The sequence below is a fragment of the Tripterygium wilfordii genome, chromosome 19, assembly GCF_013401445.1.
Source record: "Tripterygium wilfordii isolate XIE 37 chromosome 19, ASM1340144v1, whole genome shotgun sequence".
Classification (NCBI taxonomy): Eukaryota; Viridiplantae; Streptophyta; class Magnoliopsida; order Celastrales; family Celastraceae; genus Tripterygium; species Tripterygium wilfordii.
In genome coordinates this window covers 3,849,153-3,921,241 of record NC_052250.1, presented here as the reverse complement: position 1 = coordinate 3,921,241, position 72,089 = coordinate 3,849,153, and the positions used below count along the sequence as shown (strand labels likewise).

The 72,089-nt window shown below is 36.8% G+C and overlaps 3 protein-coding genes and 1 pseudogene across 4 annotated transcripts; 2 read left to right on the top strand and 2 right to left on the bottom strand.

The window, feature by feature from the left end:
- Window positions 1-21,713: 21,713 nt before the first annotated feature.
- LOC119986086 (probable leucine-rich repeat receptor-like serine/threonine-protein kinase At3g14840) lies at window positions 21,714-33,315 on the bottom strand. Of its 2 annotated transcripts, none has more exons than XM_038830636.1 (24): window positions 33,211-33,315; window positions 31,964-32,129; window positions 29,877-29,948; window positions 29,703-29,771; window positions 29,523-29,594; window positions 29,337-29,408; window positions 29,124-29,195; window positions 28,964-29,035; window positions 28,793-28,864; window positions 28,566-28,637; window positions 28,423-28,494; window positions 28,219-28,290; window positions 27,336-27,401; window positions 26,489-26,542; window positions 26,331-26,366; window positions 26,193-26,233; window positions 24,970-25,346; window positions 24,580-24,778; window positions 23,970-24,119; window positions 23,700-23,818; window positions 23,385-23,595; window positions 23,063-23,303; window positions 22,613-22,763; window positions 21,714-22,358 (listed from the first exon to the last, which is right to left on the bottom strand). In XM_038830636.1, the coding sequence occupies exons 1-24, from the start codon at window positions 33,299-33,301 to the stop codon at window positions 21,975-21,977; spliced, it is 3,003 nt and encodes a 1,000-aa protein (XP_038686564.1). In that variant the 5' UTR covers window positions 33,302-33,315; the 3' UTR covers window positions 21,714-21,974. The 2 variants fall into 2 exon arrangements, with proteins under 2 accessions (XP_038686564.1, XP_038686565.1); XM_038830637.1 differs by having other exon boundaries at window positions 23,063-23,300.
- A 4,120-nt stretch (window positions 33,316-37,435) lies between these two features.
- On the bottom strand, window positions 37,436-43,942 carry LOC119985490 (annotated as a pseudogene).
- Window positions 43,943-57,906: 13,964 nt separating this feature from the next.
- Window positions 57,907-67,045, top strand: LOC119985785 (probable LRR receptor-like serine/threonine-protein kinase At1g53430). Its single transcript, XM_038830167.1, has 24 exons — window positions 57,907-58,193; window positions 59,454-59,628; window positions 60,139-60,210; window positions 60,506-60,574; window positions 60,669-60,740; window positions 60,822-60,893; window positions 61,617-61,688; window positions 61,774-61,845; window positions 61,932-62,003; window positions 62,116-62,187; window positions 62,289-62,360; window positions 62,453-62,524; window positions 62,622-62,687; window positions 62,836-62,895; window positions 62,992-63,030; window positions 63,118-63,167; window positions 63,271-63,638; window positions 63,720-63,918; window positions 64,000-64,137; window positions 64,375-64,493; window positions 65,115-65,325; window positions 65,587-65,824; window positions 65,947-66,097; window positions 66,424-67,045. The coding sequence occupies exons 1-24, from the start codon at window positions 58,055-58,057 to the stop codon at window positions 66,841-66,843; spliced, it is 3,090 nt and encodes a 1,029-aa protein (XP_038686095.1). The 5' UTR covers window positions 57,907-58,054; the 3' UTR covers window positions 66,844-67,045.
- A 495-nt stretch (window positions 67,046-67,540) lies between these two features.
- LOC119985786 (seipin-2-like) lies at window positions 67,541-69,842 on the top strand. The gene is made up of 2 exons (XM_038830168.1): window positions 67,541-68,957; window positions 69,083-69,842. The coding sequence occupies exons 1-2, from the start codon at window positions 68,055-68,057 to the stop codon at window positions 69,581-69,583; spliced, it is 1,404 nt and encodes a 467-aa protein (XP_038686096.1). The 5' UTR covers window positions 67,541-68,054; the 3' UTR covers window positions 69,584-69,842.
- Window positions 69,843-72,089: the final 2,247 nt, after the last annotated feature.

The following is a 72,089-nucleotide window of genomic DNA, read 5'->3' as shown; positions in this document are numbered from 1 at the left end:
TCCCTCAATGTTATCTTGTGTTTTCTTCTTTTAGCTCTCTCCCCTAGCTCTCTATCTTGCTCTCCTCCTTTAGCTCTCTCCCTTAGCTCTCTATTTATAGGAAATTAGGAGCTACCTATCCATTGAATGACCAACCATGGCAACCTAAGTGGAGTCACCACCATTGAATAACCAATTTGCACTAAGTAAGTGGATTCACCACCATTGAATGTAAATGGAGTCACCACCATTGAATTTGCACTAAAATGATGGATTCACCACCATTGAATGTAAATGGAGTCACCACCATTGAATTTAAGTGGAGTTGCACATCAATTTGCACTAAAATGATGGTGATGCATGGAATGATGTCAAGAGAGATATACATATATGTGTATATATGTATAGGTGGAAATAGTAATGGGTTTGACAAATCATGTGGTGGGCTTTCAAATGATAATCAAGACATTGGTCAAGATGGTAGTGGACACAAGCAAATTAGCTCTTCATGAAATGGGCCAACAAATGTTGAACATATGTTGGTATGAATTGGGCTAAGATATGAGTATTTGTGGGCTTTAAGAATCCAAGAAAGAGAATATTTATGGGCTTATAGGTACAACAAATGTGTTTTTTTGCATTTTTGTGTTTTTTCTCATTTTTGTATTTTTTTGTATTTTAGCCGGACGAAAATCGGGTACTACAGCTGCCCCCCTTTGTATGTCTTTTATGACATAAAAGGCAAACAAAGGTATAGTCAACCGAGTTTCGTGCGAGAATTGAAATGCACGGGATCACTATGGCCATTCCCGGCTTGGCCAAATATTTGTGCAAGAAAATAAAGGGGCACGGGATCACAAGGCCATTCCCGGCTTGGCCAAATATTGGTGCAGGAAAATAAAGGGGCACGGGATCACAAGGCCATTCCCGGCTTGGCCAAATATTGGTGCAGGAAAATAAAGGGGCACGGGATCACAAGGCCATTCCCGGCTTGGCCAAATATTTGTGCACGAAAATAAAGGGGCACGGGATCACAAGGCCATTCCCGGCTTGGCCAAATATTGGTGCAGGAAAATAAAGGGGCACGGGATCACAAGGCCATTCCCGGCTTGGCCAAATATTTGTGCACGAAAATAAAGGGGCACGGGATCACAAGGCCATTCCCGGCTTGGCCAAATATTTTTTTAATCTTTGACTTTTTTTTTTGGTGAAAAGGTGCTCGGGATCACTGTAGCCATTCCCGGCTTGGCTGAAAATTTTTTATTTTTGATTTTTTTTTATTGTGAAAAAGGTGCTCGGGATCATTGTAGCCATTCCCGACTTGGCTGGAAAAGATTTTTTGATTTTTTTGATTTTTTGATTTTTTTGATTTTTTGATTTTTTTTTTTTTTGAGAAAAAGATGCTTGGGATCATTATAGTCATTCCCGAATTGCCTGGAAAATTTTTATTTATGCAGCGATGATGCATGCACTGACCTATTTTGCTCAATTATGAATGTCTCATGAATGAATGAATGCATGTTTTCTCAAGGCTTTGCCATCCTCCAACAAGCGCACAATTACGAATTGCTAAACCAAATTTGTTTCTCTGTTAGGGTTGACCTTCTGACTCACTGAGCTTTCAATGTATCTTCTCTAATCTGATTAGTGAAGGCCTTTTTCCATTCTGGATTCTAGCTCTTGGGCTATCTCTTTTCCTTCTCCAATGTGCATTCCCATAATCAATTGATTTTCCCTGAAATTTGCATGTTCGTACGCATCTGAGTTCAAAGCTACCCATTTATCTGAATATCTTTATTCAATTTAATATTTTTTCTTTTTGCACGGCTTAGGAATGTGAGCTTCTCTTTCCTGCTAACACCTACTTCAGCTTCAGGCTTTTCACTCAGATCCTTTCCAGCTTAGGATGCCAAAATCCATCAACTTCCTATCAAAAGTATTGTCCTGATGCACTCATTATATTTCCTGTCAAAACTTTGTCAGTGATAAATTCAAAAGTACAGCCATGCTTGTCAATTATTGAAAGCAAATGATAAATTTTTGGAGTATGAAATGAGAATTGAATTGGGATGTGGAAAAGGAGACAACAAGCAACAAAATTGAAGAAATGAATTTCCTCACAATTTGTTTCTTGGAGTATCAAATGAGAATTGAATTGAGATATGTAAAAGGAGACTACAAACCACAAAATTGAAGAAATGAATTTCCTCACAATTTTTATTGAAAAGGATAGGTGGTAATAAAATATTTTAGAATGAAATATGTACAAGAAAGTAGAGAAATCAAAGGCAGAAAGGACAAACCGAGCTTCTTCAAGATGAAATATGTGATAATTCAAAGATTGTACCAAAATTGCCCCAATTTTGGTGTGCACCCAATTAACAATAATCAAATCTGACTTGTATGAGGCTATCTCTGAACCTTCCATTTCTGCCAACAAACTTCTTCTTCTATGTAACAGACTAACACCTTAGCAAGGTAAAATATCTGATGGTATCAAAAGCACCCCAAAATCTGCCCCAGTTTTGGGTACATGTCCAATTAACTGATCTCCAACCCTTCAATTACGAAATTAATTTTGCACTCCCACCTATGTCAATGTGAGACAAGTTAACAGCCAACTCAGGCAATACTCATCAATTCAACAGATTCGTGATCCAACCATCTTGCAGCCCAAACTAAAATGCCCATAAGGGTTTTTTTTTCACTTTAGCAGAATTCTTTTTTTTTCCTATTTTTGCCTAGAGCGCCCTTTCAGGTTTTCACTCTAGCGAGATTTTTCTTATTTTGTCCCTAATTTTTGCCTAGAGCGCCCTTGCGGGTTTTCACTCTAGCGGTTTTTTTTAATAATAATTTTTTTTAAGCATAATACTGCCTAAGAACATCGATATTTACTGGGTGAGGCAAATCATCTCCATCCATCCTTGTCAAAATTACTGCTCCACCAGAGAATGCTTTCTTCTCCACATATGGTCCCTCGTAGGTAAGAGTCCATTTTCCACGATGATCTTTTTGAGGTGGGTGAATCATCTTTAGTACTAAATCCCCTTCTCTGAAACAACGAGGTCGCACCCTCTTGTGATGTGCTCTTATCATTCGTCTTTGATACAGTTGTCCTCTACAAAGTGCCCCTAATCTTCTCTCCTCAATCAAATTTAGATGTTCATAACAAGTTCGAACCCACTCATTCACTAGTGAATGTACGCACAGAAGTCCGATATCCATATAGAGCAAAGGAAGTCTTGGTATTCATGTAGGAGACCTATCAATTTTTTATATCTTCTCCTTCAAAAGCTGCACCAATCCTAACCTCCTTTTTCTGATCTTCAGTTCCAAGTTAACAACCTCAATTATTTCTTTGTGTGGCTGAATTATCCTCTCTTCTTGGTTAACTTGTCTCAACATTTCTGGCGATGTCTCAAATTCATCCTTAATGTCAGGGTCAGATTCAACATTGTTAATGGGTGCCCCAAAATCTGGTTCATTCGATTCATCTTTTTCATTATCCTCAATTTCAATCCTGTTAAAATGGAATATGTGAGATTTGGAATTTTGGAGGTGATGGATGAAATGAAATGAATAGATGTGAGAATTATGAGCAATGATTTTTGTGTATGATAAGCATATCAGAATCATCAGAAACATGAGAACATGCAAAGGCCTTACTATGCGAATTCATCAAAAGATAAAGTAAAGACATGCTCATTACAAAAACCCAATCAGTGGCCATGAGCTGGGTCACAGATCATAGTGCACATGGATATTACTCTTGAAGGCTGTTGATAGAGACTGGCAATTCAAAACTGGTCCAGTTGTTGAGCTTAAAACCTGAAGGACATGGCAAGGCTTAACAGCAAAGTTTTGATCATTCCCCATAATAGCAACATGGAATTCCTCAAACTGCTCACATAACTCCCCAAAATTTCTGACTGTTGGATTGCTATGTTTTCACTTCCGTATCATATCCATGACTGCTACCAACATGTGCTCCAGCCTGTGTTGTCCATCTTCTAGTGTTTGTAGCCCCATCTCTAGTCGGGCTATCGCTGCACGCATGCGATCTGATTGTGGAGATGCTGCAATTACTGATGAGGAATCACCAGGTGGTGATGCTGAGGGACCTTCTTGGGTCTGCTTCTTTCCAGCAGAAGTTGTTTTCAAATGGTTGATGCTCTGACGCCATGTCCTTCTTTCTAGCATGGTGACCTGATATCCCAAAGATGCTTGAGGCCGAGGAGGTCGAATGCTTTTGAACAAAAGCAACCTTGTGATAAGCCGTGGGAAAAATAACTTCCCCGCCTTTGTTGGCTTCGTCTCGACAAAATCCTTGGCTTTGAAGATAATGGCCAGATAGATCTTCCCAATATCAAACCACTGCCCTTTATACATAGAGTATAAGACTGACAAGAATTTTTCTCGTCGTTCTTGCTCATGGCTAATAGGGCACAGATTTTTCCTGACAGCATCATCCAGCAACCACATCTTTGAAGGCAAGTAAGCACGGCGTGTAGCGTTGCTGTGCCTATTCTTTTTTCCTCCACACATATCATCAACAATTTTCTGCTTTGACGCACAGATCGGTTGTCGAGATCCAGTGGGCTTATCATCTACTGGTGGATATCCCAAGCAGCAACACAGATCTGCTGTCGTGAATTGAACTTTTATACCATCTAGAATGACCTGATAAACCAGTTGATTCCTAGTCCGCTCACTTCGTGGTAGCTCGATGAGAGTGTGATAGAAGGAGCGAACGATCTGAGGATACACCAGTAAGTCATTTTCTGGATCTGGGTCTACTAGAAACAGTAAGGAATGCTCCCTCAAGTAGCGCATCGCCCATTTGTTGAGTGCTTCTCGCTGTACCGTTTCGTCGATTCTACACTCAGGAATAATTTCAGCTTTGTTGAACAACGCAAGCCTGGACTGTAATCTTGAGGCGATGGTGCGCGAGCGTCTCGACATAGCTCTTGATTTTTGCAATTGAGATGGAGATGAAGACGGAAATGGCTCTGCATATACGAAGACATTTGCGGTGCCTGTCACATCAGTACATACTTGACCGTCACCATCCACTGTTATTTTCCCGCTTGAGGACAACTCTTTTCTTCCTTCTTTTTTTTCAACTAGATAATAATAAAAAACAAAACTGTCACACTCAACTGTTCATTTCCCGTTTGAAGACAAACTTTTTTCTTTCTCTTTTTTTTTCTTTTCTCTTTTTTTTCAACTTAAATAAAAATAAAACAGAATAATAATAATAAAAAAAAAACGTTCACACTCCCCAAGAAATTACGAATATTTGCACAGTGAGGCAGGGTACATTACAGACGATCAGGATTTAATCCAAATAATTAATGTTTAAGTTATACATGTTAATGTGAATGATGTACACAACATAAGGGCCAAATATACATATGAAAAATAAAACATAAAGAATAACTCAAACAAGATCCTAAAATTACTCAAACTCTCCTTGATCCCGACCCAAATAGAGTCCAACTCGATCCAAATGGAGTCAAGTCTAGTTTAAGTCCGAACCAAACCCAACCAGTGAAACATAAGAATGGAGTAAATGGATATCCAAACATAATAGCAAACCAAGCCCATATTTAAAGACTCACATACACATATAAACATATATGATAACATCATACACATATTCATCTCCAAACCATGATTACACACATATACAAATATAAACTCACAAACTTATGTACATATATACACATATACCAATGGGCGTCACACCATATATATATATACACACAAAACATATACAAACACATATGAACACATATAGATACAATCGAGTGGATCCATCATTACCCTAGATTAGTTCCTCATGCTAGATTTACACAACCAACAATTAATCTCACAAAATTCTAGAAAGAATATGTGAGAGAATTGTTGTAAAAAAGAAAATAAAAACTCAAGAACTCACTCTCTAATTCTTCTTCTCCTTTTGCCTCTTTCTCCTCTCCTTTAATGTTGTCTTGTGTCCTTCCCTCAATGTTATCTTGTGTTTTCTTCTCTTAGCTCTCTCCCCTAGCTCTCTATCTTGCTCTCCTCCTTTAGCTCTCTCCCTTAGCTCTCTATTTATAGGAAATTAGGAGCTACCTATCCATTGAATGACCAACCATGGCAACCTAAGTGGAGTCACCACCATTGAATAACCAATTTGCACTAAGTAAGTGGATTCACCACCATTGAATGTAAATGGAGTCACCACCATTGAATTTGCACTAAAATGATGGATTCACCACCATTGAATGTAAATGGAGTCACCACCATTGAATTTAAGTGGAGTTGCACATCAATTTGCACTAAAATGATGGTGATGCATGGAATGATGTCAAGAGAGATATACATATATGTGTATATATGTATAGGTGGAAATAGTAATGGGTTTGACAAATCATGTGGTGGGCTTTCAAATGATAATCAAGACATTGGTCAAGATGGTAGTGGACACAAGCAAATTAGCTCTTCATGAAATGGGCCAACAAATGTTGAACATATGTTGGTATGAATTGGGCTAAGATATGAGTATTTGTGGGCTTTAAGAATCCAAGAAAGAGAATATTTATGGGCTTATTGGTACAACAAATGTGTTTTTTTGCATTTTTGTGTTTTTTCTCATTTTTGTATTTTTTTGTATTTTAGCCGGACGAAAATCGGGTACTACAGACAGAAAGCTTGAGATGTCTAGTTTCCAATGCCTTTTGTTGCGCTCGATTCCAATAACGTGACAGAAAGTTATGACTATTTGAACACACGAAGGTCGGTGGACATTTTCTTCAATTCAGCCCTTTTTCCGTCGCTTTTCATCCAAACCGCAATCAACCTATCAAAATACAAATCAACACATAAATACACTCATTATTTATCAAAAGAAAGCTTAAGAGAGGGATATTTCTACCAAAAACAATAGGTATTATCATACCTATCAGTAGTTCATCTCAAGAACCAACTACTGAAGATGTTGTTATTGGTGTTGATGATTTGCACGATGACAGGACCATGTACTCTGTTCGGGATAAGATTGCAGATAAACTTGTACATAGGAGGCAGAGGTAGAGACAATGAGTGCTTAGAGTGGTATTAAATTTATGTTGTAGTATTTAATAAATGTTGTAGTACTTAATTTAAATGTGGACATGTAGGTTTATTTGTATCGAAAAAATTGCCAATTTATTCTTATATGGTATTCTAAAAATGACAACTCCTTTATTTGGCAAATAACCAAACAATGCACAATTCAATACAACTTATAAGCTTTAAACAACTTTTGTTTTCACCAAACACCTCACAGCTTATTTCACAATTTTAATTCAACTTATTTTTCACAGCTTAACAGTTAACATTGAAAATCAACACAATCGCTCTACCAAACGGAGCCAAAATAGATCATATACAAAATCCCCAAACTTTAGTGACCACGGATTCCAAGTTGAACAACTATGAATTGTCAACTATCACATCATCATCAAGTTTCATCCTTAATTCATGACATTTCATTTGATTGTAATATTCAACTACTACTACCACCGAGTAATTACAATTAATAGACAATCTCATCACTTTAAATATATGTGATAAAATTAATCCCATCATTTAGTCTACTATAAATACTAGTCATCTCTACCATAAATTCCAACGCTCGAAAAAATGATATACGTAGGACCTAGCCATGCTTTTCACGCGAATTTTCTCCACCGCATGTGCTTTAATTGCGACGGGTCTCACTCATATCCGTTTGGATAGGGTGAGACCCCACCAAAGCCCAGTCCAAGTGAAAGTTGTGATGAGGTGCTTTCACAGTCAAATCAGTTCGCGTGAATTGCGTTATAGAAATAAGCACGCGTGCCCAATTACTCGCCTACCCCTATATATTTTATCTAATTCCAAATATGATCTTTGCACCCACAAAACCTAAATCGTACAGTCTCCACGAAATTCCTCTTGTTTTGGACTCAATGGGTGTATTCATCGGTTTATAATCATGCATGCAAACTTTTTTTGGGAATGGTTTATGCATGGTGAGTCTAGGACAGATGTATTCCGTTGCCAGTGGGTGTGACCTCAATTCCTAGGAAATGATAGAGTGAACCCATATCTTTCATAGCAAACTCATTACTGAGAATTTCAATGAACTTTTCCATTAGTTGAGGGCTAGAACTTGTAAGAAGCATGTCATCAACATAGAGTAGCAAAACTAATGAATCATTAGTTATATGAAACACAAAAAAGGAATGATCAACCAAGCTACAAGTAAAGCCATAATTTAATAAAAAGGTATTGAATCCAGGGGCAGCCCTGGGCCTGGGCGAGCTGGGCCGTCGCCCAGGGCCCCCAATTTTCCTCAAATTTTTAGGGCCCCCAATTTTTTATAGTATTAGTTAAGTTATATGTAGTCCATCTATTCTCTTACTCTCTTAGCCCATTTTAAAACCTTATGTGTTAGTTTATAAAGCCCATCAAGAAAGATTGAAATTTTGAGGAGAGACCCAACTAAAAATTTAATAACAACTAGGAAAATTTGAGAGGCCCAACCAATTGAAGTAAAAGAATATTAAAAAGTCTAATTCTTAATTCCCTTTTCTTCTCAATTCTTCTTCCATCTTCTCGACTCTGACTTGTGACTTCCAAGTTTCAACTTTGACTTCCGACTCTAACTTTCGACTTCCGAGTTCTTGTTTTCAACTTTCAACATTATTTGGTTTTCATTTGGGATTTTAGAACTAGAAGGGGCCTGAGATTTGAGTCTTGAGAGTTGCACTTGCAGGTAATTATTTCTTTGAGTTTTGATTTTCTAGGGTTTTTGCACTAAACTTGAGAATTTTTTGAAGTGTGATAATCTTTATGATATTGATGCAAGAGATTTAGCTTTAGAATTAAAAGTTTTGTGTAACATCTTGCCTGAAGAAGTAAAAAAACCTATTGAAATATTAAATCATTTACAAATGCTTGATGGTGGTTTTCCAAATACATAGATTGTATATAGAATATTGTTAACTATTCGGGTAACGGTAGCCTCTGCAGAGAGAAGTTTTTCAAAGTTGAAATTGATAAAATCATATCTTCGGTCCACCATGTCGCAAGAAAGGTTAAATGGGTTAGCTATGTTGTCTATTGAGAGTGATTTGGCGGAAAATGTTGATTATACTAATATAATTAGTGATTTTGCATCTCAAAATGCTAGACGAGTTATATTTAAGTAATTTTTTTTTTTTTGGAGTTAGACTTTATCTATATCATAATCGCCACAAAAAAAATTTAGAGGGCCCCTTGTTTAGAGTTCACCTAGGGCCTCCGTAGACTCAGGTACGTCACTGATTGAATTTGTCAAACCAATCAACCAGGCTTGCAGTGTTTGTTTGAGGCCATAAAGGGCATTTCTGAGATTGCAAACATGGTTACAATAATTTGAGTCTGTCATGCCCGAAGGTTGTGCCATGTAGATGTCCTCGTTTATATAGCCATGGAGAAATGCATTTTTGACATCTAATTGATGGATATGTCATTTTCGTACATGGGCAATTGTGATGACCATGCGGATCGTACCCAGTTTGATGACTGGAGAAAACGTCTATGTATAATTGACACCGTCTACTTGATGGTAATCTTTGGCAACCAAATGGGACTTGAGACGGTCTAGTGTGCCATCAGCCTTGAGTTTTATCTTGAAAACCCATTTAGAACCTATCACATGCATATTAGGGGTGTGAGGAAACATGTGTCAAGGTTCATTTGCATGAAGATCTGCAAGTTCATCTGCCATAGCTTGCATGCATCCAACTATAATGGGATAGTGCAGACCAGAGTGTCCTGGGTTCTCTTGGGACAGTCGGGTGAATAGTAGTTAGAGCATACTTTGGATTCGGAATTACAATACCAATTTTTTCACGTGTGGTCATGGAATGAGTGTTGGAAGGGACTACGGGCGAGGATGGTGCTACTGTCAATGGATTGTCTTGCATATTGATAGAAACTGAGTCTACGTTGACAGGTGTTGACATAGGTGAGGACTGGGATGAGTTCTCTTGAATCTCTGGTATTGGTAAATCGTGGAAAAAATCATGAGGAGGTATTGCATGTGTTGGGCTGGATGGACTGATCAAGGAAGGTATTAGGCAGATTGAGGAATCAGGCGCAATCTGAGTTGAGGTGGTAATGGAGGCATTAAGTTGGTCAGGCGGTATAGTGGGCTGAGTGAAGGAATTTGGCTCGCTTTTGGTGTTTTTGGTGGGTGTTTTTCATTAAAGGATTTCCATGTCATAGAGTCAGCTGGATGTCTTAGGACCCCATCATCAATACGGTCTTCTTTATGCCAACGCATAGCAGTATTTATTTGTGATGACATAAACAATTTTTGTAGTCTTGGTGTTAAAGGGAAATAACGTAAAACCTTCCTTGCAATTTTGTTTCTCTTGCTTCCTATCTCCATTCCCTGATTCCGCTTTGACTCTCCATAAATTGGACAACTATCTAAGTTACTATACTCCTTGCGATATAAGATGCAATCACTGACACAAACATGAATCTTCTCGTAGTTAAGGCCCAAATCTTTAATAGTTTTATGAGCCTCATACATAGGTTCGGGTGAATTGTTGTTTGGTGGCAAAGCTTTTTTCAAAATCTTGAACAATGTGTCAAATGCTGCATTACTCAATCCATGCCGACACTTCATTTGAAACAATTCAACTATAAATGACAACTTTGAGTATTTTTCACAACCTGGGTAAAGGTTTTCCTCAGCATCTTTGAGTAATCCATAGAATTTTTTTTGCATTTTCATTCGGACCTTCTGGAACTTGTTCACCCAATTCATCATCGACACCCGTTACACAAGTCTCTGCATAATGGTAATCATATATCATTCAATACATATCCGCATCAACATGCCTTTCATGCATGACTTCCTCTTCTGATTCATCTTCTTCATCATCTGAAGATTCCTCCCCATGATATACCCAACGTCTATAACTAGTTTCAAAACCCCATTTGAATAAATGAAATTCTATAGTCGCCCTTATATGACGATAGCCATTGTTACAATTTTTGCAAGGACATTGAACCTTATCATCTACTGCCTATTTAAAAGCTTGATCTAAAAACTTTTTCATGCCCTCTTCATACTCAGATGATCCTCTATTTAAGGAAGTCAAACTCTTCTCCATGCTGCACATGTAAGGACAAATACTTTCTTTATTTAAGAACATATATGAATGCATTGGATTCAATCAGAGTCTTCAAAACCACTACACAAAATCAAGACTATCAAAGGATCTCCTTCCTTTGTTATATAACGCTTGAATAATTATAGAAACTTTTTGTACAAGCAATGGTGAAACGACATTTCCAAAATCATTCTATGTCTTCTCTACAATCTGGAACAATGGAAAGCCCAAACTCAAAATATTCTGCATATTCTTTACGATTTTATGCAGCTTCACGGGCGACGGTGCTCAACGTCGATGGCACTTCACCGGGATAATGCTTCACGGAGATGGCGCTACCGGCAAAGAGATTCTCCACGACGAAATATTCGATTTTGAGGAAAATAATCTCTCCACGGCGATGACGCTACGATCTAGTGCAGCTTCACACGATTTGTAAAGGAACTTGTACTCAGTATTTTCATTAAGAAAGATGTAAGATATACACAACATATATAAAGGCACGAACATCATAAGATGGCGTGAAAGCTGATACTCGAAAATAGTGAAAGCTAGACATGTATAAAATAGTGAAAGCTAGTACTAGAAAATAGTGAAAGCTGGACATGTATAAAATAGTGAAAGCTAGTACTAGAAAATAGGAAAGCTAGACATATATAAAAGTACAACAATGTAGCCGTTGTAGACTGAAGAAATGGACAAGTAATGTAGCCGTTGGATGAGCAATTGTTGGGACTTGTAACCAGGAGTTAACTAGTCTTGTTTGTCTTATTACCCCCCCGCAAGATCAGGGTGCCATCACGCAAGCTGATCTTGTGTCGAAGTTGAAGAAAACGAGGTTTGGGAAGGGATTTAGTTAAAATGTCTGCAAGTTGATTAACAGTGGAGAGATGTTGAACACAGAGTATCTTTTTATGGACTAAGTCTCGTAAAAAATGGAGATCAATGGCAATATGCTTCATTTTGGAGTGCTGAACAGGGTTAAGACTGAGGTGAGTTGCACCTAAATTATCACAGAGGAGTACTGGCTTTTGAAATAAGGAGACACGAAGCTCTTGTAGCAGATGAGTGATCCAAACAACTTCACAGGCAGTGGCAGCCAAGGAGCGATACTCAGCCTCTGTGGAAGAGCGGGCAATTGCCCTTTGTTTGCGAGAACGCCATGAGATTGGATTAGACCCAAGGAAGATAATGTAAGAGGAAACCGAAGAGCGATCATCTGGATTACCGGCCCAGTCAGAATCAGAGAAGGCACGCAGAAGAAGGTCACGATCTGGACGAAGAGTAATGTCGTGGTAAATGGTCCCCTTCAGGTAACGAAGTAGTCGCTTGAGAATGAGCCAGTGACCAGTGGTCGGGTGAGAAAGATATTGTGCTAGACGATTGACGGCAAAACTAATATCAGGCCGTGTAAAAGAGAGATATTGGAGACCTCCAACCAGCTGACGATAGAGGGTAGCATCAGAAAGAGAAGAACCTGTGTGTTGGGAGAGAGTGAAGGTAGAAGGTAGTGGAGTATCGACAGACTTGGACTCATGCATTTTAGCACGTTCAAGCAATTCGCGAATATATTTATGCTGACAGAGAAAAAGCATCTCGGAGGTGCGAATAGCTTCAATGCCAAGAAAGTAGGATAGATCCCCGAGATCTTTGAGAGCAAATTGGGATGCAAGGGCAGAGGTGATCCTGTGAATAAAAGATAAATTAGAGCCAGTAAGAATAAGGTCATCAACATAGATAAGAATATACATGACAAGAGCATTGGAATGGTAGATAAAAAGGGATGGATCAGCTCTAGAAGCTATAAAACCAAGATTGAGCAGAGCATCTCGAAGAGCAGTAAACCATGCCCGAGGAGCTTGTTTTAGACCGTAAATTGATTTGCGAAGCTGACAAAGGTGATGAGGATGCACTGGATCAACAAAGCCAGGGGGTTGTTTCATCAAAACAGTTTCAAGGAGTGTGCCATGCAAAAATGCATTATTAATGTCCAGTTGCTTGATCGGCCAGTGATGCATTACTGCCAGAGACATAACAAGGCTCAGTGTTGTAGGCTTGATAACAGGACTAAAGGTTTGACTATAATCAAGAACGGGTCTTTGAAGAAATCCTTGCGCTACAAGTTGGGCTTTGTAGTGATGAATGGAACCATCAGGATTACGTTTAATACGAAATACCCATTTTGATCCAATGGGACGGTATGAAGGATCAGGAGGCACTAGGATCCATGTTTGATGATTAGAGAGAGCTTGAAGTTCTTCATTCATGGCTTTTAGCCACTGAGGAGACTTGAGAGCTTGATAAACCGTGCGGGGTTCAGTGGGTTCAGAGAGGGGATGAAAAGTACTGTGATGAAGAGATTTGGGTTTATAGATGTTATTCATTGAACGAGTGGTCATAGTATGGGCACGAGGTGGAGTAGTTGAAGTAGAAGGCTCATGAGAGGGAGAAGAAGCTATGGGGGTAGAAGAGTCAGTAGTAGGAGGTGGAGAGGGTGGGGAGGAATTTAGAGAAGGAGACAATGTGGAGGGTGATAGAGGAGAATCGGGAGGAGTCGACGGTTGAGAATGAAAGTGAGGAATGGGAAGAATGCCTATAGGTGGCAGAGAGGAAGGTGAAGTGTTGTCAATAGTATTTGGCAAGGCAGGTAAGCCAGGAAAAGTTGACTCACGAAAAATGACATGTCTAGATAGAAAAAGTTTACCGGTACTTGGATCATAGCACTTAAAGCTACTTTGTGAGGTGGAATATCCAAGAAAAAGACAGGGAGTGGATTTTGGAGCTAATTTATGGACAGCATAGGGCTTGAGCCAAGGGTAGCACAAGCAACCAAACACCCGAAGTTTGTGATAGTTTGGAATATTGTGAAAGAGAAATTGATATGGGGATTGAGGTTTGGTTGGTGTAAGAGGAAGTCTATTCATGAGATATACAGAGGTTTCAAAGGCAAAAGACCAGAAGGATGGTGGTGATTTGGCTTGACTGAGGAGTGTTTTGCCTGTTTCAACAATGTATCTGTGTTTTCTTTCCACAAGCCCAACATGTTGTGGTGTATAAGGTGGTGACTGCATCCAGGATATGCCTAATTGATTCAAAGTGGACCTGAGTTTGATGAACTCCCCACCATTGTCCGTGTATAGAGTTTTTATTTTAGCAGCAAACTGTTTTTCAACCAGTCTTTGAAACTGTAGAAAAACCAAAAGAACATCAGACTTGTTAAAAAGGGGAAATATCCATGTATATCTAGTATAGTGATCAACAAATAAAACATAATACTTATGACCAAGTAGAGAGGGAACAGGGGCTGGTCCCCATACATCTGAATAAATAACATGTAAAGGACCTTTGCTGATAACAGTAGAAACTCCAAATGGAGTTTTGTGACTTTTATTAATATCACAAAAATTGCATAACAAGGAAGCAGAAGGAGCAATAGAAGATAGTCCCGCAGATTTGATCAAATAAGAAAGTAAGGCAGAGTTGGGGTGGCCCAAACGTTGGTGCCAAATCACATCCTGGGACTTCTGAACTACAAAAGCTGATTTGGGTTGCAGAGGGTGAAACTGGTAAAGGCCTTCAATGCATGGACCTTGAGCCAATACTGCTGCCGACTTCAAATCCTTAACAACAAAATGGTGAGGGTGAAATTCTATAAAAACACGGTTAGAGACAGTAAACTGATGCACAGAAATAAGATTTTTCTTAAGATGAGGAACACAAATAGTGTTAGTAAGATTAAATGTTGTTTTAGGTGTGTGCAAGTGGCATATACCCTTGTATGTAACATTCAAACCTGTGCCATCACCAATCTTTACAGTATCAGTGCCATCATATTCTGAATTAATGGACAGATTTCCCAGATCAGCAGTCATATGGTGACTAGCACCAGAGTCCACAAGCCATGGTTGAACATTTGAGGATGGATAAGGTCTAGCAGCACTTGCAGCATAGTTGGCGGACGACATGTTTTCAGAAGCAAATGCCTTGAGTTTCCGGCAGGTTTTGGCAGAATGACCAGGTCTCTCACAGATTTGACAGAAAATTCGAGGTCTTGAACGATATCCACCACGATAAGATTGATGATAACTGGAGTTTCCAGTAGAAGATTGATGCTGTGAAGAATGAGCTGATCCATTTTGCCTATAGTTTGCTTGAAACCTTTGATTGTTTCCACGGTGAGGATGATTGTTGTTGGAATTTCTGGATGAATAATTTTGTTGTTGCTGTTGTTGAGCATAATTGGCTGTTGCAAGAAGTTGAGACTGACTTTGTTCAAGTCTCTGTTGATAAGCTTCTTGAGAGATAAGAAGAGTTCGAAGAGCTTCATACTGGATAGGATTTTCTCTACCATTAACAGAATCAACTGTGCCCTTGTAGTCAGCACCAAGACCATTTAAGATAAAAATTACCAGATCTTCATCCTCAACCGGATGACCAGCAAGGGCAAGTTCATCAGAGATCTGTTTTACACCATTGAGATACTCCTCCACTGACTTGTTACCTTTTTGAACAATGACAAGTTGTTGTTTGAGTTGGACAACTCTGGATCTAGATTTGTTGGCAAATAATCTGTGAAGCTTGTCCCAAGCTTCCTTACTAGAGGAAACATTGCCAAGAAGAGGTGATACAGTTTCATGAAGTGAAGCTACAATGGCATTAATCAGAAGGCTGTCTTGGCAGTTCCAGTGCTCTTGACCATCAACATCAGAATCTGGTGGACAGGCATTGCTTCCATCCACATACCCCATAAGTTTGTAGCCTCGAAGAACAGAGACAAGCTGCAGTCTCCAACTTGTGAAGTTGGTAGATTTGAGCTTGATAGCAAGCTGTGAGTGAGCATTAATGGCTATAGGAGACTTGCCATTAGAAGAGTTTGCAGTTGTAGAGCCATCCCCATGAGCTGTTGTAGCCATGGAGGAAGATGATGTATTTGTAGGAGAGTTTGATTCTCGACCCTGCTCCGATACCATAAAGGAACTTGTACTCAGTATTTTCATTAAGAAAGATGTAAGATATACACAACATATATAAAGGCACGAACATCATAAGATGGCGTGAAAGCTGATACTCGAAAATAGTGAAAGCTAGACATGTATAAAATAGTGAAAGCTAGTACTAGAAAATAGTGAAAGCTGGACATGTATAAAATAGTGAAAGCTAGTACTAGAGAATAGGAAAGCTAGACATATATAAAAGTACAACAATGTAGCCGTTGTAGACTGAAGAAATGGACAAGTAATGTAGCCGTTGGATGAGCAATTGTTGGGACTTGTAACCAGGAGTTAACTAGTCTTGTTTGTCTTATTAACTAGTCTTGTTTGTCTTATTAATTTGGGGTTTTTTTCTTAATTTATAATTTTCGTTTCGCGGGTCATTTTTTTGTTCGTGAGCCTTTTTTGTGGGTTATTTAGCTGTTGTAGTTGAACTATCTTTGTCATTGAGCAAGTGTTACCTGAACCAACCTTATCACTCCATGTAACAGCCTTATCTCTCTATGACATTTCCTCATCTTTGTTATCATCAGACATTGGTTTGTTATCTCAACCAACAATATTAGACACATACATAGATGAAACTAGCTCTCATGTCCTATTGTAGACTAAAGCATCATACTCTTCTGACATAGGCCGATGCCATGGAGGATCTTTGAGAGCTTGGGTCACAGTTGTGGGTTCAATTACGGAGGAAGGATTAAGGTGGGTATGGAGGTTGAGTTTTTGTAGTGGCTTGTGAATGTTGTTTTTGGCTCGGGTAGTCATTTGATGTTGGTTGGATGGTGGTGGTACATGGGGTACCTCTGGTGACTGTTGGGTCATGAGCTAGGGAGGATTTTGGCTTGATGTGGGTGTGGAAATCACGGGTAGTGATGGAGGGTAGGTTGTGGGCAAGGGAGGATTTTGGGCTACATGTGAGTGTGGTTGTCACGGGTAGTGGAGGAGGTTGGGATATGGGTGGGTTAGGAGGTGGTATTGGATCATTACACGGTGGTAAGTCTTCTGGACAACAATAGATAAAGTGCTGGGAGTTGCCGACTGTGAAGTATGAGTAATTGAAATAGTGATTACCGAAGGAACCCATGCATCAATGGTGGTGGAGTCGAGACGGGGTAGATGAGTATAGTTATGTGTAGGGAAAAACATATTCTACAAATTGGACGTGACGAGATATGAACATTTTTTGGAGGATGGTTCAAGACACATGTAAGCACTTTGAGATGATAAATAATGAATACCCAAGAAAAACACAAGGTTTAGAGCGTGCATTAAGTTTATAAGAAGTGTATGGCCGAAACCAAGGATAACATAAGCACTCGAAAATCTTAAGTTTAGAATAATTTGGAGCTGTGCCAAAAATCAGTTCATAAGGTAATGAGAGATTAAATGTAGTAGTGGGCATTCTATTAATTAAATAGATAGCAATGGCAAAGGCATGGGGCCAAAGAAGGAGAGGAATGGAGGCATGAGATAGTAATGTGAGGCCAGTTTCGACTCTACGACGATGTCGTCTTTCTGAGTAGCTATTATGTTTAGGTGTATGTGGTGGTGTGGTAAGATAAAAGATGTCATTTGTTGCTAAGTAATATTTGAGTTCCATATATTCACCCCGTTATCAAAATAAAGTGTTCAAATCTTAGTTTGAAAATGATTTTTCACAATGCCTTTAAAGTGGATGAAAATTTCTTTAACCTCATATTTTGTCTGGGGTTGTTTAAAAAAAACCGTCAAAACCGAAACCGAAATGATTGGTTGGTTTTTTTTATAATACAAAGTTATACATTTCTCTACTAAAAATCGAACAAAACCGACAAAACCGACCATTTGATCGATTATTTTCATGTAAAAAAACCCCAAAAAACCGACCGAAATCGACCGCGAACACGCATTGTCTGCAATGGGTAAAACAAATGTATTTGGTAAAGTGATCAACAAAGATGACATAATATTTGAAATCATCATGTGAAAGAACAGGAGAATTCCAAAGATCCGAAAAGAGAATCTCAAGAGGTTTTAATGAGACCAGAGATGAAGTAGAAAATGATAATTTATGACTTTTATTGCAATACATGCATTACATAAGAAGTCTTTGGTCAAAGGAGATGACAAACCTAAACAATAATTAGAAATAATATGCTTCAAAATGGGAAATGCTGGGTCACCTAATCTATGATGCCAATTTGAAGTAGTTGTGATACTAGAGAAGGCAACAATTGGGGAAGATATGGACTTCGTAGTCAGCCACTCATAAACTCCGTCCTTAATATTGCCTTTCAGAAGAATTGCCCCCGTGTGAAGATCCTTCACATGAAACAAAGTTAGTAAGAACTCAACAGAGACATTGTTAGTGGAGCAAAACTGAGAAATTGAAATCATGTTCTTTTTAATGGTTGATACAATGATACACAAAGAACATCATTTAAGGTAAAGGTAGAGTTAAGAATGGAAAGAGATATGGAACCAGTGTGGGTGATTGGATTATTGGAAGACTCGTGCCATCGCCGATCATAACATCGTCGGAGCCAGTGTATGATGCATGAAAAGATAAGTTTCTCAAGTCCGCTGTGACATGATGAGAAGCTCCATTATCAAGTAGCCATGTGGGATTGTTGGAGGCCATGTTGGTAGCATAATGGACCAGGGGTTGCCATAGTGTTGCTGGGGGATGGCGTGTGCCCTGTGTTAGAGGACTGAGTTGACACCAGTTGAAAGGATGGGTAGCGCTCGACAGTGTGGCCTTGAATGCCACAAAAATATGATAAATGTCCTAGGTAAGGACGTGGAGTGGGATCGAAGTTGGACCTGCCCGAGTTGTTATGAGAGACCAATTATGATTGGTGTTATGTGGGCGCTAGTTTGTATTTGTCCGGGTTGTTGGATTGGCAATTGTCAAATCACAGCTGTATAATATCAAGCAAGAAGTCAACAATATCAAGCAAGAAGATCACAACTGTATAATATCAAGCAAGAAGTCAATAATATCAAGCAAGAAGATCATAGCTGTATAATATCAAGCAAGAAGTCAATTCAAAGATTCAGCAAGATTATAGGAGTCTAATTGTAGAAAAAAGTCAATTATTAGTTCCTAAAATCACTCTGTAAAATATTTCATTATTCTCTGTATATAATTAGTCTATCACGACATATTGAAATGATAAGAAGATTATTCCACTCTTCCAACTTTGAGAGCAATGACTAAAAAGTGAGCAGATTCTTTCGTTTTTTTCCTTGAAGAGAGTTTTCAAATGTTAAAAGTTTCTCATGAAGCTCATCAAATGTGATTGGATTATCCTGGGCTTGAACAACACGAACTAGTTCTTTATAATCATCTTCGAGACCATCTAAAATCATCTCTGTAAGGTCTTCGTCATCTTTTGGAGCGCCAAGTATAGCGAGTTCATCTGCACGGGATTTGATATATTGAAGATCAGTAATATTGATAGTACCTTTGGTGGAATTTTTCAGAAGAGTTTTGATTTTTTTGATGCGTCCATGAGATGGTTTGGCATAGGTGTTGGCCAATGTGGTCCAAGCTTCCTTTGATGTTTTGGCTATGGCAACAAATGGAATAATCGTAGGGGTGAGTGATCCAATGAGAGCATAAAGTATGAGCTGATCTTAACGAATCTAGACTTTGTATGCTGGGTTTGATGTTGTAGTATTATCTTATGTCTGAGTATCTGGTGGACAAGGTTTGGACCCATCAATATATCCAAGAAGATCATACCCAATGAAGAGAGTTTGGAATAAAATTTTCGAAGAGAGATAGTTGTTGGTGGTGAATTTGAGTGGAGCTTGAGCAGAAGTGTTTAATGTGATGAGTTGAGTTCCATTGGTCTGGAGAGTGATTGTGTTTGATGAAGTCGTCATTGTGGTTGCTGCAAGATATAATACTCGAGTTTTACTGTGTAATCACACACCTTTTCGTTATTGTTGCACGATATATATATATATATATATATATATATATATATATATATATATATATATATATTACAAGGAGTATTGATAATATCAGCTAAGGCTCTTATTGCATAGGATAACACTAATTTCTTAATAATGATTGTAAGTTTTTATAGGGATCGAGCCGAGAACATAAATAGGACGTTAGTCCTAGGGCTGTTATTGGTATGGTAAATTATCCATTGGTATACCATTACCGATCAATTGGTTACCGAAAATAACAGAAGATTGGTATACCGTTACCAATTGTTCGGTACGGTAAATTTACCGATGATTTCGGTAACGGTAACGGTAAGCAAAGTTCAAAACCGGTAAATTTCCCGATTACCGACATATATATTAAATATATATTAATATTATTTTTAGTTTTAGTTTTATTTAATTATGACCATTAGATTGATCTAATTTAATCTAGACCATTTATTATTTTTAGGGTTATCATTTATATATCACTCGTAGCAATTTCATTAACTTTAAAGCAGCGTTTGCTACATAACAAAATGCTTTGTTGGTATTGATTACATGCTTTTCTTCTCCATTTCCATTATGGTCTTTTATCTTTATTTATCTTGTTTCTTCTAGCTTTCATGCTATGGAGTTTAAAACACTTCGGATACTAAAAATATTAGAAATTAATGAAATGAAAGATTTTCCGTTATAGATTGTTGGAATAATGTTATGTGAATTCTCCTTTCTTTTTTTCTCCGATTGATAGGTATTTTCTCTTATTCACATGTAGCACAATGATCCTTCTCATTAATCTATTACTTTTATTATTGGTATTGTAGGCAAGATGAAAGTGTTGTACTTTCATACAATGACTATTAAACACAATACTACTTGATGTATTTTTTTTTTCTTTCTCTTTTTTAAATAAGTTTAAGAATTGGTAAATTTACCAATTACCGACTTACCATTACCGATCGATCGGTATACCGACCATCGGTATACCGACTCTTCCGGTAACGGTAACGGTAACATTTTTTGAGTTACCGAAAGAATTGGTATGGTAACGGTATTCCGTGTTTGGTAACGGTAACCGTACCAATAACAGCCCTAGTTAGTCCGGTACAATACATACTAGACGTACCCCCAATCTCGCAATATTTTTATAGGGATCGAGCCGAGCTCGGGTTTGATAGGATTTAGAATGGTTGAGCTTAGCTCGGCTAAGTTAAGAAACGTCTAAATTAACCTTAACTCTATTAGTTAAAGACTCGTTTATGTCAAAAAAAATTAAATGAAGTAAATTTTTTTAACTTGTGAAATACTTATATATTTACAACAATATATATATTACTTTATGTATAAAAACTATATTATTATTTAGATTAAAAGAGTAAGCTCTCGAACTTATGGGTTGAGCTTCTTTAAACTCAAACTAGATCCGTTTGATAAATGGGCTTGCAAAGAGGTTGGAGCTCAACTCCTTTATTAAAAGGGCCAAATTCGAACCGGGCCCTTAATGGGCCACCCATAAATAACTCACGAGAAGCTTGGCGCTTTTACACTCGTAATTATAGATGGTTGAACTCCTCCGAAAAGAAACAATGCTGATAAATTTAGTTACAAAAGACATGAGAGTAAAAGGAGAACAAAACAAATCTACATTATTTTATTTTTCTATCGTTAATATTATTAGTAATAGAGGGCACCCGAACCTTATTCTGATACATGAATGATTATGTATACAAACTCTATATGTGTTTTAAGGGAGGAGGGACTAATCAGACTCCCAAAATCAAGGTCTGTATATCCACTATAAAAACACTATTATCTTACACTTCAAGTATAGAACAACAAATAACCAAGGATATAAGGTAATGGGTAGCTGAACGAACCCATTCAGATAGTCTCCTTAAGTTCTATCCATCAAATAATCAGACTCCAAGTTGATTGGATATAGATCAGCTGCAGATGAAGAAGCCGTCCATGGACCCTCAATTGACATGCTCTGGCTTCCGCTAATTCCGTATTCTGCTGTGTCTTTGAAATACATCTTCGTTGCCTTCATCTTCGTCTCATCGACCAACCCGCTTTGATCAGAAACCACCTCAGGAACTTGAGATTTACCTCCAAGGATGCTGACAATCGTAGACATACTCGGTCTAAGTGCTGGAGCGGAATTTGTGCATAGAAAAGCCACATTAATCATTGTCATCACTTCATCTATTTTATACTCCGAACCCAACCTCGGGTCCACTAATTCCAGTAATTTTCCCTCCTCTTTTAGAACAAGAGCCTATGGAGAAGAAAATATGTATACCAAAGGTCATTATGTTTCAAAGGAAAGATAAAAAAAAAAAAAAGCACTAGCAGAAGATTTCCATTGTCGTTCAGAAAGATTCCAAGCTTATCAACAATATTCAAAGGTAAACGAGCTCATATGGTCAGCATTAGATTCCCAAGAATGACATCTTTGCATGCTAAAGCCTGAGTAGACGAAGGAGAACAACAAAAATGACCAATTAGGGAAACGTACAAGAAGTAATTTACCCAATCAAGAAGAAAGAAAGATTCCCCCTTTGGCAGATAACTGGTATTGCTCCTCCCACTGACAATTTCCAAGGCAACGACCCCAAAACTATACACATCTGCTTTGTCAGTTAGGTAACCCCGCATTGCATATTCAGGAGCCATATATCCGCTGCATGGCAAGGAATATATCATAAAACATTTTACTGGTTTGGCAACCGTTAATTGCCAGCAGAAAGATATAGCTCTTACAATGCTAAATTTTTCTTTTCTAGCACACTCAGTAAATGACAATGTGCTGCCACGCATTCTAGTTATATTGGGCAACATTATCATTTTGTTTTCTCGAATTTGAAGACTTGGCGACATACTAATTTGCAATGCTAGAATTTCATACTGCTTCCCATGTTGTGCTCTCACTTCCAATTAAAAAGGAAAAAAAGGACCAAGTATCAAAGTATAGTCACTCACTAGGTGCCAGCAATTCTGGTGCTTATGTGTGTATTATCCTCCTCATCGAGCTTTGCCAAACCAAAATCGGATATCTTAGGATTTAGATCCTTGTCAAGCAACACATTAGTAGCTTTGATGTCTCGATGAACAATCTTCAGTCTTGATTCTTCATGTAAGAAAGCCAAACCTCTTGCTATGCCGATACAGATCTTGAGTCTTGTTGGCCAGTTCAATTTCAGCCGATATTCGTCTGGGCCTTCTGGTATAAAAAGGTTAACAATAATAAAATAGAACTGCATCTATGTAGACATGATGATCAATGTCCTTGTTCAAAATTTACCAAATAAAGCACGAGCAAGGCTGTTGTTTTCCATGTATTCATACACCAGCAACAGTTGATTTCCTTCAATACAGCATCCATAGAGCTTTACAAGATGAGGGTGTTGCAGAGCAGAGATCATCCCAATCTCGTTCACAAACTCCCGATTTCCTTGCTTTGACTTCGAAGAGAGCTGCTTTACTGCAATTACAGCACCATCTGAGAGAAAACCCTGAAAAAAAGAAAATTATTCAAGTCTTTTATACATGCAGTATGGCTGCAGCCAACAACAGCAGAGTGATTATCAAATTCGATATCAAGGAAAAATAAAAATACCTTGTAAACAGGGCCAAAACCGCCTTCCCCAATTTTATTAGCTGCATCAAAGTTTTTTGTGGCAGCTTTAATTTGCCTCAGCGTAAATGAACCAGTTTGTAAATCTAGGCCCTTCAAATCTGTTGAGTTACTTATGATGAGAATTGGTTGTCTATTTAAATATTTAATAATAGGTTGAGCATTTATATGATGTAATAAACTTTATAGAGAGGAGAAGGTTCCTAAGGACACTGGCACATCTTCATAAAGCTAAAAATGAATGCAAACTACCTAGTCCAACGGCATCTTTACGTTTTAAACAGCCCTTCCACCAAAAGCTAGCCAGAACTAGGATGACAACAGATGCTACTGCAGCTATGATTCCAACCACAATCCCTATAGGCGTACCACTCTTTCCTCCTTCTGATGGAGGTTTATAATCTGTGTTGACAAAGAAAAAAATCAGATGGTTATATGAGATGGCATTTTCACATTTTTGTGGTAGAGCACATGGCATGAACTCAAGAAAATTATTCTAGGGAATGCAAGAGAACAAAATTTAACAATTTCATTTCATTTTGACAAAAGCAAGAGAGTCTTTCATAATTAGTAACATTAGATCGCAACCTCTTTCTAACGAAGAGATCCTGTACTATAAGTTACCAATTTTTATAATTTATTTCAATGGATTTAAGATAGCAGCCAAAATAAAATTATCATCGTTAGATGGTTTGAATAATGGAATTGTACAATGACGTACGTATGTGGTTGTTTGCATGTGATTCCATAGTTGGATGTTTTGATAGGAATAAGAACAAGGAATTATACAGTTGTCCACTCATGAAAATTCTACCAGGACTAGCTGAGAGAGCAGATATTTATCTTGACACCCGTTACTTACCGACATGAGTCACAGAGATTGCAGATATCAGAGGACCGTAAACTCCTTTAACAGGGATACCGGTAGTCCCTTTTCCAGCCCAGTGAAAGCGGATCTCCATGGTATCATTGTTTACTTCAGCAGGGAAGTTTTTGACAGTTGCTTTACCAAGTCCATCTGCTTCATCCTCAATATTAAAATCCTTCAAAACCCGTGTTCCCTGAAATAATACATTTTCTTAATGATTGAAGCCACTTCAAATTTGAAATACACACATTTTTTACGTGAAATCAATCTTAATCAGAAGGATACCTAGCAAGTTAAAGCCAAACAACGTAACTGAGTGTTGACTTTCTTGCATAATGAAGAAAATAAAAATCTCTGGAAAATGGGAATTAGTTTATAGATAACCTGAATGTAAACATCAAATATACGCCTGCCGACGCTTATATTTTCCTTTTCAGCTGTAAACATGATCTCTGCAAAGTGGAGGTCAACAGTGTACTTTCCCTTTCGAAGGCAGAAACCATAATAAGTTAGAGAGAGAGGTGAAAGGCGTGCTTCCGTGTACAGTTCCGGAATGTTCTCGGTTAGTTTAGTCGTATTTTTCCAGGTATAAGATTTTGGAGATCGGTCATCATCTGTGAATTCACCGGTGCTGCTGAAAGCCCAGTTACTTTTACTTTGGTAGTATCTTGCAGATGAAGCGGCATCAGTATCATCCGCATATGTAATTCCATTGAGAGTCGCTTCATCTCCCCCACAATTTATATGGAAATAGTCAAATGCTGAACCAGAGTGATAACAGATCAGTATCCTTATCCATGAAAATAATTGACTTAGAAGGAAGATGAAAATCAATCTAGACTAGTTGACTACAGTCCCAAGATTCAATTTCGCTTAGAATTATTTTCTGGCAAAATTCTTGTAGACTTTTTGGAATACAGTCATTGGTTTATTTTCCATAACTTCAAATTCAAGTTTTTAGATGCCATATATAGACGTCCATATAGATTTCAGCTCAAATACTCTCACAATATTAAGAAATACCCTCACATCCTACCAGGAAAAAAACCCATAAACTCAACAAGAAAACAAGATATAGATTTTTAAAATTGCTCATATACATGAATGCAAAAGCAGTTATCACTGACTTTATAATGGCAAGACCAATATAAAATGCTGGTTCTGTTAGCATTTTGCAAAAGAATAAAAAAATTACATCTAAAGAAAGAATTTGGGAACAACAAAAACTGGTTATCCATAATTTATGTCACATGATACGAATTCTTTTTCCCTGTGGCATATATTCCTTTGACCTGACAGAACAACACACAACCTAATACAAGAGGGAACTTTGATAGTTACACAATTGTGCTGTTGCTCTGTCTAAGATGATCTGTTCTAACATATTGGAAACCTAATCATGTAATATACATTTGCAAGGATGATCAAGTTTTCCCATGTTATCTAGCTACTATATTTCTTAACCATAGAAAAAAATCCAAAAAGTTTCAGCTCCAGAGTTTGGAAGAAGTAGGTGTCGACTATCAAAGATTCTATTAGCTCAAATTGGCAAAAAAATTATGAGAAACAATGGAAACAGTCCCAGGGAAAGTGCAAACTTTACTTACTTTTTGGACAACTAAAGCTCTTTAGACATGAAACCATTCCACTGCAGAATAATATATGGTACAGAACAATCATCATTACAGTGTAATGTGTCACATAAAAAGAAAATATGGTTATAATACATGTAATTTAAAACTTACGAAACATTTCCCATTGACGAGCTCCCGAACAAATTTCTGAGGGAAATAGGGTGAAAAAGTAATTCCAGTTAGTTAACAAATTGCAGGAACATAAGAGAATTGAGCGGGGTGGAGAGAGGAAGAAGGAAGATGATGAGATTAGAAGTAATAGTTCTTACACACTCTGATGCTGACAAGATCCATGAACTGAAAAATTATTATATGAAAGATCACTGCACCACAGAATTATAATATGTGTTACAATCTTCTTGAGAATATCATGAGCATAAAAGTCATACTTTCATACAGTAGCTCATAAAAGTTCAAAACTGATTCTATACAAATGTTGCACATTCTTTTTACATAATTGCAACCAATTTCATTTTAAATTGAGACATTGATCCAACTGAGTTTATACGTAATTGTGGAAGAAAACAATATGTAATTGATGAAGAAACTGTGAAATTAATACAAAAAAAAAAAGTAATTTGGAATTAAACAGTTGAGATAAAGGGTTTGTAATCCACTAATCCTCTTAAGAATCAATCAAACACGAAGCTCATACTTTTTGTTCTCAATCTCTAGTTTGATTCCTAAATTGTACAAAACCCTGAAATCTAGGTTTTTATACTACTAGCTAACCTAACAAAATCCTCAATGCAGTTTACACCCAATAAACTAATGAAATTCAATAGCCTGAAAAATCTCATGACCAGGCCCTAATGAGGTACAGTAAAGCACATAAAGTTCCTTGTTTATCTTCCTCGGTCATAGAAGCCCAATGTACTGATGCTATAGAGTAGTATACAATCTTCTTTGACATGTTGGAGTGGCTGCATGGAGCCCATTTCATTGTCACTAAAGAAGAAATACCTCAATTAAAAATGGTATTAAGTGCATGATTTGGGCTGAAAATGAGAGCAATGGCAGCAAAGGTGCTTAACTGTTTTTATCTGGAGATTAGCAAATAAGAAAATCATAACATCTTCATAAAATTACATCAAAAGAACTAGAAAGTGAACTTACATTCTGGCGCTTTTTGTCAGCAACCAGTCAGGCACTGCCCCAGTTAGAGCATTCCCAGTAAGAAACCTATATAATAACTAAAACCGTGAAAATAGTTTAACAGGGATGAAGATGCTAGCTTCAAATATAACAAGATGACATTTCAAATTACATCACAATTTTTTCCAAATGTTTTAACTTGGACGTATTGTATTTAATGAATTCTAAGCCTGGACTAACCCAATAGAGAAATTATTAAAATCCATTACCTTGACATGCAAAGATTTTTCATAGCAATGGGCTTTTCGCCTGTTTCCAAAACATAAGGACTTGAAATTCATATCCATTCTTGATAATAGTCTCAAATATGCAGCTTCTAGTAGGAAGCACTTCTCCAGTTCTCCATAATGTAGAATTCATTCAACATATTTAAAACACACTCTTGTTTCTGATAAGAAATTTCCATCTCAACAAGAATTTAGTGGAATTTCATTTCAGTCTTCAAATTAAGGTACAATGCCAATGATGAGTAACTTGGGTCTTTCAAATGAATATATTTACGTCACAACTTTAGTTAGTTTTTCCTAGGAAAAAGGGGAATCTGTCCATCACAAAAATTTGGCAAATAGACTGTGTAATATAAGGTTTATAGAGGAACTTTCAGCAAATCAGAATGCTAGTGACTTTGACTTTTACTGCCAGTTGGTATCCGCTGTCCGCCCCAATCCCCCACCCCCAAAAAAAAAGATTGCTTAGGTGGTATCTAAGTTTTGCATAACCAGAGCTGCCGGACACACCCCATCAATTATGAGTTTACCAATCATATCCAACAATAACAGCCACTCTCTAAAAGGGATAATATTTCCATAGGAAGTGCATGATAAACAGAAAGAACAGTTCTTACATAACGTCAATCTGGGATAGACTAACAACGCTGGGCGGAATTCCTCCAGTAAGTTTGTTAAAGCTGAGGTCTCTGCATGAGAATTAGTCAATAAGAGACTAAAATTACAGATTCTAACCATTTAGGAACACATTAGAGAATCATGTCATGATGAAGTTAGCCATTAAGAAAAATGAACTTCCACTGCAAATAATTGATACTAACAAGGTGTTTAGATTGGTCATCTCCCCAAGCTGGTCAGGCAGCTGTCCAACTATATTGCAACTACTTAATATCCTGAAATAGGAACGTGTATAAGCTACAAGAATACCTAAATAAACCGCTTCATGAAAAGGCATTTCACTCACAGTATATTAAGGCCCTTCATGCTGGTCAATGATGGAAAAGTCGTATCATTTCCACTCAAGTCACTGATTCTCCTGCGTAAAGAAATTCAACCACAGCAACAATAACATAGTTAGTTAATTCCATCCATTTGATTTTTTTTGGTTTGAATAGAAAAAAATTATAAGGCACGAAGCAGGGATAGGCATTTGAATTGACTAGAAGGCATCATTCTGAAGATTCCACTTACAAGTCAATTATATTTTTCAAAAGAGAGATGCCCGAAGGGATAGGCCCACTCAAGCCACTCCCCTGTATTACCCTGTCATCAGCAAATTCTGGTTCAGGCAAACAATCAAACACGTAGCATCCAGATACTAAGCCAACAATAAATAGACGTAAGAACAGGTGAAATCCTTACAATCTTTCAAGTTTCGTCCAATTCTGGATAAAATCAGGTATCTTCCCCGTGAATTGGTTATCACTAATTCGGCTGCAACATGTCCAATAGCCCAAATTGATTATCCAAAACACAAAGGCATTGCTTAACTTGAGCATACAATGATAAATGAAAGACTTACAAGTCCTTCAATGAGGTCAGTTCAACAAAAGTTGCAGGCAACTCCCCAGTAAAATTGTTTGAGCTTAGAAACCTGAATAATATTATATAATATAAAAAATGCAGGCATTTCAATCTTAACAAGCTTGATCCCAATACTCATTTTCAAATTAATAACATGATATGACAAAGATATTAAGCTAACAATGAAGAAAAAATAAACAAGGGAATATACAGTCTTTCAATGGCAGGCAAAGATCCAAGCTCGGGAGGAAGAGACCCAGAAAGATGACAAAACTCAACCACTCTGTAAATATAAGATTAACAAGAAATTACGTCGTAAACAAATGTTCTTAATAATCTAAGCAATTGAAATCAACCAGAAACAGAAAGAATAAAATGTCGGTCATGACAAACTTACAAACTTTTAAGAGTGGAGATGTTTACAAATTCTATTGGGATGGAACCTGTTAACGGGTTCCCACCAAGAGAGCTGCAATCACACCCATTTAAGAAAAATGAAAATAAAAGATCATGAATACATACATACATACAGTGAGACTATACACAAGTATTCTGTGTAATAAGAGAAAAGACGTACATATTGACTAGTTTCATGGAACCCCATTCTTTTGGGATTGTACCGCTGAGGTAATTGCGAGTTAGGTCACTGTAACAATGGAGTTGCAGCAGAGTTTGAGTGGGTCTGCCATGGTTGGAACTTGAAGCGGCAATTAAATCGAAAGAGCATGGGCAAAATGGGAAAAGTACTCACATTTGTTCCAGCTGAGGCAGCCTTGTTAACTCTGGAGGAAGACTGCCTTGAAGATTTTGGGCCTTGAGCACACTGTGTAACCAACAATAAATGGGCTTTTTTTAGTGGGCCTATAAATGTAACATGGTTTACGGCCTTAGAGCTTAGAGGGGTTATAATTTTTAGTTACAATTCTTCCCCAAAATCATATTAAATAATGGTTTTGTTTGTTTGAAAATGAAATGCTAGAGTTTAGGAGTTAGAAATCAATGTATAGGGTTTAGAATTTAGGGTTTAAGTTATGATTTTAGTTTTTAGGGTTTATAACTTTAGGCTTTGATTTTTTTTTTTAAATCTACTATATTTCAATATTATGAACACCAAAATACTCAAAAACACATTTTTAATTTATTATTTTCAGCGTTAGGGCACAAAAAGAAACTTTTTGACAATGTTGTAAATCCACAACAACATACACACTAATAATATTGTCCGTTTTGGGTTGTAGTTCCCAGAATAAACTTTTTGGCAATGTTGTAAATCCACAACAACATACACACCAACAATATTGTCCGTTTTGGGTTGTCTAGTTCCCGTGAATACGTTAGGCACGCATGATTTTGTTTTCCTTAAACCCAAACAAAGAAGTTAGGTCCAACTCACTTAAGCATAGGAAAATGCATTGTTAGTGATTAAGGGTGGGTTTGGTCCTTATAAATAAGGAATTGTTCCCACATCTTATCGATGTGGGACTTAACAAGCAGTGAGTCAAAAGTGTTAGTGAGAAGTCCCCCCTTATTTACGACTATTTCCACTATTCTTTGAGTGCCTTCAACAGTGCTTAGGTAGCACTCACAGCGAGAGAGGCAGCCTATCTCAGCTCTGCTTACTATTATTCCTGCCCTAATGTGTCAATAATAGGATAGGTGGCGTAAGTCAGCAAGCAAGCAAGATAAGGCACGTAACTAATAGCAATTGAAGAAGAATTCGCAGTAGAACAAGGTACAACTATTACAGACTCGATTGTTAAAGAATAAGTTGTTGAGGGAATACTCGCAGTAAGGACACTAGTCTCAGGGCTGGGCATGCCCAGAATCGAATTGATGATGGCAGAGAATGTGCAAAGTTCAACATGAGATAAAAATAAATATAAATTAAAAACACCGTCTATAGACATTGTTTGGTTGCTAATGGCCCGATTAGTACACAAAATTTAAAGGTCATAGAGGATAAAATAACTTGGTAATGAATTCTACACTTTTGTTATGGTTTGGTATATCTGCAGGATAGCGTAAAATTATTTCAAACTGAATTTGTAGAACGTTATTTTAGGTAAATAGGAGCGAAGATTCGAACTTAGGTACCACATAACCACCTCAATTGAGGGGCCGTTGGCTTTGTAGTTTGTACAATTATCTATGTCTAAAGTTAAACTCTCTCGGCCTGATAAGAGACGAAGTTAGGAGGAAGAATTCTTAGAGTCAGAGATGGTTATCTAGATCTAGAGAATTACTGTTTATGTTCTTTAAAATAAAGAATCTCTAAATAATTTGATGCAGAAGTGTTTTTTGACGTGAATGTTATAGAAAGAATCATGTATAGGTAATCTGACGTGAATGTTGATATGATTCATGAGGAAGAAGTTGAGTTGGAAGTTTGACAGATTTATAAAAGAGAAACAAATGCATGGAAATTAAGCAAACAAACCGACGTTGCCCATGCATCCATCCATCGCCATCCATTTTTGACTGATTGGAAAGAGATATTTTTAGTACTATCAATCGTGGCCTCAGGATCTTCTAGTGTCAGTGTGCACCACTCGATCATACGTGTCATGATCAATGTGATCTAACGGTTTGTCATTTTTCAGCTTAAATCATTTTCTTTAATTACCATTTTATCTCTACTTTTTACTTCCACGTAGTTGTTAAAAAATCGTACAAACCAAATCGATCCATCAGTTATTTTCAAAAACAATCTAGAAAGAATCAATTGATTAATCAATCGAAATAATCATTGTTGATAATCGATTGATTGGTCAATTATTTTCATGTTAAAAATTAGATAATTTACACCCTTACATTTATGTGAGAGAGAGAGAGACATACATGCTAGTGACGTGGCAGACGGTGTTGTTACAGACACAGGTGACAGCATTCTCAGATCCTTTTTCTTGATACTTGTTAGCCCATCCCCCTTCCTGACCACATGGATCCGCATTGAAGTCCCAGGTTGTCTTCCCAAGCGTTCTTGCTATCTCACGTAATGCCTCCACTGCAATATTTCATCAAACCCAACAAAAAAAAACAAAAAACTAGTTTAATATTTATTAATCATCAATAATATAAATTAAATTAATTTAACTTCGCTACATATATGTATATATGTTTTTGAAAATCCAAGTTCTACTCACATCAGTGATATTGTCTGCTTTAAATTTATCGGTTCTCATAAATACATGAGATCCGTACGATTTTATTCTTCTTAGGCCGTCTCACTTAACGATACGTAGGCCCAAGAAAATGCTTAATTGAGTGATAGAGACTTGGATTTTCTTATAAACCTATATCACTTGAGTTATCCAAATGATGTGCGCAGGGGTGTAATAAATTATATATACATATAATTAAATCAAGTAGGTCACTCAATAAATATCCCCTAACCCAATAAATGATTAGTTACATAATGTGAGCCTAAGACGATACACTGACAAACTAAAGGCCCAACTTAATAAGTAAGCCCGAAAAGATGAATAAAACAACTAATGATGATACTATGGGATGAATTCTCTCCTCAAATTCATCCATGAGTGATTGCAAAATCGAATGGGAGACAGAAGATGAATGACTCAATAATTGTCTAGTTACATACATTAATTAGAAATAAGTGTTTGATCAAATTCGTAATGATGTTATTATGCAATATTACCAAAACATGATAACTCGGAAACAATAATTATAATAATTTTATCAAATTTATGCATATGATTTTTACTTTTATCTTAATATTAACAAGGATACATATATATATATATGTAATCCAAAAAAAAACATTTGGGGCGCGCGTTACCTCCAGATCCCCTTATAAAAAAATTCATCCCCTAATATTTGCTGCTCGTTGTGCCCCTGCATCTTGGACTTGACAATTCTTGAGCTAAAAAGATTTGAACCTTACGAGTACTTAGTTTGTTAGTTCATTCATTCATTTTTGCAATATATAATGGAATCGATTCATAATAACATTCATCGTTTGGTTATATATATATATATATATATATATATATATATATATATATATATATATATATACACACACACACACACACATATACTATATGAGAGAGAGAGATATGTACCTTCATCGTTTGGTAATCGAGTGGCACCAAATGCAAGAGTGGTGAAGCAAAGAACAATCAAGGATACAAAATGAAGTTGATGAGGTAACATTTTTGTATGACTAGAAATACTACTAATGATTTTGTATGGAAGAGAGAAATCTAAAGATGTATAGAGAGACAGAGAATTGACTTTAGAATGAACACTGGCCTGATGGTTAATTTGCTTTTATGGAAGAAATGGAGAGTAGACTTGGAAAAAAAAGGCAAGGTAATCACATATATGAAAACTACCTATACCAAGGATATGGATGCGTGTGTGTTTGTATATCAAGCAATAAATTATAAATGTATATCTACCCTTTGTGGGATTGATGATGTAAATAATATATATTTAAGACTTAGGACTAGTTTGCTACAGTAATGAAGGGAATTATAAGATCATGCATACACTAATAGTCTAAAATACATTGAGATATATAAAATAATTACATAAAGTAGGTCCAAGATACTTTATACTGGCATGAATCAATTCCTATCAATGCTTAATAAAAAATATTTTTGTGACTGTATTGCAAAGAAATTTTCTAATGTAAAATAAATAGGGTGATCAAATATAATCACATATGAGCAAGGATGGAGTCAGAAAATGATGTTGGGTATGCTAATATTAAAACAATATCATTTTTATCCGCATGAAAAATTTTCGCTGGGGCTTTTTGTGACGGTATACGTCATTGGAATAATATTATTGATGAATATGCATATTTAAATGTGACAGTACTTACAGAGGTAGTGGTTTCATCTTTAATGTCATTTTTTATGTTTAAATTGTAATTTTGTGACATTTAAAAATCAAAACCCTAAAAAAAATTGTGGTATTTTGTTAATTTTCTTAAACTTAGTTTGTCCCTTTAAAAAAATATTATTGTGTCTGGGATTGGAATCATTTTTAAAGGATGGTTTGGTTTTATAAAGTCCACCAAAAAAAAAAAGAGTATTTTTTTTTCTAAAAGAATTTGGGTTGAAATATAGCCCAATGTAACCCAGCTTTGTCTCAACACCTGCCTATGAGATATATAATTATCCTTTAAATTTGCACCATTTCTTACAATTACTTGATATTACAATCGTAACTATAAAATTTAAAATTTAAAAAAAAAAGAAGAAGAAGAAAGAAAGATGATTAATGGATGTGCATAATTAAGATTTTTTTTGGGGTTTACTTGGATTAACCAAAAATAATATTAGACAGTACGGTTTGGTCAACACGGTTTGGTTGACCACCTGTACATAGCTTGTGACACTGGACAGCTCTATGTACTGGGACCCATATTTCTAGTCCTTGGTCAAAGTACAACAGCGACAAGTCTCTATTATTGAATTTTGTTTTATTAGAAGAAAATTAATTGAATTTGGATATTTCAATAAAAGTCACATGTGGACCTAGGGTGTCTCTTTGCATTTCACATTTGAGTTGTATTAATTTAATTTACCATTTGACCCTTCCAACATTTTTAATCAAAAATTAAAATGTTAGGCTCATTCATAAACATGATAAAGTCAAAAATTATTTAGGCTTCATCCCTAAACATTTTTTAATAAAAAAAAATCAATTATATAAAAAAATTTAAATGCAAAAAGAAAAGGCTTGACTTGGGATTTTGCTTTATTTGTACAATCTAGAAAAATGAGTTAGATACTTAGATTGGTCTTTGATGATTTAACTAAGTTAGTTACATTTCTTGTTCAAAAACCAATTTAAACATAAATAATTAAGGAAATACACATGTTAGAGTGATATACTAATCGCATATATATCAGAGGCGAAGTCAGGACATAATATGAGGGAGATTACAGAGGCGGAAAGATGATTTTATGTCAAGATGGGTAAAGCTAAGTGGAGGGGTCAAGGGCAGTGCCCTCGAGAGATTTTTTTGGTTTATCTATTAATTATTCATTCGAAAGTATAAAAATAACACTAAAAATTAAACATATATAAAATAGATTAAGTAATAATTGTCATATGTTTTCTTATTTCAATCATAAGCATGATTTTTTACAACATAGAGGTCTAAATTAAAAATTTAAAGCGTCTTTTATGTAATTCAATATATACTTAGGCCTATTTAAAAAAAAATTGAGCTGACGCCCCTCAAGTATAAGAGGCTTCGCCTCTGTTGAAAATAATTACGTGATTATAAAATTATCAAAGAATGGCATTAATTCCTTATTTCTATTCCACAACCTATTTATGATTCTTTGATTTTGTGAGGCTTAAACCTAAGTAAAATAACAAAAAGTGCAGGCAATTCCCCACCTTCGACTTAGTCAAGAAAACACAATTAAGAAATGTCTTTGATCGGGGAATCGTCTCCCATTAATCAAAGGGGATATTTTCATTTCTCGATTACTCTTTCCATTTGTTTTTGTATCGCAAAAATTAGGATTGGAGAAAAAATTCCATTCTTACAGATAAATACTCAGTACATTAATAGGACCCGGGGGAAGACATGTGCATTATGCACAAGTCTTTACAATCGATGCACCAAAGTTTTTTTAAAAAAGTTTTAGAAAAATCATAGATATGTAGTATTTAGTATAACGAATCTAATGATATATATTTTTTTTTGTTTACAATAAAAATTAAATTCATCTCAATCAAAATATCGAGTGTTTTGAATTTATATCCGATGGTTTAGAATTGTTACGTCCAATCACAATGAATTTGATTTCTATTTCGAAATATATATATATATATATATATATATATATCTCGTTTGAATCGCTATACAAAATAATACATATTTATAAAAAGAAAAAATTTCAGAATTTTCTAAATATTTTGTGGTGCACCTATTGTAGGACATGTGGAATACAGCAGAGGTCCTATCCCAATCCCAATACGATAACCAATTAGGCTGACAAAATACTCCCTCCGTCCCATTTTAATTGTCCTTTATTCCTTTTTGAGATGTCCCAAAATGCATGCTCATTTCAATTAATTAAAACTAATTTCATCCATTTTTTCCATCTTACCCTTATTTACCCTTAAATTGAAAAGCTAATGAAGTAAATTCCTAAGGAGTCATTGACATCTTAATTGTCCTCTATAAATGAGGGTATAAATGTCAAATTAAAGGGGAGTAATGCAATTTCTTAAACTGTGCGTAAAATTGAAGGGGACAATTAAAATGGGACGGAAGGAGTAGATCATATATAAAATCATCAAACTTTAGTAACCACGGATTCCAAGTTCAACAAGTATGAATTGTCAACTATCACATGATAAACAACTTCCATCCTTAATTCGTGACATTTCATTAATTGTAATATTCAACTACTACTACCTATTAATTACAATTAATAGACAAATCTCATCATTTTAAATATATGTGATAAAATTAATCTCATCATTTAGTCTACTATAAATACTAGTCATCTCTACCATAATTTCCAAATGCCGGGAAAAAAAATGATGTATACATGGTAATGTAACAAAAAAAATTTGTCAAACAATAGTATGGAAAAAGTTATGTTCTTACATTAAATCATTTTTGAAAGAAGAAAATCAAACTTTGGATCTTGTGTATGTTGTAAGAGTATATTACCAATCCAACTGCAAGAATATTGGTCTGCGGAATTTTTTTTAAAAAAAAAAACCACGTTTTTTTATAAAGAAAAAATTGTGGGCTTATCAGCTTATGTTATTATCATAGTTTCACCCAAAATTATCAAAAAAAAAGAAAAAGAAAAAGAAAAGAGAAGTTCAATAAACATCTTTAAAAAAATATTTATTTATTTTTTTAAAATTTGTCATTTTAATTATATTAACCCACCATTGACATGTCTTTCATCAATACTTTTATCACGTTCTCGTGGTGCGTGTCTTTGCTTCTCTCTTTTTGATGCCTTTTAAGTGATTTGTTCTATCAAGCAACCCAACAATCTCAATCACTCTCTAAAAGATAATTGTGATGAAAACTCGTAGACAATTATGATAAATAGAGGTAATATATTACTGGTGATTATTTTCTTGTCATATAAATAACTCAAAAAACAAATCCCGAAGTCACTACCCCTCTGCTGCTTAATTGTGCCCCAGTTCGGATCAGAATTTGCAAAATACACCACTGTATACAAATAATTATCAATCTAACAAGCATGCATGAATTATACATTTCATATGCGTAAATACAACAATAGCAATCTCAAAATTTTGTTATAAAAGGGTAGTCTTAAGAAATGAAACTCCCATTCCATCCTTGTCAACTGAAAAATCCAAGGTTATACAATATTGACTATAATTTAGTGTACAAAAGTTTCTCTAACAAAGCCATCATATTGGATTAGTGTCAAAATTGGGAGGACACACTTTCCACAATTGACTGGGAAGATATGGCACATTTAGAAGAACAAATTAAATGCCCAACCTTCATGAAGCAACCAAGATAATAACAAGAAAACCTTTTGCATTGTTAAGCCTGTAATGAAATTGCAGTGTCATTCTTATGCCTCGAACCCTTAACTTTCTTATGGGAACTATCTCTGGATTTGAGCGATTTCCGTTTCTTTGAGGCTGTCTTCTCTGTTGATACTTCAGAAGTATGTTTTTCCTCTTCATCAACGTGTTTCTCTGAAAGCATGCCATCCACGGTCTTGCTTTCAGTATGCGTCAACGATTCGTCTTTCGGTTGGGTGTTAGATTCTGGTTCAATAACTGACATTCCTGTAAGAGTATAGTCCAGTAGGAAAGTGCTTCTAACAAGTCTGTCTACCCTGCTAAAGTGTCGCGGAGAGTACGGGATAAGACCTTCAAGGAGTTCACCAATGCCTCTTATCTGAAACATCATCATATCAAACAAAAAATGTTGACAGGAAAACAACCATTATGAGAATCTAGAAATAACCACTGCATTTCAGTTTAATGTCCCAATCCAGCAACGTGTTTAATTATATGACCAACAGGTAGCATGAAAAAATAAATACAAATATGAGAGCCATGCACAACGTAAAACCAAACATAATCCACAAGGAAATGCTAGAATATCCAAAGCAACACTTTCTTGTTTAACAAATAAAGACAGAGCGCAAGTACTCGTACCTCAAGAATCTCTGTTGGAGGAAGGATGTTGAAGATCCTGAAAAGCGCAAATTGTGCTACATGACACAGCTTTGGCTTGGTATTCCATTCGCGAACATACTCTATAAGTTGACGAAACTCTTCCTTGCCAAGAGCACGGAAGGCTTTCTCCATCTGATCTTCAACCTCCCTCTTCCTGAGTAGTAGCAGGCAGGCTTATAAGTTATAAGATATCGCAATCATAAAAGGTTGAACAAAAGCATTCAGAAATTTCGCTAACCTGGAAAGTTCAGTAAATAAGCTTAGGAGTTTATGAGGCCTCCGAAGTTCAAACACTAACTGGATAGCTTTAGTGTAATCATCATCTAAAAGAGCATTTTCCAAAAAGGAAGTAACAAGAAATAAATTGAAATATATTTAAACTACACCATTCCGAGGCCTGTAGTTGAAGAACTCTCTGCACTAACATTATTTTCCGCATGGCCGGTTACAGTGTCGATTGTGTTTTAAATCACAAAGAACCACATGCCTAAACATTACATTAACTGCCCAAGCAAACCACTGATTCCATAGTAAGCACTGAAACAAAACCATGCCTATTAAAAACTAAAATGGATCAGATTTGAAGCAATTGCTCACCCAGGCATGAAACAATGAAAACTACGACAAGTGGCATACTGGCATGCCATATCCATAATTTTCTGAAGTTGGAAAAGAAGAGAGGCACATATGGAGTTGCTGCAAGGACTCACCTCTTTACGAAAAGCTTCTTCTTTATCAGAAGCAGTTGAATCATACCAAAGTCCAAAGATTGACAAGAGCACCACTGCCACCAGTGGCAAACATTTCTGTTTTCTTTCCAACAGCGAAGGCCCAAACCTGCAGGGGAAAAACTAGTGAGCAGAAGAACATGACAATGCTATTGTAGAGGATCAATGAAAAATAAAACCATGAACCAGGCAATGTCAGAATGAAATTAAAAAGTATTAAGAGTCACATAGACAAGAGAAAAAAAAAGGCTTAATCACAATATAGTTATTGTCAACTGCATACATTCTGTAGCTTTCATTCCACTTTGTTAAAACTATACAAATATGTACTAGAAAATTAGAGAGAAGTTATAGTATTTTTAAAACTGAATAAACAATAGCCAAGCAATCAAACTTTAGCTGGCCAATTTAAACAAATTGATAATCCAATCCTCCTATTGAAGTTTTTTCCCAACTTAGGAACAATAAAATGTTAATTCATCACCAACCATTGATTCTTTTCCTAGACATCAAAGCATATAGGAAAGAGCTGCCTTATGTGCGAAAATTTAACTTTCTAGAGCTGACAACTAATGCACATTTTACCTACCCCAAATAGAAAAGATACAGTTATGACAGGTGCAAAGGAATTGCGTTTTATGGGTAAAGAACAGTCAATCAGTCATTTCCTATTTCCTGCCCCCAACTCCTTCCAGACTATGTACATCAATGGTTGTCCTCTCTATCCTTTTTTCTTCTCTGAATGGAACAGTAATTCAGTAAATCTTTCTAGATATGAATCTAAGTTATATACCAACTCTTCCGAAAGATTCTCCATTTACATGGCATTGAATTCACTCCATGGACTTCATTGCAGATCATTTATTAGATTCATATTTTGACTTCAAAGCCTTTGCAACATGAAAAAAGTGATATAGCAACTTAATGAATAAAAGGGGCAAAACCAATCTAGAATCGGTCAAAATCTTATGTAAAGTAAAGTCCTATATATCCATACCAGCATTAAAAAATATCAAGTACAAATAAAAAATATCAAAAAAATGGTTATCAATGACCTTGTCCTCATGTTGGTCATATGTTGCCATGCATTCACTAGTTTTAACTGTCCACAACTTTACCAAACCATCAGCACCTACAAATTATTAGAAATTCCTTCAGTAAGATAGCAATTTAAATCAGGTCTCTCAAATGTAAACCAGAACAATTCAGCAACATTACCACAAGAAACGAATTGGGTACCACGGGTAAGAAACCATGCTCTTATTACACTTGATGTGTGCCCCTCAATTGTTTTTAAGCATGAACCATCCGATATAGCCCAGGTCTTTATAGTTTTATCAGCAGATGCTGTTATGACACATTGATCAACTGATGAAAACTCTACCGACCAAATTCCTCTTTTATGCCCCTTAAGTACAACTACAGATACCAGATCTGGAAGCCTCCACACACAAGCAGTCCGGTCCTGACAAAGAAACATTCAAACAAAGTTGTCAGGGAAAAAAATATTTTTCATTTCAAGACAGGTCTAAATGAGCATGTATCAAGTTCTTCACCCTTGAGAATCACGGAGGAACAGTAGGGTGCTGGGTTCAATTATCGGGTAGGAGTAAGGTGAGGGAATTTGGGTGGGGTTCAGGGAATTGTTGCCCCTGTGGGGGCCTGATTTATAAAAATAAAATAAAAAAAAAGTTCTTCACACTTGCACATGGTGCAAAGTTCGTTACCCTTTCCCTCAAAGAATTAAGTATATAACCGCGTAACTTATTAAAAAAAATCAAGAAAGAGAGAATAAATAAACATCCAAAGAGAATGAAAAATAATGGATACATAAATTTATTTTTACTGAATGTTTGAAACAGCCTATACACAATGCAAGGGTAAACTATGTGCAACTGGCCATTCTCCGACCCCACCTCCACCATGGATGCCTTGTGGACAGGAGTTGTATCCTTTAAGATCATAGTCTTAGAATCTAACTAATAAAAATTCCCGACAGAGACTGAACAATATTGTTTAAAAAGCAAAGAAGAAAATATTTTTTTTCTGTAAAAACACGTACGCCTAATAAATAATTGAATTAGATGGGGGAGAAGTAACAAAAAATTAAGGTTTTTAAATATTTTGGCTTGATTTTCAAGATGACGAAGAAATTAGTGAAAACATAGCTAATAGGATTAACGACGGGCGGATGAAGTAGAGTAGTGCATATGGGGTTTTATGCGACCGAAGGATTCCTTAAAGGTTGGAAAAAAACTCTATAGGTTAGCTATACGACCCGCAATGATGTATATAATTCTGAGTGTTGGACTATTAAGAGACAAGATATCGAAAAAATGCATGTAGCAGAAATGCAAATACTTCGTTAGATGTATGCGCATGTACAAAGTAGAGAGCAGTGCGGCAATGAAGAGAATCGAGAGAATTTGTAAAGGAGGGAGTAGAACGCGACTTGAAGTAGTAAGAAATGATATGAATTCAATAACAATTGATAAACATATGATCCTAGTTAGAAATGAATGGCAGAAACGAATATAAGTAGTGGATTCCTGTAGATTTTCTCATAGACTCATGTAGCTAACTCCAAAATTTTGAGACAAAGGCTTGAATGATGATGACGATGAGAAACATGTATACCTACTCTCCCACCCTCCTATAGCTTCAAAGAAACAATTTTATTTTTTAAATGGGAAGAATTTTATTGAACATTTTTTAAGAGCTAAACCATTCTTATCGGGGTAAACTTGTAATCAATAATAAGTTAATTACCCACCTGAGAACCACTACAAACTAGACTATCATTTGGCGCGACATGCACCGAGTTTATATCCTTATCATGCGCAGCTACAGCGGCCTTCGCCTTCAAACTGGCAGGTTGTTCCAAATCATTTGAGATACCATCTAAACTCCATACCTTAATGGTACGATCATTGAACAAAATAATGATATATGTTATATCGCAACAAAACAATCATCTAATCAAAAACAAATTAATATGCATCAAACAGTGCTCAAGGATGCTCAATGCCAAATCTCGTGAAGGGGTTAAAGCAAGAAAATGGAGTTACAATAAATCATTTACAAGTAGCAAAACATCAAGAGAATGTGCAAATTACTTCCAAGGCATATCAGGAAAGCAACTACAGAATCACCATCAGGCTGGACGAAAAAAAAAAGAAATGGCAAAAGACGTAGGAGAAATATCAGAATTTTAAGTATTCCATTTAACAAACACCTGTTTTCATGACTGTGACATATAAACCTTCCATAAAATGCAATCCTCGATCTGTGACTTAACAAGATTTCTATAGCAGTTCATTATCTATGGCATCCCCAATGATATGAGACAAAAAAGATCATAATGCAGCAAACCCATCTGCAAAATGATGCATTTTGCCGTCATCCTATATGAAATTAATGCAGTATTGTTTACGGGAACAAGGAGGGATTATAATTTATAAAAGCAGTTCATGCGTAGCATACAGATTCCCTATATAACCAAATTAGAACGAGTGAATGTTTGGTTGAGTGTGCTCATGACTTAATGACTAATCTTACACACAAAGTAATGCTCAAGATGTACAGAAAGACAAAGTGTGCTCCAGCTTTTTCACGGCCTAATCTATCTAATACCACTATAGTATGAAAACCATAATACAAGTCATCATTAAATTACAGGCCTTCATGTTTCTTTTTCTGCTAGTAGTGATCAGGTCTCTTCCGCACCAAAAGCCAAACAAAAAGGAACTTTTCCTTGTTTACATTCTACAAAGGAGGGGCTTTCAAGCATTTTGACAGGATAACAGTATTTCTCAGGTAAAAACTAGAACCCAAGATCTTATTCAAATAGCCCAGACTCATGGTCAGAGCACAAATATAACAGCTACTAATGACTGAATGAGGATTAGCTGCACAATTTGTAACATCTTACAACAATATCCTTGCTAAACTAAATACACTTCTACCAAATTCAAATTCAGTGTTCCCACAAAACTCAAATTTTGTCGTAGATTGTCATGCATGCCAGTTGATCAAAATTATTCAAGCAACTTAATCTGTTAAAACGCTCTATAGATCATTTTCTGCGAGGGAAAATACAGCCCAAAGAATACAGATCAATGGAGTCTAGAATACATTGCAAATAAACAGGCTATAGAGAACAGGTTCATGGAAATAGTTCTGACCTACTGCCACTAACGAAGAAGTTACACCCCTTCTTTGAAAAAGAAATAGCTCCACAGCTCCTATATGACCATTGCCAATTCCAACACAACTTCTTGTTTCCGAATCCCACAGCCTTACCTATAAAGCAAACAGAGTCAAGTCGTGTTTGACAAATCATAGAGAGAGAGAGATTGCCTAAGAATGTAATTAATGGGTACACAAAACAATTAACCACACCTGAGCATTTTCTACATAGCACTGTACATGCAAATTAAAACAATTGAGGCATAAATGAAACAACGACCAAAACTACTGTAACTGTTCTAGAATAGCCACACAAAGGCATTTATAAGAGCAGCTTACATTGTTGTCTTTACTTCCTGTGACAAAAAGAGTTCTTCCAGAACTTGAAACACAGCTTACATGACATGGAAGCAAGGTCATAGACTCGAACCTTCAAGATAAAATTAGAAATTCATGCTTGAGATTCTGACAGAAAGTGAAAGAGAATTTTATTTCATTTGGCTTAACTTGAAACGTTAAACACAAGCTATGTTAAATACAACCTAGGCTCAACTGTATTATCTCTATACATGACCTTAACTCTTATCACGATTGATCCATTAGTTGATGAAGAGTCATGGTAAACACAAACTTTGTTTGAAGATAAACCACAACTAAACCTTGGATGAACCTCATTATTTTGTTGAACAACCTGTGAGACTGTTTTGTACATCGGTTGAATCATTTCTTATCTTGATCAAGTCTCACTTGAACCACTATGATTATCCAATACCTTCTAGTTGACCAGGTGAGGATATAGCCTTATCTCTCCACAACAATTTCATGTACCACCTTATCTCTCCATAACAACTCCTTATTTCCCCTTTCATCCTCACGTGACTGAATAGTATCATGATCAACAGCTGCAATCTTTTGATTGCTTTTATCCTCCCGCAAACTATGCCGAGGGACAAGGCAAAGTTTGGGTCGAAAGAGATGCAGTGATGCTTTAGACATGGGTTTGGTAAAAATGTCAGCAATCTGAGCAGTGGTAGAAACATATTGAGTAACCAGGTGGCCAAGTGCGACTCGTTCACGAACAAAGTGATAATCCAACTCGATGTGTTTGGTTCGTGCATGAAAGACAGGATTAACAGTCATGTATAGAGCACTCATATTGTCACAGAATAGGACCGGAGGGTTGTGAATAGGAACTTGTAGGTCCTTCAAGATAAAAGTAAGCCATGTGAGTTCGGCAGTAGTGTGTGCCATCGCTCGGTATTCTGCCTCAGTGCTAGAGCGGGCAACTGTGTTTTGTTTTTTTGCACTCCATGAAATAAGATTGCGCCCAAGGAACGTACAATATCCTGTCATGGATCGTCGCGTGGTAGGACGCCCTACCCAATCTGCATCAGAAAAAGCACATAGATCAAGTGTAGTGTTGGAAGTAAAATGTAATCCATGATGTATGGTGCCTTTGATGTAACGAAGAATGCGTTTGGCCATTTTGAGATGTGTGATTGTTGGTGCATGCATGAACTGTGAAATATAATTAACACTATAAGAAATATCAGGTCGCGTAAGTGTTAGATATTGGAGAGCACCAACAATTCTGCGATATGAAGTAGGATCGGGAAGGGTAATAGAATTAAGAGGTCCTTTTGTGCGTGACTCAATGGGGGTACTCATAGGTTGACAATCACTCATGCAAGTTTTTTCTAAGATAGTGAGGGCATAGTGTGTCTGAGAGAGATGTAACCCGTCTCCAGTGGATGTGACTTCAATCCCGAGAAAGTGATGAAGTGGTCCAAGATCCTTCATCGCAAATTCGTTACTGAGAATGGTTATGAAGTTATCAACAAGTTGAGAGTTGGATCCTGTAAGAAGCATGTCATCAACATAAAGAAGTAATATCAGAGAGTCAGTATCCGTATGAAACACAAATAAAGACGGGTCTGCCAAGCTGCAAGTGAACCCAAATTTTAATAAAAAAGTACTGAATCTATCAAACCATGCCCGTGGTGCTTGTTTGAGTCCATAGAGGGCTCTTTGGAGTTTGCAGACATGAGTGGGGTAGCGTGGATCATGCATGCCCGGAGGTTGTTCCATGTAAATATCTTCTGTGATATAACCATGTAGGAATGCATTTTTAACATCCAATTGACGGATCTCCCATTGTCGAACAAGTGCAACGGTGATGACCATGCGTATGGTGCCGGGTTTGATGACAGGGGAGAAAGTTTCAGTATAGTCTATCCCGTTAACTTGATGAAACCCTTTGACAACCAGACGAGCTTTGAGTCTGTCTAATGTGCCATCGGTTTTGAGCTTCGCCTTATAGACCCATTTATAGCCTACCACATGCATGTTTGTTGTGCGCGGAACCAGGTTCCAGGTCTCATTTGCATGGAGAGCTTCTAGCTCGTCAGACATAGCTTGCTTCCATCCAGAATGTAATAGAGCAGAGCGGACTGTTTTTGGTTCGCTGGGAATATTTGGACAAGCAACAAGTAGAGCATACTTGGGGTTCGGCTTAACAATACCATCTTTACCACGAGTAGTCATAGGATGACTGTTTTGAGGTTCAGGTACGATTGAGGTGTTTATTGCCGAGACTTCATCTTGCATCGAATTCAAGTCAGAGTTAGAGTTTTCAATGAAACGTGAGTTGAATGAAGTAGCTGAAGTAGATATGGTAAGAGGGAGAGAAGACTTATCCTCTTGATGGGGTGTCAGAGACTCAGTGTTGAGAGGAAAGGTGATGGAACCATGAGATGTTGGCTGAGTCTGACTTTCGGTTGGCATAGCTGGAAAGATGGGAGATGATAGTGCATGTGGTACATCCTCAATATTAATGGGAACAATTTGTTGGTTGAAAGAAGCACCTGATGGTAGTGGGTCATTTATTGGTGATGGGCTTGGTGATGCGGATGATGGGGTACTATCTACAAGTATGTGTGAGGTCTCAGGTTCACATGGGAGTTGGTTTGGGATGAAATGACTGGGTGATGGAGAGGTGGCTGGAAGAGGACTAGTCAAAGTGGAAGCGGCAATAGGATTAGTAAGCCATTGATCAAAGATATTTTGAATTCTGGTGGAGCATGGAGCTGGTTCATCAAAATTTTTTTGTTTGTAGGGAAAACTGACTTCATCGAAGACTACATGCCGGGAGATCAACATTTTTCCACTTGGAGGGTGATAGCATTTGTAGCCTTTATGTTGAGGACTGTAACCTGCAAACACACAGAGAACGCTTTTAGGATCGAATTTATTTGTTCGTTTATCCCATATATATGGAAAACATTTGGAGCCAAATACCCTAAGAGTAGAGTAATCAAACTGTGTACCATGTAACTTAAAAAATGGAGTATCAAAATTTATGCCGGAAGATGGAAGTCGATTGATCAAAAATACAGCCGTACCAAAAGCATCGACCCAAAATTTTAATGGTAAGCCACTATGAAAGAGCATTGTCATACCGAGTTCCCTGATTATTCGATGTCTGCGCTCAACCATTCTTGCTTGTTCAGGTGTATAAGGACATGACAGATGATGTACAATACCTTGTGATTTGAAGTGTGATTGCAGCTTGTTGTTAACAAACTCTCCTCCTCCATCAGAATGAAAGATTTTAATTTTTTTATTAAACTGACGGGCTACATATTTTTCAAAGGCAAGATATGAGTCAACAAAGTCATTTTTGGCTTTAAGAGGAATAAACCATGTATATCTCGAATAATCATCAACTAGACAAGCATAGTAACGAAAATTACCCAAAGATAATACAGGAGCTGGACCCCATAAATCACAAAAAATTTTGTCAAACATAGCAGTACTTGAATGTTCAGATGGACTAAAAGGTAACTTGCTAAGCTTCCCTAGTTGACAACTATCACAAAAAAATTGTGACTTATTCTTGCCTAAGACATTAATGAATCCCTCTTTCTTGAGAAAATTTAGAGTACCCATTTGGGAATGACCCAATCTGTGATGCCAAACTTTTGCAGTTCCTGATTTAAAACGATTTGAAAAATGTGCTTCTGGTGGATTAGGCAATACATACAAATCACCCTTGCGCGTTCCTGTGATCACCTGTTGACCTGTTTTTCATTCCTTTACACAAAAACCAACATTAGAAAACTCAAGATTCAATGGAAACTGACTAGTCAATTGGCTGACAGAAAGTAAATTTTTTTTCAATTCGGGCACATGCAATACTTGGGGTAACCTGAGTGCAACTTTTGTTCCATTAATACTTGTTTCACCAATTCCATTAATAGGCAGCGGAGAACCATCTCCTATTAAAACAGAATCAAACCCATTACATTGCTATAAATTGTCAAGCAATTTAAGGTTACCTGTCATGTGATTAGAAGCTCCGGTGTCAGTGACCCATTCAGTTTCGGCAACGGAGTTATCCAAAGTGAGAGCAGCAAGGGCATGTGGAAGTTCATCCGTTTGATTTTGTTTGGCTAGTTGGTTCCACCAGCAAATCTTAGATATGTCCTGCTTTTTTGCAACGAGTACAAACTTCATTTTTGTACATCTCTCTTTCAATTGGTAACATGCGCCGACAACCAGGTGGTGGTGGTGGTGCTTTGCGGATCTTTTGTGACTCATAACCAGTTGTTTGTGAGTTATATTGAGAAAAATTGGGCTGCCCTCCTTGTGCATGAAACCCACGGCCCGTACTGGAGAAATTATTGGTATTGTTTCTTCCTCCATATGTACCACCGTAGGAACTTTGATTGCCCTGTTGTCGCTGTCCAACAAAAGCAAACGAAGTAGCTGATCCATTTAAAGGTTCAAGAGGACTTACACTATTTTCAGGGACTAGCAGATTCCATTGATCGTGGCATTGGAGTTGTGAGACCAGTTCAGGATAGGTTGGTCGAGGTGGCCGCATCATGGTAGTGATGAATTGTTTGTAGCTTGGTCCAAGGCTTGAGAGAAGATAGAAGACCTTGTCACTATCTGGGACAGGTTTTCCAATTGCTGCTAAACTATCACACACCGATTTGAAGGTTTGAAGGTGCTCTGAAGTTGTGACATTGTCACTTTTGCGTAGGAAAGATAGTTGATGTCGTAGTGAAAATTCTCTTTCCTGAGAGTCTTGTGCATAAGCACTCTTGAGAGAACTCCACACAGAGCATGTGGTTTCGAGCCCGATTACCAGTCCAAGGGCCTCTTTTGTAAGTGTTGCAATAAGCCATCCTCGAAGTGTTCGATCTGCCTTCTTCCAAGTGATGTATGCTGGGTTTGGTTCAGTGCTTGTTACCGGTGTTGTGTCTTTCCCATCTTCGCTGGCTGTATTTTTGGTGACTTCTATGGTTGCTGGTGGTCCATCTGATGTGAGGTGCTCTACCAGATCTTGACTTTCAGCCAATGCTAATGCCTGCTCCCTCCATGCAGGATAGTTGGAGGAGTCCAGGTGCTGAGTAATAAAATTACTAATATTGAGGTTATGAGATGCCATTTTGTTGGCTTTTGGGACTTGGAAATTTAGAGAAGAACGTGTTGTTTTGAGTGAGGAAAGAAAAAAAAAATTGAGCTTGTGTTTAACCACTGCCTCTGATACCAAGATAAAATTAGAAATTCATGCTTGAGATTCTGACAGAAAGTGAAAGAGAATTTTATTTCATTTGGCTTAACTTGAAACGTTAAACACAAGCTATGTTAAATACAACCTAGGCTCAACTGTATTATCTCTATACATGACCTTAACTCTTATCACGATTGATCCATTAGTTGATGAAGAGTCATGGTAAACACAAACTTTGTTTGAAGATAAACCACAACTAAACCTTGGATGAACCTCATTATTTTGTTGAACAACCTGTGAGACTGTTTTGTACATCGGTTGAATCATTTCTTATCTTGATCAAGTCTCACTTGAACCACCATGATTATCCAATACCTTCTAGTTGACCAGGTGAGGATATAGCCTTATCTCTCCACAACAATTTCATGTACTACCTTATCTCTCCATAACAACTCCTTATTTCCCTTTCATCCTCACGTGACTGAATAGTATCATGATCAACAGCTGCAATCTTTTGATTGTTTTTACTTCAAGCATGCAAATACTCACAAGTTAGGAGCGAACCTGTCGTAAATTCATACCCTTATACACACCAACAATATTACAATATTGTTCGTTTTGGGTTGTCTGGTTCCCGTGGATATATTGGACCCGCACGATCACCAACAATATTATAATATTGTCCGCTTTGGGTTGTCTGGTTTCCGTGGATACATCGGACCCGCACGACTTTGTTTCTCCTTAGATCCAAATGAGTGGGTTAGGCCCAACTCACTCAAGCCTATGAAAAGACCTTGTTATAGGTAAGGGGTGAGCTTAACCCTTATAAAGGGCATTGTTACCACATCTTTTAATGATGTGGGACTTTACAGAACCTTAATGACTTCAAAGTTCATAATGGATTATGTCCGTCTGTGTGCACACGCACTGGCAACTATTCGTGCATTTTAGAATTATGTCACCCAAAGATTACCACACATAATTCAGTTTTGCTAGTAATTTCAATAAGTCTCACACTTTATTGTTCTACAGCAGGCAAACAATAAAGCTGGAAAGAAGGAAGTAAACCTCTCTTGCAATAAAGCAAGAGAGAGAAAGCATAAATAAACTAGGGTAGAGGAGAGAGAGGCGGAAATCGCTCTTACTTTAATTGTTTCCATACAAGTAATCTATGTGGCATGCTTAGTTGGCATGTCACATAGATTATGTCAGTTTATGGATGAAAATATTATGGACACATCATTTTCGTTTTCATAAAAGATCTATCTACAACTTCATCTTTTACCGCAAAAACCTATGGCAACTTTCCACCTCACCTTTAACACCTGAGACTTTAAAAAATAATAATAATTAAATACTCATTTTAGATAACAAAATGTCACATGTTAATTTGAAATAATATATGGTTTTGTCATGGATACAAGTTGGTTCACTTAGAATTTTTGGACCTTGTTGAAGAAGGCCAAAAGCTTTAAGAGATGGGCTTAGCCCAAACTAATTTTACTTAATTTGTTCCAGCAAGTCTTGCTTTCATGGGAGCTACAAGAAACATCTACAAAGACAAAAAAGTGTGATACAGAGCTATTGAAAAGAAGAAATTGGAGGAAGTAGAAGAAGCCGTGAATAGGAAGAGTAGGTTGTTGATTTCTGTGCCAAGATGAGGCTCTAAACTAGCATTTAAATGGGATTTATAGATATGTTGTAGGGGTCATGGTTCTGATGTTGGTGGTGTGCTTGTTTGCCAACTTACAAGGCATTGAAAGATAAATCTCGCTTTGGGAGGCTTTGTTAGTGGGGATGAGATGATCTACTTGTGCTAGCACATATACGTTGAAGCTTTAACAGGTAAAGTTGAAAAGTGGGTTTAAAGGTGTTTTGTGGCTGGTGAAAGTGGAGCATCGATCATAGAGTCTCACAAACTTCAACAAAGACTAAATTGTGAAGGGTAAGTGAAATTAAATCTTGATTTAAAACATGATGGCGTTTGTACTGGTGGCAAAGTTGAATTTTTATTAAAGAATTACATGTGGTATATGTTTTTTGTTATTTGAATATTGGGTTATGCTGTGGGAGACACAAACAGCTTAGACAGCTACACCACAGTTGCAACTAAATTGAATGCTATTTTTTTGGTACAAAATGGAGATACAAATGGGATTTGGGGGAGAGCCCGTGCAGTAGTGCACCGGTTAATAACCTGTTCAATTTTTCAGCCGTTGGATTAACATATACAGATCAAACAGTTTAAGTTAAAGGACAAAAAAAATGGGTCTTGACTCTTGAGGTTTGAGATTAGAACAAAATTGACTCTCTCCACTACTCCTCTCTCCTCACTTCTTCTTCTCTACCTTATCTCAAACTAGATTTTCCTCAACTTTCAAATCTACCCTCATCACTTTCATTCGATTGATGAAAGCACTAGAGTGGAGAATGCTCTTCTTCTTATTGTACTTGGGTTTGTTGCGAATTTGTGTTATTTGTTGTGGGGTTTGTTAGGGTTTCTTTGATTACTGCTACGGGTTTTGAATTTCATCTATTTCTCTATTTTGGGTCAGCTATCACCATCAATTTGAAGTTCCAACTGCTAGATATGCTCTTGATTTCAATCTCTCGTGGGTTAACTATCACTTTCAAGGAGCATCTGGTTTATCTTTTGTTCCTCGATAGATGATTGATTAACTTAAACCCCAAACCTTATCTCGAACTAGATTTTCCTCACTTTTTAAAATCTACCCTCATCTTGTTATCTTGGATTGATGGAAGCAATAGTGTGGAGATAAGATTTTCTTTGCTTTAAATTTGTTTACTCTGTCAGGAAAAACCCTTAGATTCAAAGAAGTTGACAGATCCACTTCTGTTGTCATCGAAAGAAAATGACTTGTTAGACAAAAGAGTTGAAGGCAGTGAGAGTTGAAGGACAAAGGCCCACAATTTGATCCATAAATTGTAGACGGTCGGATCTGTCGATCTTAATCCAATGGTTGAAAAATTGAACAGGTTATTAGCCGGAGCAAATGGGCACATTAGAGGGAAAAAAATCCAAAAAGATGGGAAGTTTGTCCGTTGTATGTTGTATAATCAATCAACCAATATAAATAAGAGAAATTTTATTTACACACTTGTTAAGTTTATACCATAAAATTTAACACCATAAATTTACACAAAATTATTCTAAATTTACGTCAAATTATTAATTAATATCTCAAAATGTCATTGGTTTGTAATTTTTAAATCTTAGTAGAAATATTAAAGTTTTACAATTATTCTTTGAATAAGTGCAGTACCATTTTCAACCTTGAATAAGTTTTGAAGTCCGAAAAAGTGGTTGGGTATAAGAAATCTTTGGCATGGAAATTTAATCAGCATTTTAATTTCCATCAGATCAAATGTAAAAAATCTCAAGTTCTTTTGAACCAACTTCAAGTACTATTTCTAATAAGAGATATAAAAAAACATAATCTGGATATGACAAAAGGAGAGACTTACTGTGACTTACTGTGACAAAGTACTTAGTAGTCTTGGGATGGTATTGATTATTGATAACAAAATAGGGAAGTCTTTCACTGTGTAAATAAAATTTCTCTATGAATAAGTAAATATAAAAATATAACCTATCTATCTATAACATCAATGTAATACTGAAGTTTAGAGAAAATTTAGCTAATTTTTTTGGTGCCACATCAGCCAAAAGAAAGACTCATAAGAAGACACGTATTAAAATGCAATTAAATTTAGTTTAAAAGTTTTTTAGTTGTGTGCATTGAAATTAAATTTAGTTTAAAAAGTTCTTTTAGTACAGGAGAAGGGGATGGGAAGGCTCAAACTCGAGACTTCTTTATGGGATACCACACACATGAATGTCGTCTATGCTACTCGTGATTCTCGAGTTGTGTGTATTTTATTTGGTGATTTTTCCATTTAATCACCTTTTACTTCCCATTTAAGAGAATGAAGAAGGAATTGGATGACATGAAGGAATTGAAATTTTATAGGGAAAGCTGGAAATAAGTATTTCCACTAAAAGTTTTGTTCCATTATGACATTCCAATAAGTTTTGTTTCATAAGATCCATCAAGTTTAAAAAATATTTCATAAAGAATAAAAAATTATAAATATTTGTTTTATTGATAAAAATAGCATCATCTTCCCCGTTTAACACCCAAATCTGAGTTTCCTCTTTCGGGGACTATTTCGACCAACCAATGGGTGGGAATTATGCGCCATGGTATGGGTTACACTCCCATGGTGGTGGCTTGCGAGGTGCTGTCTCTGGCCACTGGATCGAACACTTCTCTTCATGGTTGGCCGCGACTTCAATGTCAAAATCAGGTGGAATCAGCAGCTGACAACGGCTGATGATGGTTGGGGGTTGGTTGTGGTGCTCTGATGCTTCGTTTTGGTGGATTGACGGCCTTGATCGGTGATCCACCATTCCAACGAATCTGCTAATTTGTTATCTATTTCGAAATGCTGATATGTTATATGTTTGCTTTTTTTTATATATATATATTTCTTGTAGATAAGTATGAAGAAACAGATAATATTATGGGGAAACAAATAACATTTATGTAGATCCAAAACAAATAACATATCAGAATAGATTTGCATATCCATTTTGAGGAAAAAAGTACAAAAAAAATATAGAACATCAAAGGTGATATGCCTTGGTCTGTGGAGTTGATTGGTGGTGTTGATGGTCACTGGCGTTGGTTGTATTGGTCAAATCAAGCTCTTTTTCAAACGATGATAGTGATTTCATGAAGTTTTTTCGACGACTCAAGTGATAATTGACGGTTGATGATAATTGGGATTTAATCGGGCTGACCTAGAGCTTTTTTTTTGCATGCTTGGATTGATGGATAAACATCAAAACCTAATTAATTACCTATTAACACATCCAATATTCATATTTTAGTAAAGCAACTAAACAAAATTCAAGCAAATTGCATAATTTTCACTATTTTCACAAGAAAATCAGCAAGCGTTCAGTTGAGCATCCAAATTAACTATCTAAATTCAACAATAAATTAATCAAAATCAACAAGAAAAATAAATAAATAAAACTAAAAAATACCTCTCTCCCAAAAGACACATATATTCAGATTGATGCTTTGTTGGTATCCATCAACAATTCCTCATGCCTTTTAACCTAATTACAAATTTTCAAGAATAAAATATTAGTACCTACCACTCAAATCTCAATTAGAAAAAACTAAAATAAGACCCAAAAAACGGAATTTGGAATAATCACTTTATTCGATAATCGAGATAAGATATTACATATATGTGGTGAAGGGAACTCCACCACAACAGATACCCTATAGGTAATGAGCTAGTAGTGCCTAGTGATAGGATTGTAGTTGTAGGAGCAATATGAAAGTCTCGAAACACAATTAGGGGGTGTGGTTTGGGAATTTTTAACTTAGATGTTGTGCGACATCTTTGTTGATGGCCAAGTTTGGAGTAGCCTATTGCATTGGTGGGCTAGATCATGTCGAGCCTCTAAAAGAAGGTTTGTATCTGTGGAATTAGCATAGCAAATTGCTCCTGAGTGATGGAAGCGTTATGTTGCTTGGGATTAACAATTGGCGAAATCGGTTGCTCAATGTTCTCGATTGGAGGATCGTTGTGTTGCTCGCGATTGTCTCCTCGGGGGCCACTAGGCTTTGAACGGTTGATTTCTCTAATATTTCTGGTTTGGACCATAATTAATTTTGAAAATATGTTCTTTCCACACAAGGCACAAATCTAACGATATGCAAATCTTGCTCAATTTATTGACGTATCAGGATGGTAAAACTAGGTCATTGGGATGCTACTGGTGTTGGGCTTCAACTCTTTGCAAGGTGAGCAAAGGAACAAACATAAGTTAAGAGGTCCCTGAGGTGTGTTTTCGTGAAGGACGCTCTGATGCTTAAGTCAGAACGTGAGGAAACTGAGGATTGTGAACTCTTAGCTTGAGACTCTTGAGTATGTATTGAAAGTAGTGAATTATATGAAAATTATATCTGATGGAAGTGCCATTTGATAGTGGTTGAAAAAGTCCTAATCCGTTGTGGAGTGTGTTTCATGTTTCAAGGAAGCTTTAGCTTTATTATGAAATGGTCTCTCTTCTTCTTCAAATTGGAGAAGGATTCCTCCTAGAGAGTTTTATTCATTTTTAGACTTTGTGTAACATTCCTAGTTTATCCGAGATAACTCTGTTGGATATTTTGAGGTGCATGATTCGAGATATTTGGATGTTACAGAGGTATGATAGTGAAGTACTCTTCTTGTCGGGTCTGACCAAGGTAACCTTTATGGGTAATATAGTGAGGTGGGGCTTCAAGATGTCTGACTTTATCCAAGGTATCTCATCAATTAAGTTCGGTGTCCTTTTTGATCAACCCGTGTCCATTATTGAGTGGAGGTTGTTTTGGTATTATCAATAAGGATCTATATGTACAAGTTTAAGTTTGATGTATAATTGATTGTATCTCTATAATAAGTATTATAGATAATAAATTTGATTAAACAAGCAAGATTTTTTTCTTTTATATAAGGCTTTGCTTGCATTGAACAATGAAGAGTGTAATATAGTTAATGAAGGGAGAGTTAAGTAAGGGGGAGTCATGAGTGGGTGACTACTTTGACTCACCCTTACTTAGATAAAAGATAGAGTTAATGAGAGTTACTAAATGTAGAGTTGGAGAGGTATTAAGTGAGGGGGACACCCCACTTAACTCTCTCTCTTACAATCCAAATAAGGTGAAGTTACTTCTCTCTCCTTAACCCTCATCACTTAACTCTCTAAAATATCAATCCAAGCAATCCCTAATGATTATGTGAGGATGGGGGAGGAGAAATACACACATGCACTAAACAAGAGAATCAAGGCTTGCCCTAGGGTGAAGTAGCCAAAGCTGCGGCTTGGGGGCCAGGACCATAGGACACCATATTTTTTTAAAAAAATTTACACTCAACATTGGTCAGGTAGTCCAAAATTAGCTGAACTCGAAAATAAACCCAAAAAATTCTAACCATTTCCTTTGCCTTCTCCCTCTCCTCTCCCTCAGTTCAACCAGAAAATAAGGACAAAAATCATAACCACTTCTCTTACCTACTATGATTCTCCTTCTCCTCTCCCTCAGCATCAACCGAAAATAAGTCCAAAAAACTCTAACAACATGCACTTTGCAATCACTTTTGATATACAAATAATGTGAGTACTCTCTCAATTAGCGCTTTTTTTTACAATAAGGCGTCACTTAACCATACAACTTTGGGCACTAAAATAGTTAAGATCGGCCATGAAGAGAGTTTAACTAATTACATTAACTTAACAAAATGACCGGGCATATCTTTATACCCTTGTTAGAGCATCTCCAACGCAACACTTGAAACTCATTTTTCAAGCATTTGAAACTTATGTTTCAAGTTCTACATAGTTACAATGGGGCATTTTTCACACTTGATATCAACAAGTATATTTAGGGACACTTGACAGTTGGAGAGGTTTTAAGTGGATGAATAGTAACCCACACATCAAGTGAATACTTTTTTTTTTGATAAGCAGAAGCATATTATTAAAAACAAAACAAAAGAAGACAACAGGGCATCAATGGATGGTCCGATAGAAAAGAACAAAGAAGCAAAAAATGAAGACATAAAAGCCCTCGCATAACCTATGCTCAAACCTCACTAAAGCAACCGATGCTCACAACAGGAACACGAGGGAACAAACACCCAAAACTTCGAGAATACAATCTCCCAAAAAGACATCGACAGACAAACAAGCCCACCAACTAAAAAAAAGCTCAAAAGTCTACAAACCATCCTCAGAGTATCACTATAGAGCGCAACAAAAAATCTCCTTTCCCAAACCACTCTCATCAAAGCAGTGGAGACAAAGCAGTCTCCCAAACCCCATCTGATTAAGATAAAGCAGAGTGTGCACTAATCAGTCTGCACTCACTTTGTCTTGCCTTGCCTTGCAAAGGCCTCTAAAGCTTTGCTAGTAACTACCTCTGTGATTCTGCTGAGGATTTTTGTGTCATCATGTGGGCTTGATAGACCCAAGCAATTCAACAAATCCAGTGTAGCCTGTGTTTCCTCTACAATGCTGCATTTTGAAGTTGTTGCATCTTCAATCCCAATAGGTTTACTCCAGTTTGAGCTGATTGCACGTGAATCAGAACGTTTTATTTCCACTCTTACTCTGGTTTTGCTTTGACTTCTTCTTGTTCTTTTCTTCCTCTGCAACTCTCCTGCACTGTTCCAATAGAATCTATTTGAAAACAATCATTTTGCTATAATTTTTCCTTTTCCCCCTTCTTCTTTTGTGAACAAGTGAAGCATTGAAAGTGCTCTCAAAACCTGGTGGTACACTCTCCTCTGAACCTGACTCTCCCATAACTGAATGAATAAGCGAACCAATATCACTTTGCGTTGTTTCGTTTGTGGACTCCCTCTCATTGCCCCGGAGGGACGCGTTGGGCCTAATGCCAACTCGGCAAGTAATTTCGGTCTCAAACGCAAACCCAAACGGACTTCCGGAAGCCATGAGGATTTTCATCAGATTCCATGAAAGCAATATCTGTTTGTTTCATGTGCCTAGCTAGACTTTCATTGATTGGGCACATCAAGCCCATACCAATTTGACCATCTCTTCCTCTTACAGGCCCCCTCTCTCCGCCCATTATTTGCCCATCTTCTTTTTCTGTTGGCCCCCTCTCTGAGCCCATTACTTCTTGCACTTTCATCCTGCAAGAATCCATTTCCATCTGACTTAAAGCACGTGACGCTGCATGGGGCAGTTTCAGAAGGAAATGTCAAAATGATAGGGGCCGTACAACCCCTACAATTCCACCTTGGTGGCTACACACAATTTGGCTATTTTTCAAAAATCACGTATTTTTTTTACTTAATAAAAAAAGTCTTCCAAGTTCAAACGCACAACTCACAACATTCTTTTCGGAAAAACATTTAAAAAAGAAGCAGAGAAAAACGTCTCTTGATCCTCCAAAGTTTTCTGCTCTTGGTTCCCTCGAACAGCTAACTGTTTCTTGGAAACCACTTCGACCCATGTTTTTGTTTCTCCTTAAATTTTCTCCTTTGAAGCCTTCGAGCCTTTTATGGGTTTTTGTTTCTCCTTAAATTTTCTCCTTTGAAGCCTCAATCTTTTTCTTTAACTACTCCGCTGTCCTATTCTCTCTGAAAGTTCCATCCTTTTATGGGTTTTAGAGAGCACACTTTGTTTGTGCCATTCAAGTGCTTGTTGTTTTGTTAATTTGAGGGATTACTTCGGTTTCCACGACTTTTCAGATGAGGTTTTGTTGGCTGAGAGAAATGGGTTTCGTTCTATCAGTCTCCATGGCATTCTCTGCTTTTGTTTTTGGATTTGTGGCTTTGAATGGTTTGGTGGAGTTTCGATCTAATGCTCAACTCTTGCCAGTGGAAGAAGGTACACTTTCCACTTTGGTTGTCTGTGCTCAGTTTCTCTCTGTTTTCGAAATTGTGAACAAATTCCCTGGTTGGTTCCCTGGAATCTGACGGACTTTGAGGATTAAATTGTTGTTTGAGTGTTGGGGATTAACGAATTTGTCAAAATGGGTTCTTTCATTTCTTGTTCTTCCTGTTTCAGATAATGTAGTTTGTAAAATAAACTTGATTTTGATTCTGGGTTGTATTCTGAAGGGTCTTTCTGTACTTTAATTACAACAATGATTGAAATTAGTCTGTTTGGCTGTCGAGAAATAGCGAGAAACAATAAGAAAATTTTCGAACTTGTGAGTTTTTTCGATATTTTATTGGGGAGTGGGGACCCATGCAATTGAATGATGTCTATCATGGATTGTTGTTCTCATCTCTTTTTTTTTTCTATCTTTTTTTCTATAGATTAATTTTGCTTGTTTGAAGTTCCAATGATTTATCTATATATTATCATCTAAAAAGAATATAGGACTTTCCAATTGATATTGCAAGATATATTTTTCCTTAGATGGGGTCCACTAACTTTAATTGTGATTTGAGATGTCATCATCTACATGCATGCACTGATTGATTTGAGAAGGGCCCATAATTTATTTTAGTTTGACAGATGTCATTGTTATGCTTTTCCTTTTTTGTTTTTTGTCTTTATGGCTGATGTTCTCATTATACTATTAATTATCTTATCATTTTCAAATGTATTATTACTGGTTTTGCCCTCAACTCTTAGCAAGATTAAGCAGGTTGCTTAAGGACTACTATTAAGGTTCCAATCAATGGCCATGTATTGCCAAGTTTAGACTAGAATGCATAGCAGCCATTGATGTTCACAAAATGAATATCCATTAAACAGTTGGGAAACATCAATCTAAGACCAATCCGTCTATCCATGTGTGTTGAGTTCGGTAGGCTATGTTTTCTTTCCCACTCCCCACTCGTTGATAAAAAATGAAAAAAATTACCAATTAATGTGCAAATTATTGCACATTTATATTAGAAGAAGAAAAATATAATAAACCAAGATAGTTTTGACTTTTGACCACTTTGAGGTCAAACTTTTGATGTGTTTTTGTGGCTTATCCTTGTGTTTGACTACGCGGCAACATTTATTGCTGTAGTGTAGGTATTTATTTTTCATTAAAGAATATAGGTAAAAATTTATTGTTAATGATATGTCAACTGATTTTTCATTAGTTTCACTAATATTTCCATGAATTAATTTGTTTTCTAACAGTTGAAACTCTCAAAACAATATCTGCAAAATTGCATAATGAGCATTGGAACATTACTCGATTTTCTTGTGGTACTGTGCAATGGAACACAACCCTTGTCTTCCCTAACAAAATTCAAAGCAACGTTTCGTGCAACTGTTCATTTAACAATGGCAGCGTTTGCCATATCACTAACATGTATGACCTTCTTCCCTTATCTCTATATTTATTTTTTCCCCTTAAAAATGGCTTTTTTTTACGTCCTTTTTATACTGCATATAAATCTGGAGTATGAGATGAGATCTTTCTACTGCAGCAGCTTATGAGATATGTGAGCATATGGCACATCTGGCATGTCAAACCACTTGATAGGCCTCAAGCATTTAACTGCTCATCAATGAAAATAGTATAAATCTTTAAATTATATTAAATCTAGAATTGTTTAGAATACTTACGTTGCATACAATGCATCTTTTTTCTACAGCAAGTTAAAAAAGAATTGAAATTGGATGAATAGAACCACATAGGGGCAGCCAACCTAGTATTTCAGTGACACTGAATAAAACTGTCAAAAACTTACGTCAGAACTTCATATGTTGCCTGTGTATTCTTAAGCATGCTCAAATAGGAGCAAACGCAGATTTACTTTTTTCCTTAAAATGTTTCTGTTTCATTATGATATTTTAGTAATATTGTTTTCAATGACAGATTGCTGAAGGGTTATAATGTAACTGGAGTCCTAGCTGAGGAATTTGGAAATCTTACATATCTGCAGGAACTGTAAGTGACGTATGCCTTAGCTGGTCTGATGATTTCAGACTGCAAATTCAAACACTTATCTTTTTTCTTTTCTTCTCTTTTTTTTTTTTAAATTTTGGTGATTATTGTTGGCTTCTACATTTATAGTATAGTGACCATCAATGGATATTTTCAAGGTGTTATGTTAAAGAAAACGGAACATTTATTCTTTGTCGAAAATCACACACCCCAAAAATTGAAGTTGTAGCTTTCATTTTTTTAATCTCCATTTATAGTTGACGTAGACTAAAGTAAAGTGTTCATTACAACTGAACAGTGATCTCTCTCGCAACTATATCAACGGAACAATCCCTGCTAGTTTTGCTCGACTACCTCTTACCAAGTTGTAAGTTATTCTTGTGCAATTTTGTTAGCTTCTTTTTTCGGTTAAAGATGTATTTTATTTGATTTGCACATTTGTAATTGTTTGCATGCCTCAGGGCCCTTATAGCAAACCGTCTCAGCGGTACAATTCCACCTGAAATTGGCAATATTGCTACACTACAAGAACTGTGAGTAATGAAATAGAGTTTTATGCCACATTGCAAAGAATGAGTTGTGACTTTGGTTGTGAATTCAATTTTATTTTTCAGGATCTTGGAGGATAATCTTCTCGGAGGAAATCTACCCGAAAACCTTGGAAGTTTGGGAAACTTGAAAAGACTGTAAGAGTGCTGATGTCATTTTGTTGTTGAGCTTATTTTTCATCCCTCTCGTTCTTCTTTTCCAGCAGTTAGGAACATGCTTTGCATTCTGATTTCAATTCTGATAATCTTCTTTTTCGAGTACCATTTGGTTGTAGTCTGAGATGAAGGCATTGTGAAAAACTATAGGCATGAATAAAATTAGTGTTGTAGCTGGTTTCGGGACATGGTTAGTTGGCTGAATCTTTGGTTCAAATATTTTTGCCCCGACTTAATTATTTAACCATCTAATTTATTAATTAACATTTTGCCTCACTCTTTCTCTCTCTCCCCTGTACTCACTCCATGTGAGGATGCATTGGTTAATGTGCTTGTGCTTTACTTTTGATGAGGTCAGGAAAGGTTTCATATTGGCTATTTAGTAATGCTTGTGGGGTTGGAAGCTATAGAAGTGAAGATTTGGGTTTTTTTTCCCCTTCTTTTTTAGGAAGCATTTTAGAGTTTTATTAATAAAAAATTTACTTTCTAATTTGTGTCAATTGTATCTTTTTTTTTGAATAAATTAATGTATGCAAAAGAACACTCAAATGTGGTTCCCTCTTTTGATTTTAGTATAATATCTTATTTCATTTTTTCCAGCTGTCCTGTCAAGTCCTTAGGAGTCTGTCACTTGTTATTATATTAATTTCTTTATTATGGTTCTCAAATTTTTTTTTTTTTACTTATTGTCTGTCAATCTTGCAGCCTTCTTAGTGCAAATAATTTTATTGGAGTAATTCCACAAACATATGGAAAGTTGAGGAACTTAACGGATTTGTAAGTCGATTTAACATGAAACGATTATTCATAAATCTAGAGTTGACTTCTGACTACATCGTAACTTTTCCACAACTGCTTGCAGTAGGATAGATGGGAGTTCATTGTCAGGGAGGATACCGGATTTCATTGGCAACTGGACGAAGCTAGATCGACTGTGAGAATTGAAACTTCAATTCAATTAATTTTTGTTAGGGAACCACATTTTATATATATACATGAGGATTATGTCTTTTGTTTCAGAGATTTGCAAGGCACGGGGTTGGTGGGCCCTATTCCTCAAACGATATCCCTACTGAAAAACTTAACTGAACTGTGAGCATTCATTCCTTATCTATCTGTGAATGTTGAAAGATATTACATTGACATAAGTTGAACACGAGAATCATGAAGCAAATGGTACTTACTTGTATAAGTTGTTTCACAGGAGGATAACGGATCTAAATGGATCAAGTTCAACTTTCCCTAATCTTCTAGACATGAAAAACATGGAGCGACTGTAAGTTGAATACTACTCTCTGGCCAGATTGTGCAACTGTGTGTGATTTCTTGCTGGTTCCTAAAACTATTTGGCTGACTGATAACCTTTTCTGGGCATAGGATACTGAGAAATTGCTTGATTAGTGATACAATTCGAGAATACATTGGGGGAATGACTGAATTGAAAGAACTGTAAGTTTCGTTCTTTGAACGAGTTATATTCAAAGAGATGCTTAATAGTATGAGTTTTGCAATGACTGATCTATAAGCACTTTACTTGTCAGAGATCTTAGTTTCAACAGGTTAACTGGTGAGATACCGACAACATTTCAGACTTTGGAAAAGCTAGATTACATGTAATGAAATGAATAAATCTCAATTTGGTCCTGTTTACGCACCCCATTGATTACTTGTTTATTCAGTAGTGAGATGTTACATGGTCGATGGATGTAGGTTTCTGACAAACAACTCACTTACTGGAGAAGTACCTGGATGGGTGTTGACCAGCAAGAAATATTTGTGAGTCTCTTTGAAACCATGAAGTTACAGTGTCATTGGCTGCATGCTGCATCTTTAAAATTTTACGACTTGTGAGCAATTGTAGTTTCCCCTTAATAATTTAGGCAAGAATATTGTTTTGCTGATATTGTGATGTTTTCTATCATAGGGATTTATCATACAACAATTTCACAGGCTCACCTAAAACTGGTTGCGAGATGCCTGAAGTGTAAGAATTTTCTTGTTTCTAAGGTTGCTTATTTCTGGCATCTTCTTACATTATTTCTCGTTTGCATTTGTCTAACTATGATTCATTTCTTACCAGGAACTTAGTTTCAAGTCATTCATCTTCCCAGAGCAACTCGTGAGATCCTTTTATACTTTAAATTCTCATCGAATGACATCTAAAACATTATTCACTCACTAAATATCTTAATTTCATTTTTTGTAGGGTTAATTGGTGCTTAACTAAGGAGCTCTTGTGCTCCAGTAAAACTCAATGTAAGTGAGAATGGATGTTAAAAATCATGGTACTTACTAGTGCCAGCTTTACATTCCAGATGAAAGAATTTGTAATTAATATGAACTAAACCTGTATCCACAGACCATTCCTTGTTTATAAACTGTGGAGGTGGCAGGCTGAGTTTTGAGGGAGATGACTATGAGGAAGACCTAAATACAAGGGGGCCATCAACCTTCAATTCTGTAGGACAAAAATGGGCTTACAGTAGCACAGGGACCTATCTGAACAATGACGATGCTGGTTTCCTCGCAACAAACTCATTTTCTCTTAATATGAGTGGAGCAGAATTTTACAAAACTGCCCGTCTTGCTCCTCTATCACTCAGGTACTACGGCCTTTGCTTGCGAACGGGCAGTTATAAAGTGCGGCTCCACTTTGCGGAAATAATGTATTCTGATGATCAAAAATTTAGCAGCCTTGGGAGACGCATCTTCGATGTATCAATTCAAGTAAGGACGCCAGTTCTCAGACAAGCATTTTGTTTCTAGTTTCAAATCTTACTTGTGAGTTGATAAATCTCGTATCTTCAGGGACAAGTAGTTTTAGGAGACTTCAATATCATGGAGAAAGCTAGAGGAGTTGGCAAGGGAATAGTTATGGAGTTTAATAATATTCATGTTAATGGTAGCAGTCTAGAGATCCACTTATACTGGTCAGGGAAAGGAACCACTGCGGTTCCTGACAGAGGTGTCTATGGACCACTTATATCAGCTATTTCAGTGACACCAAGTAAGATTATATTGAATTCAAGAAATTTATCCTTTCTTTCTATCGAGTGGCCACCTAATTGCGTGATTTTGCTTCTTATAGACTTCAAAGTGGACACCGGACGTTTATCGACTGGAGCTATAGTTGGCATTGTAATTGCTTCATTTGTTAGTGTTATATTAATATTGTTCGTCCTCCGAATGAAAGGTTATTTGGGCGGGAAATATGACGAAGATAAAGGTGAGGTTAACAACACATTAGTTTTGGGCATTTATTTTTTGTTTAGTTCTGTAAGTTGGGAAATATTTTGGAAGACCAGATATAGTTTGCCTCTTTTTTTTTCTTTTTTTTTTTGTGTGATTCCATTACCTTTGTGGCATGCCCATTACTCTTCACAATAAGATTATGAACTCCTGCTTTATTGAGCTATGCTGAACTGAACTGTGCTTCTCCTGTTAAATCTGGCTTGTGTTGCAGAACTTCGTGCACTAGATCTCCAAACTGGTCATTTCACATTGAGACAACTTAAAGCAGCAACCAATAATTTTGACGCTGCAAATAAGATAGGGGAAGGAGGTTTTGGGCCAGTTTACAAGGTAATTCTTGATTCTTTTTCCTTCATGAAACTATGAGGCTAAGAGCAGTATGCATTACTGTTGGAACCCACACGAGTCACAGGGAAAAGTAATGGAGAGTTTTGAGTGGCTTATAAACTAGGGATTGGATCCAAGCTCACAAGCCATTGTTTTGTGAGTCATAATGGGCGTTCCAACTACTTGTGCATTAAGTCCAATTCTAGGCCCATGTAATGGTTTCCCCAAGGTTCAAAATGTCAATATGGTATTGGTCTATTGGAGCAAGGTTAATGGGGGTATGGTGAAGAGGCCCAAAGTGGCCGTGTGGTGAAGGGTTAAATTTGACCTGTATGGTGAAGGCCCAATGAGGCCATATGGTGAAGGGTCCAATGAGAGGCCCGATATTGATGAGCTCTTGTGTGAGGGGGAGTGTTGGAACCCACACAAGAGTCTTGCATGGAAAAGAAATGGAGAGTTTGAGTGGCTTATAAACAAGTTAAGTCCAATTTTAGGCCCATGTAATGTGGTTCCCCCAAGGTCCAAAATGTCAACAGTTACAACAAGGTCGTGCCAAATATTTGCACCCGTGAGAAAATAACAGTTTCTTGATAAATAGTTGTAATCTGCTCTACTTGATTTCAGGGTAAGCTGTCGGATGGTGCTGTAATTGCTGTTAAGCAACTATCGTCGAAATCAAAACAAGGGAACCGGGAATTTGTAAACGAGATAGGCATGATATCTGCCTTACAACATCCAAATCTTGTGAGACTGTATGGCTGTTGTATTGAAGGAAACCAGTTGTTGCTAGTTTATGAGTACTTGGAAAACAACAGTCTTGCTCGCGCACTTTTTGGTAACCACATATCCCACATCTACTAATCTATTCTTTTAACAGATTCAAGAATATCTGTAGTACTAGTGTCTCTACTTTCACTCAGTAAACTTCTATCTGTACTTCATGGATAATTTTGGAAGTCATCCCTATGAACATTTGCATTAAAAAAATCATTAAAAAGTTGGAGAGAACTTGCAAGGTCGGAAGTTGTTCATGCATCATTGATGTTCTAGAATGGAATTTATCACTGAATGCCTCCCATGCTATGTCTTACTCCAGGTCCTGAGGACCAACGGCTTAATTTGAACTGGGAAACGAGGAAGAAGATATGCATGGACATAGCAAGGGGATTGGCTTACCTTCACGAGGAATCGAGGTTGAAAATAGTACACAGAGACATAAAAGCAACGAATGTGCTGCTTGACAAGGACCTAACTGCTAAGATATCTGACTTTGGTTTGGCAAAACTCGATGAAGAAGAGAATACCCATATCAGCACACGAATAGCTGGAACAATGTAAGTTCTCTCCTTTTTTATTTTGTGCTGACTTTCGTGAATTAGAACCATCTATGGTTCCGGAGAAGCAATAGTCATTCTTAGTCAAATTACTGTTTTGGTACTAACTGATTTACTTGCAGAGGTTATATGGCTCCTGAATATGCAATGAGGGGCTACCTGACTGACAAAGCAGATGTCTACAGCTTCGGAGTTGTTCTTTTAGAGATTGTTAGTGGGAAGAGCAACACAAATTACAGGCCAAAGGAGGAGTTTGTTTATCTTCTCGACTGGGTAAACTTTTATTTACTGCATGAGCAAGCTTTATTTTGAAACTCCATAATCAGGAAATCTTTACATTGCTCGATACAATTTTACGTGATATAGCGTATCTGCATTTTATGTTAAATGCGCTACATGCGATTTTAAACTAGAAAATATATTTATTTGTATTGGATAATACTAATAGTAGGAATCAGACTTTTTCTTTTTCTTTCTGAACTATGTGAAATGATTTAGTCTCAATGTTAGTAATGTGATTGCTGCAAATAATCTTTAATGTCTTTCATGCATGGGAAGTGTAAACTCAATAATAATATTTTTCATACATGCTATTGAAGGCCTATGTCCAGCAAGAACAAGGAAACCTTCTCGAACTCGTAGATCCAAGCCTTGGTTCAAACTACTCTCCGGAAGAGGCAGTAATGATGCTTAACTTGGCACTATTGTGTACCAACCCATCCCCCACATTGAGGGCACCCATGTCTATGGTGTTGAGCATGCTGCAGGGCAAGATTGCAGTGCAAGCGCCGTTGGTAAAACGAGGTTCAAATCCAGATGCAAGGTTTAAGGCATTTGAGATACTTTCACATGACAGCCAAACAAATATCTCAGCATTCTCTCACAACAGTCAGGATCAGGGAAGCATATCAATTGATGGACCATGGATTGATTCCTCAGTTTCTGCCAACAGTAAAGATGCGAATGAAAGTTCGAGTCAGCCCCTTGCAAAGGATCTTGCTGATGTAAAATTAGATTGATGAACGACGAAAATGGAGCACATATCATTGAAAAATTTTAGTTTAATTTTGATGTTGTTGTGAAGTAATAGTTTGGCAGAAATATGTGTTATTAGGATGATAAGGGAAGTTACTGAAATGTGACTTTCTTATGTAAAGAAGAGGTGCTTGGGTTGGAACAGCGATGCACCAAGTAATTAAAAATTATATGCGTGATTTTTTGAATTCTCATGATGCAAAAAAGGTGGTGATGGTTTCTACGACAAAGGCGAGCATTCTGGAGAAGTTCAACAATGGAGGCCTCCATAACAATTGAGGTACAAACTCAATGTGGATGGAGTTGTTTTTAAGGAGAGGAATGCCATCGGTGTTGGTGCTAATCTTTGTGATAACAAATGACATGAATTTTTTTCCTTTAGCGGAGTATATAAAGGTAGATTATGAACACGCTATTGCAGAAGTTATGGCAGTGCTACAGGGTTTACAATTATGTTGAGGGAGAGCGGGTTCCAAGGAATTGAGGTAAAATCTAACTCTTCCATCATATTATTGCTGCTGTTAATTCCAACAATTATCAACTAGCATGGGTGGTCATTTTATTGATGCAATAAGGAAACTTGTGTCTTCCTTGGCGTATGTTAGTTTTGGTTATGTTCCTCAGACTGGCAATAGAGTGGCGCATTCTCTTGCTCGGCTGTCGAAGAATTTTGATAGCTTATGAGTTTGATTAGAGGAAATTCCGTACTTGTATTGCTCATGAGGCTGTAAACCCTCTATTTCTTGATTTCAATGGTAATTTAATTTCTGATTAAAATAAACACTTTGCATCAATAGCATGCATGCCAAGTTCTTTCTAAATGTTTTGATTGAAATCTCTCTTTGGATTTACTGGATTGCTATGATTGATCAATGTCACTCGAGCTCCACCTGGATGTGTGTGCCCAATATGAGCAATCCAGTGTCCTTACAGGATTTGATACAAAAACCAAGAACAGTACTAACTGTTGATTGAATTGTGTATTTCACTGCAACTTATCCTGATAAGTTGATCAAGATTTTCACTACATAACGAGCAAACCAGTTAGATTCCTAGGACCACCGACCAATCATAACTGTTCAAACTTTTCGCATCCCAAGAAATTAAAGATTTTGTTCTGTCACCATTTCCCTCCTATAAAAAGTCCATGGAAGAACACATTACCTCAAGCTTTAATCTTGTCCTATAACCCTTCATGGATGAATCAAAAACTTGGAAAGGTGATGGGGATGAAAATTTCTTGCGGTCGCAGAGTCTAAGTGTTGTACTAAAACTGTATCTGCTCAAATTTGTTGTGTATGGAGCTGAGAAGGTGCTTAAGGATGGAAAATCAGTGAGGCTGAATAGTCTTGCATTCGACCGGCCTAGGAGTTTTTCAAGCAAGGACTTGGCTTCTAGTTCAAAGGAGAGAAGATGCAGAGCAGTAGTTAACAATGCATTGCAAGAAAATGAAAGGAATGATGAAGAGTATGTGAATGTGTCAAGATTGGTAAATCATCCTTCATTGGGAGGCTACTCTGGTGGTGGACTATTGCCTTTGAATTTTTTTGCTTACCTTGCAATCTTGCCTATAAAATTCATGGGTTTTCAGATTAATGTGCTGGTTAGTCTTTTAACATTCCCAATTCGGCTATCTTATCTTTCATTGATGTTCTTCATCTTTCCGATTCGATCCCTGAAGGAGCTCAGAAGGTGTTTGATCAAAAGGGTGTTCCAAATGTGGGATGTGAGAAGTAAAAGTGTGAAACAGAAAGCTCAGAAGTCAATGTTGAATGTTGCAATGAGACTTGGTTGCGGATTCTTTTGGTCAAGCTATGTGTTTTTCTTGCTTTTGGGGCTATTGGTATCTGGTTTTGTACTTGGGAGTCTTATTGTAAGACAAATAGCAGTACAACCAATTCAGATAACAGAAAGCCTAAATTTCGATTACACCAAGCCTAGTCCGGTTGCTTTGGTCCCGATTATGTCTTCTCCTGGCATGACGGATACTATGAAGCAGCGCGGTGCTCGTGCCATTCCTTACAATCACAAGCTGCGGCTCACTGTTTCATTGACGCTGCCAGAGTCTGAATACAATCGGAAACTTGGCGTTTTCGTGGTACTATTTCTGTTTTCCTCTGTCAATACATCAATCCTTATCTTTCATTTCTATGCATCATAGAATTGTCTGTTTATTTGTTGTAATGCAAAATTTGTTGACATTTTAATCTAATTTTCGACAAGGTGAGAGTCGATTTTCTATCGGCAAACGGTGAAGTCACTGCTAGTTCAAGCCATCCCAGCATGTTAAGGTTCAAAAGTGAACAACTCAGACATGTTGAAGCAATTATCAGGAGTGCAGCAATCATTCCTGGGCTGCAATCAGAATCGCAAATTCTCAACATAAAAATGAAGGAATTCACTGAAGGACTTGAACCGACTGCCTACTTGAAGGTTGTATTAGAACAGCGAGCGGAATTCGAATATGGAGCAGGAATACCAGAAATATATGGTGCAACATTAGTACTCGAATCCGGGCTTCCACTGCTGAAAAAGAGCATTTGGTATTGGAGAAGAACAATTCTGGTATGGACAAGTCTTACGTTGTTCATGCTAGAGTTGATGTTCATTCTAGTTTTCTGTAAACCCTTGTTAAAACCAAGAGGGAGGCCTGGAGTTGTATCCTCCAATAGGGTTTCTGATCTGAATAACATTGTTTCATGGCGCAAAACCGGGCGAGATTAAGCGCGCGTTCGAAGAAGGAGGACGTTAACGATGAAAGATAACATTTAACTGAGGAATATTTTAAGCACTTACAGGGCATTTGGTTCATAATTGTGTGAGGTGAGTATGGGGTGAATGTGAATTGAGCATGGTCATATTTGGTTTAAAATAAAGAGTGAGAATTTTACTAATACAGTATCCATATTATCATTTTTTCTTTGTAGAAAATAAAAAGAATAGTATTAATTTAATGGTTTTGATTATTTTATAATGATGGTAAAATAGTCTTTTAAATATTAAAAATCATTCTTCATGGAAAATAGTCAGCGTGATGAGTTTGGAATTTCACCTCCAAAAATCAATCAAACAAGAGAATATGTCAATTCCCCTCATCTCACCCTCATTCCCTCTTCAAAACACCAACCAAATGTTCCGTTAGTTTACTGATAAATCTATCACTATTGTACCTCAAATCTTGTAGCGAATCTCTTTTGCAAATAAGAAAGGAAGAAGGAATAAAAAGTTACGCAGGAATTAACCTTTTAACTTCAATATATTTATGTTTCCATGCATGCATTTCTTGATTTAATGTAATAGTCAAAGTGATGAAGAAGGGAAATTTTGAAATTAGGAAATTTGCCCAAATGTTACTATTCTTTTATTGGATTTTGTAGGATTCCTCTTCAAACAAAATCACACCAAAAGGGGTATTTTCTATGGTAGATGAGGAGTCAACCTTTTGACATTGATATCTTTCTTTCAATGACAATTGACAAGTACTAATGGCGCTTTCAACATGTATATAATATATAATATTGTATTAAATAGGAAAGAACATAATTTCTTGATTGTATATTATATCAATGAGAGGTTACTCGATTGATAATCGATTGAGTTAGACATATGTATGCTCAAAGTTTAATTCCAATGAGAAGTATATTTCTCAGCGATATTTCAAAAAAAAATGAGAGGAAAGAACATAATTTTTTTTTAATTATATATAATATTAGGAATGCAATCAAAAATTAAAAGGAAAGAAATCAAAGAATACAATTTACTTCTTTCGTTTTTCAGATTTTCTCATATTTATTTACCTATCACATCATGCATGGATCAGCTATATATACTACTTCTATGCCACAATTTCTTGGATGATTTGATTTGATACCAAACTAGAGAATATGACGGAATACTTCTCTAAGGTCATTCTACTTGTAATTCTTCATTTTTTCATACTTTCTACTCAAGGTTCTCTTGGCCATCAAATCAAGAGAATTGCTCATTCAAACATCAATCATGAGCCTCTTGTTGTTAAGAGATTTTTGTCCATTGAGTCAAAAAGACTAGTTCCGTCAGGTCCCAATCCAGAAGAGTCTCCAGATGTGCCTCCTTTCGATAAGAAGTCATTGTGGTTTAGGTCAAATAGACTTGTTCCTTCAGGCCCCAATCCTGAAGAATCTCCTGATGTACCTCCTTTTGATAAGAAGTCATTATGGATTGGGTCAAAAAGACTTGTTCCTTCAGGTCCAAATCCTGAAGAATCTCCAGATGTGCCTCCTTTTGATAAGAAGTCGTTGTGGATTGGGTCAAAAAGACTTGTTCCTTCAGGACCGAATCCTGAAGAATCTCCAGACGTGCCTCCTTCTGAAAAGAAGTCATTATGGATTGGGTCAAAAAGACTTGTTCCTTCAGGCCCAAATCCTGAAGAATCTCCAGACGTGCCTCCTTTTGATGAGAAGTTATTGTGGATTGGGTCAAAAAGACTTGTTCCATCAGGACCGAATCCTCAAGAATCTCCCGACGTGCCTCCTTTTGATAAGAAGTCGTTATGGATTGGATCAAAAAGACTTGTACCTTCGGGCCCAAATCCAGAAGAATCTCCAGATGTGCCACCTTTTGATAAGAAGTCATTATGGGTTGGGTCAAAAAGACTTGTTCCTTCAGGCCCAGATCCTGAGGAATCTGATGAAGACCAAGGAAGAAGACTGAAGAACGCCTACAATCGTGCACGTAGGCAGCAGTTCAAGACGCCACGTGGACAAACGAGTCATGCCGTAGTTATGGAGAATTCCATGCAAGATGCGACAACTATGGAAAGGGGACTAACTGCCAAAGTTATGGAAGCAAATCAAGACTGATGAGACCGGAAGCATTCATGGAGGATATTCACAATTAATGGCTATAGTTGACCTGCATTTAAATTCAATAATCAAGGCCTATTTGCATGGCCTGACTTAAGGCGTATTATTATTATGTTTACATTATCGTTTAGTAGTAAGGCTTATGGCTATGTATGAGCCAAGCATTCTCATTGGATGGCAGTTAAGAATATAAACACAAAAACTGAGATTTATCTCAATCCTTCTTGTTCTTCATTTACTTGTTGATCAAGAATCCATCAGAATCTCCTGACGTGCCTCCTTTCTGATAAGGAGTTGTTATGACTTGGGTCAAAAAGATTGGTTCCTTCCGACCCAAATTCAGGAGAATCTCTAGACATGCCAATGAAATTTTGTCCGATCCTAGT

Excerpts from the sequence above, each read along its gene's own strand:
- LOC119986086 (XM_038830636.1), bottom strand. The coding sequence starts at position 33,301 with ATGTTACCTCATCAACTTCATTTTGTATCCTTGATTGTTCTTTGCTTC. Across the intron at positions 29,409-29,522 it reads ATCTCCACTCTTAAAAGTTT|AGTGGTTGAGTTTTGTCATC; the intron begins GTAAGTTTGTCA and ends TTATATTTACAG. Across the intron at positions 23,819-23,969 it reads TAAAGATGCCGTTGGACTAG|ATTTGAAGGGCCTAGATTTA; the intron begins GTAGTTTGCATT and ends GTAACTCAACAG.
- LOC119985785 (XM_038830167.1), top strand. The coding sequence starts at position 58,055 with ATGAGGTTTTGTTGGCTGAGAGAAATGGGTTTCGTTCTATCAGTCTCC. Across the intron at positions 60,211-60,505 it reads CTTACATATCTGCAGGAACT|TGATCTCTCTCGCAACTATA; the intron begins GTAAGTGACGTA and ends ACAACTGAACAG. Across the intron at positions 64,138-64,374 it reads GAAATATGACGAAGATAAAG|AACTTCGTGCACTAGATCTC; the intron begins GTGAGGTTAACA and ends CTTGTGTTGCAG.
- LOC119985786 (XM_038830168.1), top strand. The coding sequence starts at position 68,055 with ATGGATGAATCAAAAACTTGGAAAGGTGATGGGGATGAAAATTTCTTG. Across the intron at positions 68,958-69,082 it reads GGAAACTTGGCGTTTTCGTG|GTGAGAGTCGATTTTCTATC; the intron begins GTACTATTTCTG and ends ATTTTCGACAAG.